At 35.2% G+C, this 72,089-nt stretch overlaps 2 protein-coding genes across 2 annotated transcripts; both read right to left on the reverse strand.

The window, feature by feature from the left end:
- Positions 1–14,281: 14,281 nt before the first annotated feature.
- On the reverse strand, positions 14,282–18,317 carry LOC120081157 (tetraspanin-6). The gene is made up of 3 exons (XM_039035839.1): positions 17,557–18,317; positions 15,960–16,276; positions 14,282–14,525 (listed from the first exon to the last, which is right to left on the reverse strand). Exons 1-3 carry the CDS (start codon positions 18,049–18,051, stop codon positions 14,486–14,488), a joined length of 852 nt encoding a protein of 283 aa, XP_038891767.1. The 5' UTR covers positions 18,052–18,317; the 3' UTR covers positions 14,282–14,485.
- A 2,914-nt stretch (positions 18,318–21,231) lies between these two features.
- Positions 21,232–26,764, reverse strand: LOC120082144 (serine carboxypeptidase-like 27). Its single transcript, XM_039037387.1, has 9 exons — positions 25,399–26,764; positions 25,224–25,319; positions 24,982–25,074; positions 24,808–24,893; positions 24,422–24,682; positions 23,938–24,065; positions 23,765–23,860; positions 22,296–22,401; positions 21,232–21,659 (listed from the first exon to the last, which is right to left on the reverse strand). Exons 1-9 carry the CDS (start codon positions 25,757–25,759, stop codon positions 21,519–21,521), a joined length of 1,368 nt encoding a protein of 455 aa, XP_038893315.1. The 5' UTR covers positions 25,760–26,764; the 3' UTR covers positions 21,232–21,518.
- Between the last annotated feature and the right edge of the window lie 45,325 nt (positions 26,765–72,089).

The following is a 72,089-nucleotide window of genomic DNA, read 5'->3' on the forward strand; positions in this document are numbered from 1 at the left end:
TAGGTTATGATATTATGTGGTCGCCTTATTTGTGTATGTGTCATTTTGTCATCGCATAAATAAGAATAGAGGCTTATGTATAAGTTCTATAGACTCATCGCATATATCACATACGTTCTAGTATTAGAAGTCATAGCATTTACGTCGAGAGATGACTTGCTATTGTATGTGTGTTGTATGATCGCATAACATGAACGCATCCTAGGAAGTGTTAGCCGAACCCCTTCTCAACCCATTCACCACATACTCATCACATCTTCCGTATTATCAACTCTTTTTGTAACTCTGCCTCATTTGTTTATTTTATTTCCGCAACAACAACCCAAAACAATTATTTGATTGCTTGGTTACCGCAAAGTTTTCTTGAAAATTACCACCGTATATTGTTTTTCCAAGTCCCTGAGTTCGACCCTGGACTTACCAGGAAACTCAGTAGAGTTTATACTTGGATTCTGCTGAGAAAGCTTGTTGCTCAATGCATTTCAATCACCGCATTTCATCCATAATTTCACCTCATAAAATAACGCATCATGTAGATCGAGCGTTCGAGGTTGCCGATTGTTCGAGCGGTCGCGCAACAGAGTGTGGAGACGCTTCTGCCATTGTACGTAGAGTTTTCCCTTTATACATTTGAGTTTATTCATGCTATAATTTCTCTGTATGAATTGTATAATCGTTTGTCTGAAGTCGACTATAAATATATGTTCATTCATGATTGTAATTTGGAATAATCTTGTTCCGCTGCTCATGGAAATCTTAGAATCTGATTTCCTTCAACTTGGTCATAGTGGAACTATGACTTATTGTTCATTAGAGGAATCAGTGGTACTTAAGGAGTTAGATGTAACTACAGGGGCAAAACAGTATCTTGGCCGAGCTGTACTTACGAACAATTTGTGAAGGGTCAACGCATTGTTGATTGGTTATATTCAATGGACATAGAAATATATCTGTAGTGCGAAGAGTGCAGTTGTCAGTCTTTAGGGGAGTGACCAGCAGTTAATAGATGTTGGGTAATTTACTTAAAGAGTTTAATTAATTATCCGAGTACTGTTAGAGCTTCAATCTACATGTCCATAAGATTCCCATTGTAGATCAACAGGGATTTAATCTTTGGATTAATTTGAAGTGTTCAAATTAATTGAGAGAATTAATTATATATGATATAATTAATTCTAATGTATTTGATACATTATGAGAGGAATTTGAATATGATTCAAATACCAATTATATGAATGAGATTCGTGTAATTAAATATAAATATGATTTATATTAAGAGGGATAAAATATTGGATTTGATCCAAATATCATTTATATGAATGAGATTCATATAAGTGGATTTAATATAAATGTGATTTATATTAAATGTCATGTATGGTTTAGAGAGAATAAAATCTATAGTTTATGTTGTATTTGATGCAATATAAAATTATAGGCTATATGTTATATTTGATATAACATATAATATATATTTAATAAAATAGTTATTATATATTCTATTTTATTAATTTATTTGAAATTAATAAAAGGGAAGGAGTTATAACTCCTTTCCACATTCTCTATTTTCAAATTGGTTGTAGAGAGATCATCTCCTTCCAATGATCGATTCACACTGACATAGAAGTGTTCTCCATCTAAGAGAAAAGTTCTCTAAGAAAAATCTAATCCTCTCCTTCTCCTTCCCTCTACCAAGGATTCAAGCAAAGCCCACAACTCCTGCTTGAATCCTTTAATCCCAAAAGAGAATATAGAGGGTTCTCGACTGGTAGTGTCCGTGCGTGAAAGAGAAGGAAATCCACGAAAAAGGAGTTCTATTTGTGATTGTTCAAGGGATTCGTGAAGAAATGTTCTTCAAAGTTGATATCTCTTGAACTTGTGTCTTGTTTAAAAGCATGCTGTAATTTAATGTTAAATGCATATCTTTATATGTTTACTGTAAATTATGTTTTCAATAATTAATGAAATTTGGACGATCCGCTTCCGCTCAAGGATCTCCTCATGTCGAGTTTCTTTAAATCTTCCCTCGAACAAGACAGTACAATGATTGAGCTTCCTTTAACACAACCACTCGGAGATTTTGCTATTCTCCGGACAGGAGACAAGATGGATGTATGGGTTCCAAAACATTTGTGGCAAAGGGAATATAGAGAAAATTGAGAGAGATTGAGAGAGAATTTTTCTTTGAATTTTCACATTGAGTCCATCTCTTCTTCTCTATATTCAATACAGAAAAACCAAAAATTCCCCCAAAGGAGAGAGAGGAAGGAATTAATTAACTCCCACATGAAAAACCACTCAGATAACTCCCAAGGGAGTTGTTAATATTATATAAAAACAATATTTGATATTATATAATTCTTTAACTAACCCTTAGCTAATTAACTATATAATATACATTTTAATCACATTAAAATGTAATTCTCTCTTATAACCTACAGTTTTAGTATGAATCTCATTCATATTAATTTTAACCTATACTATTTATATGAATCATATTCATATATTATATAGTATTATAAATCATATTTTAACTATAGTGTATCAATATATATTACATAAATTTGAATCTTATTCAAATATTTATCTCTCTTATTAATTATGAATCATATTCATAATTAACTATAATGTATCAATACACATTACATTAATTCCCTTATTCATTAATTATAAATCACATTCATAATTAATTATAATATATCAATATACACTATATTTTATTTATCATATTAATATAAAATTTTCCTTAAATAATTTAAACAATTCAAATTATTCCAAAAACAATTATGTAAATCCTAGAACTTAACTTCCTAAAAAACATGCTTTAAATTCATGATTGTTGTTATAAGTGTTTTAAAGTATGCTTATGAAGTCAGTCTTTATTCGGATAAGTAGCAAGTAACAAAAGGAAGAATTTCCCTAAGGGTTTAAGCTCCCAAAAAGAAAGAATCAAGTAGTAGTTAAAAAATATTTGAAGTATCAAGTAGTAGTTAAAAATATTCCAAGTATTAGAAAAGGAAGCTCTCAGGTCTAAAGAGTATTCCTAACACTTAGCCAAAATTTTGAGAATCTTTGAGATTGAAAAAGCTAAGGCGTGGACACTTGGTGTTGGTAAAGGTAGGCAATGAACTTGGTGGATGAGGTTGATGTGAGGCTTGTCAAAGAATAACATGCGAGAGGAGGCCTAGGCATGAAGAAAAACCTAGGCGAGGGAGTTGGCATGAAGTAGGCGATGGCTTGAAGGTTGGCTTGGCGATGGAATGGATTTTGGTTGTGAGACTTAAAATGTAAAGTTAAGCCTTTCTAGGTGTTGGTATGCCAAGGAAACCACTTTGTTAAGCCTAATTAGTGAGCCAAGCGACACAATTATGAGCATAAAACAAAGTATAGTGGCATGAGATGGCAATTAATTATGCAAAGTAGCCATGTAAGAGCAAGTATAAATAGAGGTTGGAAAGAATGAAATAGTTTTGCCATTTTGCTCATGCTAAAGGAGAGATTTTGCAACCAAAGGAAAGCTTAACCAGTAAGGAAGAAGACCTAGGGCTGCTGAGAGGAAATTTCCATGGATTGATGGAAAAATCTTGAAGAAATTCAAGAGTGTCCTAATCTCAAGACCCGAAATCAACCCTTAAGAGAGCAATTCATCTACTTCCTCTATGACTGAGAAGGAATGGATTCCATCTTATGTAGCTGTGTTCCTAGCTCCCCACTCAAACAAACCCCTAAAATGGTAGACATATTGAGTCGACGAAAGTTAGTCCCTAAAATGGTAACCTAGTTCGATGATAAATCACCTATGTCTGGGTGGCAGTGTGTCAAGGAAAGATAATCCACTAATATTGATGAGTTAAGCAATTTATAATGTAGTACTTACCTGTAATACACCAACTAATACAATGGCTCATGTAGAGCTCAACTCCCATGGTACCTAGGCTCCCCCTAGATGTGAGACGCCCTCTCAAATGTACTTAGCTCCCTCTAAGCTTGATTATATTGGTGATGAGACTCCTCTCACGATGATATCTTCCCTTTGAGTTAGTGAATATCATTCACTAATGAATCTTAGAATCTCCTTAAGATGGAGAACTCCCTCTTCGAAGTTGAATCTTAGGCTCCCCCCTAAGATTGAGAATCCTTTCTCTAGCAACCAAGGTTTAGGCTCCCCCTAAGTCGTGATAATCTTCAACGTGTTGCAATCAACAGATGAAGAATTTGCACAACGAAACAATGAACAACGAGCAAGTACACAAATATAACAGCTCGACCGAGATACAGAGATCTTCTTGCTCTCAAAAATACAATTCGGCTTCCTAAAAAAATGGCTCTCAATAAACAACACCTTTTATAAACAAATTCAGAAAAGGAGATAACTCCCAAATAGGAGAAGTTAATCAATGCCGCATTAAAGGAAAAATATCAGACAAAACCAATATGCCAGATTTTTACAGATAAGGGAATAAATATTCTGCAGAAAAATATTCTGATGTTAAAATCTGATATTAGGGCATTTTGTGAGATATTTGCAGTAACCAAAGCCTTAGAGAAAAGTATTGGATTAAATTTTTGAAAACAAGCAACCAGAGAAAATCGAGGATACATAATTCTTTTCTATCACACTAATGCGGCGTTGATTAACTTCTCCTATTATCAGATTTTGACATCAGAATATTTTTCGTACACAGATGCATCCAACTCTTATCAAAACCATTTGCGTACACAGATGCATGAATCAAATTTTTTTGTTGTAGCTGATACCTATATTGATTTTGGTTTCGAATTTGGAACAAAACTGATATTTTAGATTTATTTGATTTTTCTTCCTTTACACGAGTGGAACATTTTATCAAATTCAAATGGATAGTGAGAAATCATTTGAGGAGTAGTGTTGGCCAGGTATTGATTAAATGTTGTATAATTTTTGTGGATTTGAAGATTGTGTTTCAAATTTAGTTCTCTTTTTTAAAGAAATTTTGAAATAAATTAGGAAAATAATTGCCCAAATAAATTATCATAGGTGCTTGAGATAGGATTTTATCGATTTCATTCAAATCTAAATTCAACTTTCACATACGTTGAAGATACTTTGACTAGGTGATTTGTTTCACAATTTGTTTTCATATAGTATGAAAATTTAGCAATATATTTTATTTCATTATTACATTTGAGCATGGTATTCAATATATATTTGATAAGTACATGTATTATAATATTTCATGAGTAGCAAATGACATGTGCAATAAGAGAAAAAATTTTCATACATTAAATGAAATGCTATTATGATCAATTTTGAGCAAATCTGATTATCATTAATGGAAATAATGTTACATACGTTGTAGTTGACAATGTTTATGTATGACTCATGTCATAAATTTTCATACCATGTTTCTTTCATGAAGTTGGGAAGTATTATTATTATTACTTTTATTCAATTTAATCCTATAATATAATTTTGATTTTTAGCATGGGTAGTACGAAAATGTGAAAAATCCATCATTAAGGAAACTTATAGAATTTGATGGTATTTTTTAATATTTCCTAGTTATAAAATGTGTGATATTTTATAAGGACTTTTCATGGGTATATAAGCGAGAACAACTATCTTGATTTGTATGAGATACTTTTAGGTGAAACCCAAAAGCAAAGCCATGAGGGTTTTACCCATAGTAGTCAATATTATATTATTATGGGCATACTTGGAGGGTTATTGTCCCTAACGAATGGAATCAAAAGTAGTCAAGTGATCCGTAATTGAACTCTATTGGATAGGTGGTATGCTCTGATGAAGAGGAGTTAGCTTAAATAATAGTTGGATGGATGGATGATTATTGGGAGCGAGGGAGAGGGGGGAGGGGGAGGGGGCTCAGTTGGTCCTTCATTCGAGGGAAGGATTTTTTGAAATGCGACCAAAGTCCCATATTAGTCAGATAAAGGGATGATCATGGGTACATATATATAATTTCAATTGATTGAAAGTATAAAGTTATTCATCTTTATTTTATTGAGCATGTCTAAGATCATGAAAAGAGAAAATGATGATTAGCTACTTAGCAGCTTATGAAGAGACATTATGAATCAAACGTAGATTTAGTAGAATTTCTTAAAGAAAATAAACCAATATGGATCTTCAAGAAGAAAATTAGACCAAATGGTTCAATTGACATACTTAAGGTTAGATTAATGGTTGTGGGATATATGCAAAACAAGATATTGAATATTTTGATGCTTATTCTCTTATGACTAAAATAGCCATTATAGAGCCTTGATAGTATTTGTAACAATATGTGGTCTTCTAATACATCAGATGGATGTAAAGATGATATTCCTTACTGGTAACTTGGAAGAGGAAATATATATGACACATTGCTGGTCAAGAAAACAAGGTATGTAAGTTCACAAATTCTCTTTATGGTCTTAAACTAGTTCTTAAACATTGATATGAACATTTTAACAACATTTTAGTAAACAATGTTTTAAAATGAATTGTTCTGATACATGTGTTTACTAAAAGTTGTTTGGAGTTGATTGTGTGATTGTCCGTTTGTATGTTGATGATATATTGATCTTTGGTACAAGCACATATGTAAATATCGATATGAAGTTATTTATGTCCTCACAATTTGAAATGAAAGGTTTAAGCTGAGGCTGAAGTGATACAATTGGTGTTAAGATAAGGAAAACTGAAAATGAATTTCTTTATGTCAATCACACTACATCGAAAAATGTTAAAGATATTTGATTGTCTTGACGATACTTCTGTAAGAACACAATATGATGTTAGTATGAGTCTTAAGAAGAACAATGATGAAAGTGTCTCTCAAATAATCCTAATAAGGACCATTAGATAGCTGTTTGCCATTTAATTAGGTTCCTTAGAGGTACAATGGATTTTTATTTGCATTTCAACATATTTTAGAGGGATATTGTAATGCAAACTAGATAATAGATAGTGATGAAGTAGGCTCTACTAATGGATATTTATTTATACTAGGAAGAGAATCTATTTCATGGAAATAAGCAAACTAAACATGTATAGCACGATCCAAGAGTCTGAATTTATTGCTCTAGAATTAAAAGGACAAGGGGTTGAGTGGCTTAGAAGCCTATTGGGAGATGTACCATTATAGAAGGCATCTGTATCAGTTTCTTTGCACTGTAATTCATAAGCTGCCATAGGTATTACCAAAAACATATGGCAAAAAGAGGCATATATGCTTGAGACATGGAGTTGTGAAATAGCTATTCAACGAAGGGATTAGCTCCTTGAAGTATGTAAAGTCTGACAGGAATTTAGCAAATCCTCTCACTAAAGATCTAACAAGTTAACGAGAGTAATTCTAGAATTTTCAACAAATATAGGACTCAAACCCTTATAGTGGTCTATAACCCTTTATTTGGATGGTCTATTGCAATAGACGTGATGGTTCATAGCCCTTTATTTGGGAGGTCCTAGTACGAACTTGATGGATAGAACTAAAATCTTTAAAAATTCCATAGCTCTTTCTTTGGGTGGTCCTGGTATGAACTCGATGAATAATTGTAAGATCTTCATAGCTTAGTCTTGAGCAGTTTGTCTCTAACAAACTTGATGAAGTTGGTCCTTGTATGGACTGGATTTGAAGTCTTCATAGCTCAATTTTTTAATGGTCTATTGCAATAGACTTGATGAAGCAATAAATGTGAATGTGAAGATATGGTCGTTTTCTATGAAAGAGTTTAAGGATCTCTTTCTAAAGCAATCATGATGACCCAAGGTTTTATGTGCATGGCCTTAAATAACGTGCTTTTATCATGGAATCAAGAAAAATATAAGGATTGAAATGTGTTGTGGAGGTCTCAATCATAATTATTGAAAGTTCTTTTTCAAGTGTCAGTAGCGGGACGTTCTGTCAATCGGGGAAGGTTTTTGGTGACAACACCTGGAGATATCAGAAGTGAGAATGCTGACATGAGTAACGGGGTCCTTCACATAATCTCTTACCGTGCCCCTTCCTCAATGAGTCAGGAGCGAGCCATGCCACATTGCATGGGAGGAACTGATCCTTCACTTCCTTTTTGAGCTTTCGATTGACGGCCATCCGTCAAGGAATGGACAAGCTCCAAGGAGGGAGGCAAGAACCGTGCTTTCAGAGAGTCCGAATCTTATCTGAATTGCGAGAATAACTGACTCAGCCATGCCTATATATAGGCTCATTCTCCAAAGCGGGGCCAAGCCTTTAGGTTGTTTACCCATTCCGGGTATCTCATACTGATTGGGGGTTTTAAATAAGTCAAGTTGGCTGGGGCTTGATTTTGATAATATTAGAAAGTCTTCGAGAATCTTTCTAGGCAGATAGGACGACTCCTGCTTGTTCTTGTCGCGGCCTTCAATTGGTCCTGAAAGCTAGCCAGGATTGATTATTCTATTCCAACTTGATTGCCAGGTAACTTACTGTAACGACCAGATCCTTACATAATAAGGTCTGACTGCTACGACATGTATACTTAGATTTTCTATCATGGGATGCGTTTTGGTACAAATTTCAAAAGAACATATTTAAAATTTTATTAATTACATAGTAAAAATATACAGAAGTTTATTTTACAAAACACCAGGATCCTTAAACATTAGCGTAGTGGAACAAAATACCTATATGACAAAAATAGTGAGTTTGGTGGTTGGCCCCTTGAGCGATGTCCAATCATGCCACCTAGGCTGTGTCCTTACCTACAAAATCTGTAAAATAGGATGAGTATATAATATACCCAGTAAGTAGTTCTCACTTAAGGTAGTGACAAAATGCATAGTCACATGCAACATGACATGAAAACAAATGATTGGGACCCAAAACATAAACTTATAATAACATGACGTGGTCGGTTATACTTCCAACGTAAGTTCCTCCGCCCTGGTAGGAAGATGAGGACTTAAGCGAAAACTAATCCATCTGATGATTGGCGGGTCTGCAGTCAGCAGGGCCAGAGTCTCATCCAACATCAACCATTAGCATAAACGTAAGGTTGGACTAGAGGGGTGCAACCATACATACCCTGCTAGTCTCTAGCATAAACATACTGTAAGATTGGGCCTAGAGGGGTGCAACCATACATGCCCTGTCAGCCTTGGAAGCATAACCTATGCCTAATTAAAACGTGATCTTAACATAATCATGAACAAACTTAATGCATGGGGTTCCTTGTAGAGAAACGTGTTTTAAACATGTAATGCAACATCACAATAAGAACATAATAAAGCAACATAACAAAGGTACACTACCAAAAAACACTTAAAGAGGAGATAAACTACTTAAATTGTTTCTTATGGTTTGGTCTTGAAATACTCTTGCTTTTTTTTTCTTTTATTTATTTATTATTATTATTTTTTTTTTTTTGTAACAAAGTGCGTCACTTTCCTATTTATAAGAAAGCTTTTCCGATCTCCGTATATATATATATCTTGTTTTATATTTATCTTTTTTTTTTTATGTTTACATTTTTTTTAATGTTTATCTTATTTTATATTTATCTCCTTTTATATTTATTTATTTATTTATTTATGTTTATCTTCTTTTATATTTAACTTTTTTTTTATGTTTATCTTCTTTTATTTTAAATGTTTATCTTTTTCTTTCTTTCTTCCTTTCTTTTTTTTTTCTTTTCTTTTTTTTTTATTATGTTTGTCTTCTTTTATATTTATCTTTTTTTTATCTTTTTTTTATGTTTATCTTCTTTTATATTTATCTTTTTTTATCTTTTTTCTTAATGTTTATCTACTTTTATATTTATCTCTTTCTTTTCTTTTCTTTTCTTTTCTTTTTTTTTTTTAATGTTTATCTTGTTTTATAATTATCTTTTTTTTTTTTAAATGTATCATAATCTTAAACCTTCTACATATTATTTATTTATTATTATTATTGTTGTTGTTATTATTATTTACTTACTATTATTTACTTTAACCGACATACATGTATACATTGGTATATATATTTTTATTTCCTTTAATTTATTTCTTTACTTAACCGACATAGTCATATAATAATTTATTTTGCTTTAAAAACTTACTAGATTTTTCTTCTGAAAAATCTTTCTATGTCGTCTTTATTTATTTCTTCGATATTTACTTGTTTAGATATTTGTTTAATTAAGATTTTATTTGTCAATTATTCAAGGATATCTATGGACCAACTTTTAACCTTATGTATTAAATCTAAAATTGGTCTTCTCTAACAAGTCTTACAAAATAAAAAATAAAAAAATTAGCTTGTAATTTATGCACATACTTGGGTTGTTACATTCTTCCCCCTTAAGAACTTTTGTCGTCGAAAGTTTCTTAATTCCTAAATATAAGGGTATTTAGCTTTCACTTCTTCTCGTTCCCATATAACTTCTTCTACTTGCTGATTTCTCCAGAGAACCTTCACTAAACTTATTGTCCAATTACGAAGTGACTTCTTCTCTCTTACTAAGATGCAGATTGGAGTCTCTTCATATTCCAAGTTTTCATTTATTTGTAGGGGTTCATAATTTACTACATGTGATGGGTCAAACACGTATTTTCAAAGCATCGATACATGAAAGACATTATGTATTGTAGAAAGGGTTGATGGTAACGTCAATCGATAAGCTACTTGGCCAACATGTTCTAATATTTCGAAAGGTCCAATAAAGCGGGGCTAAGTTTTCCTTTTCGTCTGAAATGCATAATGTTTTTCATTGGTGCTACCTTTAGAAATACGTGATCTCCTACTTTGAATTTCAGCTCTTTTTCCTGCTTTAAGTTGTTCGCATTATTTCCCTAATTAACTTAATTGTCTCTGTTGTTTGTTGCACCAACTCAGGCCCTAGTAGTTTTCGCTCCCCGACTTCATCCCAGTGTACAGGAGATCTGCATTTCTTTCTGTATAAGGCTTCAAGGGAGCCATACCAATTGTCACCTAATAACTATTATTATAAGCAAATTCTATAAGGTGTATTTATGAATCCCATGCTCCAGTAAAATCCAAAGCACATACCCTCAACATGTCTTCTAGGATCTGATTAACTCGTTTAGTTTGGCCATCAGTTTGTGGATGGAAGACTATGCTGAAATTTAGTTGTATGCCCATTGCTTTCTGCAAACTTTTCCAGAACTTGGAGACGAAACGAGGGTCTCGATCTTAAACAATTGATATTGGGACTCCATGTAACCGGATGATCTCTTTTAAGTACATTTGTGCTCTTTTAAAAGACTTTAGTTGAGGTGAAAACATAAATTGTAGTAGAAGGATACTTGTTTGCTCTTGTTCTCCTATTTTTATATGTTTGTTGTTGGTCTCTGAAAATTATGAGAGCAATGTTATATGGAATGAAGAGGTTCAAGTAAGAAGTTTTGATTCTTTCAGATTGAGGGTATTTTTTAGTGTCAAATAGGTATATCGTATAACTCAGAATTGCATGTTTATTTGAATTGATTTATTTTGGTAGACTATTCTTTTGCTAATGATGAACAACTCTTTCAAATATTAGTTGTCATTAATTTATTTTGGTAGGCTTAAATTCTTTTGATAATGATGAGAATCTCTTTCAAATCGTTGTTAGCATTGATTTACTGTGTTAGACTGAAGTCCTGAATACTAAGATTATTGTGAGTATTTATATTTTGTAGTAAGAAGCTATATGAGATTAATGTAAACTTGTCATAGAAAGATTTATTTTCTTGATATGGTGGATTCAAGACTAAAAAAAAGAATCAAGAAATGTGTTTATGACAATTTTTTAGAGTCATAAAAATCTATTTATGTTGTAGTGAAAGCTACTATAAAATATCACGGAATAATAATTCTCCTATTACTCCTAATAGATCACTTGGAAGTAGGGTTGGCAATGAGAAAAGGTGGATTGAGAGGAGGTCCTCATCCCCATCCCTATCTTTGTGAGGGAAAAAAATCCCTTTTCCTACCCTCATGCCCATTATTTGGGTCAGAGAATCGGGTTCCGTCATGAGGATATATTTATGTCTTTTTTGTTGTACATTTATAAAAGGTAATATCGTTTAAATTGAGTTCAAATCAAGCTTTTTTTTCTATATAAATTGCACTTTCTTAGTGGAAAAAAAATCATAAACACAAATTCATACAGATTGAAACAAAATATGAATAATAAAAATTCATAAAGTTAAAACAATTCATTTTACATAAAGAGTAATAAAAAGGGAAAGTTGATTTTTTTAAAAAAAAACGACCATTTTTCTAATTAGCATATATATCACATAAAATCATCAAATATACATTATATACTTTTTTAAAAGTATTTAAAATTTAAATGGGGCAGAGTCGAAATTGGGATAGGGCGTGGATACCCCTCCCCGTCTGCAAACAAGGACTAGTTTTGTGTGTACGATTTAAGCTCATCTTCGATCAAATTGGGGATTTTCTGTCTCAATCGGAGTGGCTACTCATATGAATTTTTGTCCAACTACCTCAAAGATTGCTCTAATATATATAAGTGTATTTTAGCTCCAACCTACTTGGGTTTTGATATACATTTATTGTTCAAATAATTCTTCGTTATAGATTAATGAAAAATGTTTCTCCTTTTATATAATAAATTCTTTTGTATAATTTCATGGCTAAATTATTGAAATTAAAATTAAATAATAATACTCAATAAAATATAAATTATACTTGTTACTATTTTCTTTTAACAATTTATTCGATATTAACAAATAATAACTTTCTAACTTAAAATTAAAATTATTTTTTTAGAAGTAATCAACATCTGGACCATTTGCTGCAAAAATCAAATAGAACACAAAAAAATATTCTCTCATCTTTAAAATTGAAAGAATGGAATATGTTATGAGTGATTTTGGACCAAGACTAAGATAAAAGTAGAGTTACCTTAGGAAACTTATAGAAATGGCCTAGGATGAATTCTATTGGAGTGGGAAGAGCAATTGAGCCAAGAAGTCTAATTGGCCCGCCCATGCCGATGTCGAGGCCAGCCCGCATGTGATGTCCAATTGGCCTAGCCCACCTCAACCCAAGGTCGAGGTCGACCTAATCTCACATGTGAGGCCTATCTGTAGTAGACCTTTATTTGGAACCTCCCTAGTGGCTCAATTCAACACACGAGCATCATATTTTCAAAATGGTAAAGGAAATAGAATTCTAGCCCTAAGAGGATGAGGAAGACCGTCACAAGTCTCCATTATAAATAGAGGATGACAGCCCAACATAAGGTAATTAAGTTCATCTGCTTGCTCTTACCTTCGTGGTGAGATTTGGCTCAAGCATCAAAATGTTTGTGGCAAGCACCACATCGGTATGTTATTTTTTATTGTTTTACAGGTAACTTTTCCTCAAATAAAAGTATATGTCAATAATTGTTGAGTAATGCTCATATTTGCAAAAATCGAACTAACCCAATTGAGGTTCCATTTGGAATTGTTGTAGCTTTTAAAATAATTGTTAGTAATTACACTTTTAAAAAAACCAACTATCATATAAATTATATTAGTGTTTGGTAAATTTCAAATTTAAAAATAAAAAGTAAGTAACGACGCTTCGTAAGTTTAACTAGATTTAATATGCCTTAATTATCAACATTAGATTAAATATATTATATTATACATATAAGTTGATATTTAATATATAAATTTTATTAAGGGTTGTTTCAAATATAGGAAAATGATGCAACTAATTTACAAATATAGTCAAATATCATTGTCATTAGTGATAGACACTTATAGATATATTTAAAAATATTTTTAGCAATTTTACCATTTAAAACAATTACCCTATTCATTAAGTTAATTATCTTAAATTTTCATAGTTTGAATTAACAAATTATATATTTATATTTCTTTAGATTATAGGATAAAAGTCAGAAAAAATCATTGTTATATAAAATTGAATTGATGATATATTATTTCAATTTAAATATTTTTATAAGTTTATTTTTAAAAAAAGTTACATGAGGTAAATGGTAAGACATTTTATTTAATATAAATTATTTGTACAAGTTTAGAAAAACAGTTGTTTCAAAAATGTTGAATCATTCGAAATTTAATTAATATAGAATGAAATAGATGTGAGAGAAAGAAAAAAGATATATATAAAAAAAATTAATTTAAAGTAAGTTAGAGATCGAACAGATTTCTCTGGTAATTTAATTTGAAAAGTGACGTTGAAAAAATTAGAAAATAATCTATTTAATCAAATGTGATTGAGATTCTTTTATAATTGCTTAATCTCAAACCGAATGAATGAACTTTATTCGAATTTTTTAAATTATTTTTATTTAATGCACACTACTCTATGATAAGTAAAAGAAAAAAAAATGTTTGAGATAAAAAGTGAAAATCCATCTTTATATGGGAGAAAAAAAAAAGTCTATACAAAACAAGGAGTAAGAGGGAAAAAAAAAAAGACAAAGTAAAAAGGGAAGTTTGAGACCACTCTTTGATGTTCTCAACAAGGAGAAAAGTGAAGGAACAATTGGAAATGGAGGATGGAATATTTCTTCTCTCTTAATAAAGTTGTTCTTTCTTGTCATGCAACCATCTCCACCTGCCAAAGAAAAAAAAAGACTTTACATATGAAAATCTTATCTAAATTAACTTAGCTTTGAAAATAGAGAATCTAATTCCTCTTTTAACTTTCTAATTACTTTGAATAATATTGAAGGGATAGAATTATCAAATAATTTCTTTTCTTCATTTTTAATCATTTTTTTATAATTTTTTAATAGGATAATGGTAAAGAGTATATTTTAGAGTTAATAATTAAGTGTATAATAACAGTTTTTAAGAATTACAAATATAGTCAAATCTATTAGTGGTAGGACTCTATTTTGGATCCGATTGTTATATTTGTAAATGTCCCTTTTTAATACCTAAAAGTGTTTTTATTAGTTTTTTCAACAAAAAAAATGTCATATTTTACAATATGTGTTAAAAATTTAAAATAGAAAAATGTCGTGCAAATAGTTTAGTTCATTTTTTTTTTAGGAATGTCCACCCTCCACTCATTAATTTTTGGATTTAAAAAGATGGTTAATGAAAATTATTTAGTTCGTTGGGGCGTTTGAGGCCAGGATTTGGTTATTATAATCCTAGATTGTTATAGTTGGGTTATAATAGTTTGTTTTTAAGGTGTAGATTATTTTAATTTGGGTTATAATAATATATGTTTGAGGTGAAAACTATTTTAGTTTGGAAAGGAAATAGTAAATACCAAAACTAAGAATAAAAAAATGATGAATGTAAAATAATAAAAACTAGTAAATAGTAAATAATATAGCAAATGGGGTTTTGAAATAATGTAGAGATTACAAAATAATATTTACGGTAGTAAGAGGTGATTATTATAGTTTAAAAATAGTTCTTCCCTAAAGGTCTCGTTAGAGATTAAATTTGAAATAAAGTGAAACAACATTTAAAAGAATGCTTCTTTTGCCTAAAAGCATCCCTACAAAAAAAAAAAATCAGATAGCATTTTCTTTATTGTCTACCTAAAAGAAGTCCTTTCATGTTAATTTAGTAATTTCAAATATTAAAATTTAGTTAGTGTAGTTCTAATAAATCTTTAAATTAATCCTTTGAGGCTTACTTTTTATCAAAATTAGTTGAATAAATATTTTTCAGGTAAGATAATACAATATATTTCAAAATTTTCAAAGAGAAAATTAACGAAGTGGTTTTTTTTGTAAAGTATAAATGATTTCTAGAATTTTAAAAATTTAGGAAATAAAATCTAGATATTTAAAAGTATATCGATTAAAATAAAATAAGTCTCAAAATAAGTGTACCAAAACGATAAATTTGTGAGAAAACAAAAATAATAACAACTAAAAAAACTTCATATACTTGCAAGGTTTTCTTTAGTATGATATAATTCAAATATATGCAAATGACCTAAACACAATTCAACTTCTCAAAGTAAAGCATTCTAACAAATTCACTTAAAAGATGTAGGTACGAATGAGTTAAGAAAATAACATACCAATAGTAGTCCCATCTTGGTCGAACTTTGGTCATTCGATTGTGACCGTAAGGGTAGTCAGTCTCAGCCCTCTTGGTGTTGCGGAAGGCACAACAACCTACACAATAAACACCAATGAGGAGGACAACAACGACGACGTTGAGAACAGAAAGCTTATGCCAGTCCCTTCGAACGTCCTCAAGGACACCGGCTTTGCAAGAGTCACACTCGTAGCATAGCAAGTTAGGAGCATTGTTCCACCGATAGCAATCTGGATCCTGAGCCACCATCGCCATCATGTCATAATTGCATGCCGTTGGCGGCTTGCAACAACCTGACTGGAAACATAAATTTCAAAAATAAAATAATTAAATTAATATACATCTCAATTTCTTAATAAATATAATAAAAATAAGTTTAGACGTCAATCAAATTTAATTAAAACACTTTAAAAATGTAAAACTAAACATTAAAATAGTATATATTGTTCTTAACTATTTTTTATATTTAAAAAGGTCCCTATATTTTAAAAAAAAATTGTTATTTTTATTAGTCTTTCTACATATATTCACATACTATATTTTCTTACATAAACACATCTAAAGGTATATAAACTAAAATGATATATTAACCATTATTTTAAAATTTACTTGTAGCACTCCCCATAGAGAGGACATCCTTTAATAAAAAAAAATGTATTAATTAGTTAGCTAAACAAATCATAAAATAGAAAGGCACAACTTTTAAAATAGGTGATAATTGTTTCAAAAGGTGTGCATGTTACACATATCACTTTATTTTTTAGTTATTTAGGTAGGTATAATAAAGTAAAAACTGATCCAATCTTTGGCCCAAGCATGTTCGAACCTGAAACCAAACTTTCACACTTACTTAGATTCCATTTGATAATTATTTGATTTTTTATTTTTGTTTTTAAAAATTAAACCTATATCATTCACATTTCTTACAATAATTTACATCTTTCTTAAGTACAATGATTGAATTTTTAGCCAAATTCAAAAAACAAAAACAACTTTGAAAGTTTCTCAAAATTTGGCTTGATTTTTTAAATCATTGATGAAATGTAGATAACAAAAGGAGAAATTTGAAAGTGAAAGTAGGGTTCATGAGTTTAATTTTCAAAAACAAAAATAAAATAGTTATTAAATAAGGCCTCAGTTATTTTAAAATATTTTTTAAAATATTAGTAGTATTTGATTTTTTTAAAAAAATAAACTAATTAAGAACACCTCTTAAATTTTCACTAATTAAAATTAGTTTGAGTATTATAAAATAAAAATTATAATAAATACTTTTTATATTTCAATAATAAGATTTAAAGTCCTTTAATAAGAAGAAATTATATCAATATAATTAGTTTTTTTAAAAAAAATAATTGTTGTAAAATAAAGAGAAACTTTCACCGATAGAAAAATGTCAAACTATTTTTAAAAATAACAAAAAAAATATTGATAGACATCGATAAACTTCTATCAACCTCTATCAAAGAAGATTAAAATTTTACTATCAACCTCTATTAAAGAAAATTAAAATTTTACTATAAAATTTATTTTTTTAAAAAAAAAAAAAGCTCAACAGAAAAATCATGAAGCATCACCTGAATTGGGGTCATATCTCTCTCAAGATAATCAAGAGGAGTCCAAGAAGCAAGTTTAGCACAAGTCTTAGATCCCAAAAGGCAACTCCTAATAGTTAGCCAATACCTTGGATCCTTTATTCTCTTCCTCAACCAAGGTGAATATTGTTCCAAATGGTACTCTCTATACACCCTCCCACCCGGTGCTTCGATGCCTCCGCCCGGGCCGGTCACGACAAACCCAAAAATTGTCAACCCCATAAGCGTAGCGATTAGAAACAACATGACCACTAAGTAAACCCATAGTGCCCAAGCAACGTTAAAACAAGCGCCAATGAAGCCAGCCAACGACACTACAAGCACCACAAACCCCACGACCAAGAGCGGCGTCTGTAGGAAGCTCTCGCACGTGGTGCTACTTCTCGCCATCCATAGCCCCCCACCAATGATGGGGATTGAGGCTATGAGTGTGAAGAGGTTTAAGAATCCGATCACCGTGTTGCTAAATCTATACATATCTTTGTTCGTAACTTTTCTCTTCCTCTTTTCTTCTCTTTAAAGGGATGAAAGAAGGGATCGGAGTGTTAGTTAGAGAGATAGAAATATTTGGTATAACAAAAAAATTTAACGATCCTAAATCGTTGGATGTACGAAAGAGAATAATTTTAAGAAGGTATTTTGAATGAGGGAGATGGATGAATGGCCCATGTTGGATACACTTTAGGGAGAGGTTTGATTTTGAAGGTTTTTTGGGTTTTGCTTTTGTGCAATTTGGTTGGTATATATTGTTTATATTTAAAGTGCTTTTGTTCTGAATCTGTGAGAAGTACTTTATATCTTTGCATGTGATAAAAGAATGAACTCTACTTCTTACACATTAAGGAAGCCCTTTCTTTGGATGTTTCAAAGTGAACAATATTTGATGTTTCAAAAATAATAATAATAATATTCAAACGAAATTTTCTTCAGAATTTTCTTATATTTTTGTACGACTATGATAAATGTAGATAGAACGAATAAGGTATTACATAGCATTATATATAAAAATTTTCTAATATTTGTCTTCACATCGATCAATTAAGAGGTTTCTTATAACTAGATAAAGGAAATGAAATATGGTTGACTCATGTAGTCACAACAATATACACTCGATTTATTTTGGTCTAGTTTTTATATTTTTTTTAATTATTTTTTAGAATTGTAATAAATGTTAATATTGGAGATTGGAATAGATGAAAATAATTTCTTTTGGTCTAAAAGAATAGGTTCTGGGAATAATCATCCAAAGAATATAGCTCTCCTAGCTTTTATGAGAAGTTTTATTCAAGAAATAGCCATAAAGAATGTGAAAAGGATTCTCCTTTGAACAAAAATACAAAAAGTGGGCATAAGATGTGATTTTTAGGCATGGGCTAAAATTAATTTTTGAAAATCAATGGGTCAAATTTAGACTTTTGAGAAGGGAAAGAAATATTTCTAATTTCCACACAAGAATGAATCATCAAATTTCTTACATTTTAGATCATGTATTCAACAACCGATTTTATTCAACAGAAAAAATAGTTTAAAATACTATTTTGGTTCAATTTTGTTTCATTTAATCTTTCTACTTTTAACAAAACTTAAATTTAGTCCTTTAAAATTAATTTTTATTAAAATTGATTAAATAATAATAATAATAATTTTCGTGTATGAAATGACACAATGTAAATATATTTTTCCAAATTATAAAAGAGATATTCGTAAAGTCTATTTTTGTTGAGAAACATCTCCAAGAAACTAGACTAATTTCAAAAAAAAAAATAAAGTCTATAAACTAAAATGAACAGTTGAAAGTATATGGATCAAAATGGAATAGAACTTAAGGTACATGAACTAAAATGGTATTTCAACCCACTTTTAGTTGACTTGTCATCTTATCTACAATGGTTATGCTTTTAAATTTTTTAAAAGTATTTTATGTTAATATATTTTTGTTTAAATATATTGTATGAAGTTTATTTGTTTACTATATTTGACTAAAAAAATATAGGAAAAAAGTTGTATGCTCTCTTGGATGCATCTATCTTGGTACATTCCAAATATGGTCCAATAAAATATTGTCACGTGGTATTTTTATTTTTTTTAAAATAATATTTTTTTTAATTTCTTTTTTATGTAATAAAGATATGAGGAACGAGTTAGGTATTGCCTAGGTTGTATTTAATAATTGTTATATATATATATTAGGTTGTGTTAAAAAATACAAAATGCTTTTTGAAAATTTTTGTCCAATTTTCTTTGCTTTTTTGAGCCATTGGGCGCCGTTTGGTTTCTTCAAGAAGCGTAATCCCAAATCAGAATTAGTTTATTCGTGAGTGGAATAGAATATTAATTATATATATGATATTTGCCTTTTTTATCTTTTCTCTACCACTGGTTTAGTGGCTTTGTGTGATTTCACTTTGCCACTCCACTATCCATTGGTTTAAATTCTTTGATAATACCAATAATTTGGTATTGTAATGATGGCTTATTTTGGATTCTTCCATCCATTCAAATTCCATTCTTTATTATCTTATGATTTGTGGACACATTTTGCTAAGATTGATTGTCTACCATAATTTCATAAGAGATTTCACTAGCATTATTTAAGATTATCACTTTCTAATCCAACATAAAAAAATATGTGGAAATAAATTACACTTTTGATTCTTAAGATTTAGATAATATGTCAATTTTATCTTTAGATTTCAAAACCATCCACGTAATTTCGCTTTCGCTTCTTTTCTTCTTCTTTGATGTAGGATTGCGTGGGATCATCTTGGAACGCCAATTTTGGAAGGCTGTAAACATGTCAGTAGTAATTGAAGGTTCAAGGTGTTAGAAGCAAAGACTGGTGAATTGCTTGAGCGAAATTGCAAGGCAGTGGCATGGGCAAAATCCTCCGATGGTTATTGAATATGATCCTTTAGAGGTCCATATTGTTGAAAACTTGGTAGAAGCTGATCTTCTAAATGTCGATAATTTTTGTAAGGTTTCGAGAGAGTTGAACAAAAATACTCATAGCATTGTCTTTTCGTCGTTGCTCATAGCATCTTTGGTTTCATCTCCGGGGTCTTCTTTGTTTTGGAAAAAGGTCAAGATGGATTGTGGCTTGTTTGTGGTGCTTGTTTCGGTTGATGAGTTTCTGTTTCAAAAAATAGTAATAATAATTTTAAAAATCCTTTGAGGTCTGTTTATTATGTCATAATGTCACTTGGCCAACCCAAGGTAGCTTTAGCTTAGTTATAGAGTTTAAATCATATTTTAATACCTCAATTTTCATGTTTATTTATAAATATTTCGTCTCTGAGAATGGGTCCAAGACTTTTCTTCCAGCTTTTGCTCTGCAGCTGTTATATATTAATGGGATAATTATTTTGGGTAGTGGAATTGTAAAATGGGAGGTTCTTTTCCCTTAAACCCAACAACAGCCTGTTTAGAAATTTCCCACAACTTTGCAAAGTGCAGGCAGTAATTTTGAGTTGGCCAAACCCCTTCAACAACAACCCAAAAGATTAGAGCCTGTAAAATGAATCAAAAGAAATCATTTCCTTTCATCTTTTTCTCTCCTATGGAAGCAGCTCAACAAAATATATCCATCATTTTCAAAGTGTTTAATATGACAGATCAACATTTTGTAGACATTTAATCAATCCTATGAAGGAATCAAGATTATGGCAAAAGCTCTGAAAGGGAGACTTTGTTATTCCACAAACAAATTAAATGATGTTACCTTATTTGATACAATTGTCTGCCGAACAGCAATACATTTGTTGAAACTTCTACTTAAGACATCGAAATATAAAGAATGGAGAGCTAATAAGATAAGAATGGTGATGTTCAAAGCAAGAATAACGGCACTCGAGATGAATGCTTCTCACAATCCGGTCTTGTCCCGAGATTTTCTGTACATAAACTGTTCTATTCTTCTTTTGCTGTAAATATGATTGTGATAGTCTTCAACGTGGGAGGGGCTTATTCTCCAAGAATGATCGGAAAAGAATGAATGCTTCACGAGGACGGTGGAGCGGAACCTCATGACCAGCTCCGGCCACGGTAACGAATGTCAACCCTTTGTAGATTTGGCTCCACCCACCTACCTATATCCCCATAAAATTAGCTTGTAAGACTTAAGCAGAACTATTCATTATAGCAACAATTCAGAGCAAAGAGTCTTCCCACCAAGAGACAGGAACTAAGTAAAATACACAAAGAATAAAGTAAGATGATAATAATTGTTGTTGGTGTCATGATTGGGTTAGGTTGCAAATCCTAGAATAATATCTTCTTTTGACTAAAGGTAGAGGAAAAGAAAGATTAAAAAATGGAAGAGGAGAGGTGGCATTAATTATTAAGACCTTATTTGATAAATATTTGGTTTTTGAAAATTGTACTTGTTTTCTCACAAATTCTTTACCGTGATTTTTATCTTTCCTAACTAAACATTTGAATTATTAGTCAAATTCCAAAAACAAGAAGTTTTACAAATCACTTTTTTTAGTTTTCAAAACTTGACTTTGGATTTTGCGAACTTTTAAAAGGTAGATAATAAAACAAAAAATAATTATAAAAAATTCAAAAAGAAAATGGTTATCAAACAGGATCTAAGTAATTAATAAACGAAATAAGGCATACTGCAGTCTACAATAAAGCTAAGTTTTAGTTAAATATCTTCATAATGACAAGCAATGAAGTTTAGTCTATAAATCAAGTTGCTTCATGTTCTAAGAACTTACCTTTCCATGGTCATACCAAGGGTACCAGTTGCTTATAGTAGGGAGTTTTAAAGCATCGATAGAATATCGCGTTGCTGTCACGGGAACCACTGAATCGGTGTCTCCGCTGAAGAGGGAAAATCCATGAGAATCAGCAGGATGGAAGAATAAGAACAGAAGTCCTGACAATTATGTTTTGAATAGAATAATGAAAATAAAGGTTTTAACAAATTGCAGTTAATGATACTGCTCTTTTATAAAGTTTCAACTCAATGAAAATGAACCATCAGAGAAGAACTTCTAGTTTTATTCTTCTATTTCAATATTTTAATTTCAATGCATCTTTTAAACAAATATGGATAAATGAACCAGGCAGGGCCTTAGCTGCTGCCTACTTCAGATGCTTCACATCAAACAGGAAGTTATAGAACTCTCTTGGGTATTTAAATAATGAAAAATTATTTTACTTTAAGAACCTGTCACTTGTACAAAATTGAAACCTATTTTGTTGCCCCATCAAAAAAGTATTTCAATAATGTATTTCTTTTGTAGAAGGTTCGCGTTTTTCCCTTAATGTAGAAAACAAACTTCAAGACGTTGGATTCTTTTGGTAATAGGGCACACTGCACCATATACTACTACTTGGTGGTGTACTAGCCACAAGAATTCTTCTATACCTACAACCTTTCTATATGATTATTAACAATTGGAAGACTCTTTTTTCCTAATAGTTTTGAGTAAAAGTTTCGTCTACACGGCCCTACCAAAAAAAGAAGTTATGCTCATTTTCATAGCCTCCAAGCGAATAATATAAAGAGTGGATGAATAATGAGCAAAACAAGACTTGAAGAATCAACAGTAAGCTTCAAAATGTATAGAATTAGAATCCTTTCCGAATTTTAGCAAAGCCCAGCACTAGCGAGTATGTATAAAGGAATTCACAAACGTATGGCAATATAGATGATAAAGCTAGTGAGGTATGCAAAAACTAGATCGCAAATGATATGATAACATCCACAAATATCGTATTTACATGTCATTACTTTGATATCATAGCCTAAAATGTTGAAAAGAAAGCTTGCAAATATTAACATGATGCGCAACAATTTACAGCTTAAATGTAGTATGGCCACAGGCCCATAACCCGCCAAATGAAAAGGCAAGCATATCATTTGAATTCTAACATATAAAAATTGTCAAATTGAGGGATAATAATGGTATGTTGAGGCATGCAGTATGAAGCAGCCAACTTCCCATCATTCCAACTGCTCAAACCAAAAATTCTCTCTGATTCACTACTTATAATGAAGCAGAGCTTCATGCTGCCTAAGGAAAAAAGGGGTTGCCTTTTCAACATGGGGAAAGTAAATAAAAATACACAGCACTGAGTCAATAGGATTTTCAGAGACCTCTTATTTAGTACATCAAATCGGGCTCCATTGGAGCGATATCCAACTATATAAGGTAGAAGGAATAAAGAAATGTACTACCTGAATACCCAAATTCTGATACCAGCACCAATCAGTTCTTGATATATTGGAAGCATAGAGAGCGGAGAATCAGCCCAGTAGCTTCCCACAAGATCACTATAAACACAAGATTCGGAATGTTGAGCAAGCGCCCAAATAAAAAAGTGACCTTAAATATGCCATAAAAAACTAACCTGCATGTACTCCACGGGTAGGATACCCCAGTAACATTAGCATGGAATGCCTTCTGAACATCTGGGTGATTGAAGTACGCTACAGAATACCTCTCAGTGCAGGGATCATAGGCTCTGGACATCCATGGCTGAATTAAATGCAAAAGATCAATATCACAAAACTCTCTCGACGGTTTAAAAGGCCAAATCAGATCTAGATTTTTGCAAAATTTGACAGAATGCACATGCTTGAAATTCTCATAAGCAGTGTACTTTAGTTAGTAATGAGATGGTGATCAATAAAATATGAGAGGACCCCTTCCTTTACATAATACGGTTATGGGGTATGCTATCTTAACTCAACCCCTTACTTCTTTTACTAGTTTTTGATACAGATTGATCACCATCTTCAAGCCATAGATGAAAATCATCTGGTAGTGTTAACAATTTCTTTGACAGAAATGAGAAATACATGATGTTTATATAGAAGATCGAATGTACTTACATAATGGCCCCTTAGGTTATGCCTCAAAGATGCAGTACCATTGCATGGACGAGTGTAAATGCTATATGGATCAATATTTCCTTGTTCAAACTCTGCAACTATAAGAGCTTTCTTGCATTCTGTTGACGGGTGCTGAGAGGATCCAAAATCACAAGCACGTCGCAGCAGTCGATAGGTAGAATCAGATATCAGACCGTGAGTCCACCAGTACTCAAATGTGCCAACATAATCATGGTAGTCATCAGTAACAGCATTACCCACCTAAAAAGGAGAATCGAGACAGGAAGATTTATAAAGCCATTGAGCAATAGTTTATTTAAAGTAAACATCTCTCAGTTCAATACTATCAGGGATCAACCACAATGTTGTAAACTCTGATTCATTACCATAAATCCCTTGAAATTTATGACTGGATTCTGAATTCCTTTATTTCTTTCATAAATTAACTGTGATAGCTGAGGAACATAGTGACCTGAAACAGAATATAGAGTTACACCATTATATCAAGTTTTAAATAGACATTAGTTCTTGCAAGTAGACAACACAGAGAAACTCCAAACCTGCATAACTCTCTCCAGCAATGTAGAAATCTCTGTGCTTGTACTGAGGAAACCTTTCAAACCAATTCACTAAAAATCTATATGCATCTTCAGCTGAAAGTGTATAACAACACATCCGAATCGTCACAACATTTCATTGTTTATAGTTTAATATTATTTGTTTCTTAATCTGTAATTCAACCAGACCATGTTAATCCATAATATCAGTAGAACCGTCATATTATGACCTTGACAATGAATACCTGTTTTCTGGTCTCCTGCAGTGTACAAATCCGAGGTAGTATTGGAGTAAGAAAAGCCAACACCAGCTGGGGATTCGAGGAACAGCAAATTTGCCACTGCAATGGATAAGGAGAGATAACATTAGTTGTCTGCATACAAATAGATTACGAAAGCTAAACAACCAAACAGACATACACTTGTTCCAAGAATATGGATTCAAGTAAAGGTTCCTCCCATCAGGCTTAATGTGGAAAGGTCCAATTTCTTCGGCTGCTCCATAGGCAACAGAGGAGCAACCAGGGCCACCATTCAACCACAATACAAGAGGTCTTGACTTAGGTACACGGCTAGTCGGTGTCTCGGTCAGCCAATAAAACAATGCCCTCCCAGCTTGCTTATCTACAGTAACATAGCCAGAATATTGGGCAAAATCCACATTCTTGGGCTGTCCTGGCAATTGGGTGATCCTATCTCTCTCTTGCTCGGCATTATAAGATCCATGGGAGATTCCCACGAAAGAGATAAGGAAAAATAGATAGAATAACGAATAACTCATTGTCACAAGTGAAAGAAATGCAAGTTTTTTGGCTTGAGGAATTGGGATCTTGAGATTGATAATGAAAAAAACAACTCAAAAACTCAGATCCCAGAATAGCTTATGCCTCTGGGTTGTCAAAGAATTGATCCTAGAGAATAGGGAAGACACAAATAGAGACAGTCCAGTGACAATTGTTGAAATTCGTGCAGATATTTCATTAAATCATTGTCAGCATTGGTCTGAAAGTCATTTGGTGTACGTAAGGTTATGAGCAGTGTAAAACGAGCAAGGCAACTTGATAGAGCAGAGATAAGCACATGGGGTTGGCTTAAACTAAAAACTTTGAAGTTTCTACACCGATGAAATTTACTACCATATTCAATTCCAACAAATACCCAGAAAAGAAAAAGAACTCTTCAACCTTTTTTTCAAATGAGTGATGAATCTGTTAAATCATTACTTTCGAAAGATGCAACCGGTGAGATCTCCAAGTACATGGGACAATAGTAAATGTTCTATTACTATTGAGAAGTATATATGAAAAGGAATGGGAAAAATGTAAAAATTAAAGGGGAAAAAAACAAGAGTACTCTTAACAGATGCTTCCTGCCAGTGAATCCTGTAATGTACTGGCTCTGCTGCAGCAATGGTGGGTAGGTGGTCCATTTAAAGTGGCTCCAAAGAAGAAGGACTCGAGGAGACGGGGGAATTTTTACTGAGAAATCAACTATCTCCCATTTACTTCTTCCCTTTCTTTGCCTTTTCAACCCATTAAGTTAAAAAAATAACTTCATTCAATAACTATTCAGGGCCATAATCCTCGCCCAAAAGAGCAGTGGATAACCAATCTGGAATAATAAGAGAATTCCAACCAAGCCATAAGAAGAAACTTACAAAACCACCCCCAATTACCACAAAACACAGCACGAGCCAATTGGTGGGCTAACCCATTCGCAGTTCGCGAACACCAAACGAAAGACAGTTGAGCTGGCACGACCAAGGCCTCAACCTCCTCAATAAACCCTACAACTCCAACAAATACTAATTCTTGTGGATAATGACACTAATAACATCTAAACAATCAAATTCCACTGTAATTGAAGGATGAGTCCCGAGGTCAAAACTCTCCATGTAAGTCTTTCAAATGTCAAATAAATCATAATATCAAAATCAAAACGATATTTTAATCCAAAGAAATCAATTTTAGTTTAATTTAAATTTTATTATATGAGTTTCGATGAATTTTAATTTATGTTGTATGGTTACAAATACTTGAATTTTGTTTTAATATGATCTATGTAATTATTTATTTTTTCAAAAAAAAACTTTTTTTTTTTGGTTCCTAACAAAATTAGTTAGTTTTTTATGGTTTTAACCTCACGCCATCTCCTTCTTCTCCTTGTTGCCCTTTTTTATAACTCAAAACATATAAAAATAATAATGATAAATAAAGGGGGAAACTTTTTTAAAAAAATTAAAAAAAAGGTCAAATTTTGCCTCTAAATTTTTCGAAGTTCTATTTAAATCATAAACTAATATCAATTTTAGACCTTTCATTTTTTGTAAGTACGTCAATGAATACTTAATTCAAATTATTCATACATCAAAGTCTAATTGTCTATTTTATGAATTTGACGTTTGAAAAATCTACGCATGTGTGAAAATTTAATGCATTGACGATTTTCAAATGTAATCATAATAAACTGTTTGAATTGATTTACTTATAACAAATTAAAATTTTAATTTGAAACTAATATATACAAAATAATTATTGAACTAAATCTACAAGAGAATGTTAATTTATACGCATTACAATTCCAAAAGTTTAAAGTTTAAAAACATAGAATTATTTGTTCAATAAAATCCATACCGTCTTTAAAGTTCATTGGTGTGGTTTGAAATTTCCCAACAAATAAATATAATATAATTTTCAATATATATATATATTTGTTTATTATGTAATATAATAAGTGAGAGAAAAATAGAGAGGATATATATTATGGAGGTTGTGCATTCAAGTTGTTTGTTGTATAACTATCGTATAGATCTTGACCGACAGTTGTCTCCCATATTTATATACCACGCGCGCACATCCACGCGCTTCTTGACAGCGCCTCTTTTAATTTAATTTCTAAAAATTCTGTCATAATTCCTCTTATTAATTTTTTAATATCTCCAATCTATCCTTCCATATAATCCAAGGTCTTAGATGAAACAAAATAACTCTAATCTAAGTCATATATATTATTAAACACTTAATTCATAATGAAATATTAAATATCGATATAAATCTTTTTGGTGCTGTCTTGTGTCAACTCCCAAAATGGGACAATATTGGCACATGTTCACTTTAGTCTATGACGAATAAGTTCCAATTAATTAACTAGAAACAATTACAAAGTTAAATTTTATAATTAGTTTTGATATTAAGGAAAGATTGGTGAAGATTGAATAATCACAATTCTTTTAGAATATTTTAAAATAATTACTAGACATCAACGATATGAATCAGAAGTATGGATCTAGTGAAAAATCAAACTTAGAAGTGTATATATCGAAAATCATGGACCAAATGGAAACAAGACTTAAAACTCAAATATAAAATTGTTACATTTTCAAACCTAAGAATCAAATTGGAAATTAAGTTCGAAACTCATTGGTAAAAAAAATGTAACGTTTTAAAATTTATAGATCACGTGAAAACTAAACTTAAAACCTAAGAACCAAAGAGATATTTTCTTTAAAACAAATGTTTAAAATATAATACTGGTCTATCTAGTTTATTTCATAATACTTTAGTTGTTATACTTAATATATATATATATATCTTAAATTTAGCTATTTGGAGTTGATTTTAAACATTATTAATTAAATATTAACAATCATTTTTATGCAATTAACTAATAGGCATAAATATTAGAAAATGGTAAAATATTAAAACTAACAACCAAACCGAAATAAATCTCAAATTTCATTGATAAAATTGTAACATTTTAAAATTTAAAATCTAAATTGCAATCAGACTTAAAACATGAGAATAGGAGTATAACTACTCCACCTTCCTTATTTGGTAAATCAAATTATTAATTAATCTAAATAATTTTAAATTTTTATTTAATGTGTGAAAGATGGTAACAGACCAACATGAGCGTAGCTCAACTGGCATAGTGCTCGTACTATCGACCTTTAAATTGTACTATATCTTGTAAATATTTTCAACAATTTTACCATTTAAAATAAAATTTCAAAATATATTATAACAATATTCTTTCATATTAATATATTTTTCACAAATATTTTCAAATTTTAATCGATTCAACTTTTATTTGCATATATTTTTCTTAAACTTTTATGAAATAATTTAGATTAAATAAAATTAATTGAAATTCATATCATATAATTTTTGTTCACATGATCCTATATACTGAGAGGTAATATAATTTAATCATTGTCTTTATCGGGCTTGTCTTGTCTTCTAGGCCGAAAAGGCTTAGGCCCATACAATTTTTTCGGATTTATCAAAATTATTAAATCCGTATCTTTAGCCAACAATTAATTTTAGATCATCACCCTCAATGCTCAATAGTCAATAGTCAACGGTTAGAATCTCGTAACTCCAAAAATGGTTGAATACAAAGGAAAATTGAAGTTTTATCTAGTTCAATCAATAAAAAGTGTTGTTTTCTTTTTTTCCATCCACTCACATATTTTGGTATATATCATTTTAAATGTATATAGAATGAGTATGTATATCAGATTTATTCTATTCATTTTTAAAATGTAACTATTTTGGTCTAATTATTTCACTTTCTCGTTTTTTTTATATGACAAGCAATAAATTTATTAAAAGATTTATCACATTTGCAAAATATGCTTTTTGACTCTTTTATATATATATATATTTTACACAAATGGTGGGATTGCATGATCAAATCTCGATGCGGAAACGTTGTGAACGTCTTGCATCCCGTAATTCGATTTTTACATAAACAAATCCATTATACTAAAACAAAATAGATACATGTAAATTAGCATGCTTTCGGAAAATATTAGAATTATTCTTACATTTGTAGATTCCCAAGTTTCACAAACATTCCTCTTGAAATTCCAACAAACGACTCCTCCAACAATCTTGATCACGAACAATTTCTTGAACAATCTCGAACACTACCACGAGAGTAACCTCGTTATTTCCTATGATTCAATAGAGGGATAGGTGGTATCCAACTACTGGATGTATAAGAGGAGAAAAATGTTTTGAAATTTTGCACAATAACACTTGTTTTGTGTATTGCCAGTCTTAGTGTCAGTGTCTCTCAAAGGGACATAGGAATGTCTTTGAATAGATAAGGGTCAAGCCATTTTCCTATTTCCCTTTTTTCATAATTAATTAATTAAATAACACTTATTTAATTAATTAGCACAATTAAATATCACTTATTTAATTTAATTTGCGCATCAATTAGATAACTATTAAATCTAGTTTAATGTATATATATTTAGTTATCTTAAACGTCGTATGTATATGTGCGATACCTCTCTATTAATTAATTTTTTGTGAAGCTAATTCACTTGAACTAATTAATTGAATATTATTCAAATATTACTTTTCAAATTAATTTGGATTATAGATCATATCCATAATTAATTATATATTGATCGCATTAATATATGGTTTCCTCAAATTAATTTGAACAATTCAAATCATCCCTCTTAATTATCCTCCAATGAGCTAACAAGGGTCCTAATGGACCTGTAGATCAAAAGCTCCAACGATATGAGATTAATTGGTTAAACTCATTAACCAACTAATCAATATTCGTTAACTGTGGGTACACTCCACTAAAGACCCATACTTGTACTCTTCTCACTACAGATATATTTCTATATCAACGGATATAGACCAATAACAGCAAGTTAGTCATTCACGAGTGTTCATAACTCCAACTGAGTCAAATTATCATTTTACCCTTGGGTTAACTTTGATTTCTTAAATACCAGTGCTCCTCTAATGAACAACTTGTTTATGGTCCAACCAATAAACAAAAACCCCTATCGGGCCAATGAAAGAGTAGGGCCCTTCGTTCAAGTCCCAGAGACACTACTTAAGGAAACACTCATTTACTTACCCTCAAGGCGGGAACATATGAATTTCATCTTGTATTATTATGTACTTAGGATTAAGACTAGGTTGTCTAATTCATCCTATTGAAATATGAATCTAACTAGTTAATGGTGTTACATCTAATAGTTATTATTTTGCGGCCCAGTCTTATGCAAACTCATTGCATAGGATACCCTCACTCGCATGTCAACTACACGAACACGTTGGATCATTGTCTTTGTAGCAAATATAAAATAGGCCGTATCCATAGTGTTACCGGGATAAGGTGCCAACCCCAACCTTATCCTTATACTATAGACCCTTCAGGTTGTATCTTGAACATTGATTCTTGTATGTCTCCACATACATTTCAAGACTCATAAGTTTCCTATGAGGATCAAATCAGAGTCAGTAAACAACGATCTTATGGTCCCTCGGTAAACATTGATCTTATGTTACCGGGATAGGGTAAATACTGATCCTAACGTGGATTTCCTAGAATCCTTGCCAGTTTGGAAATCAGAGTCGGTGTATCCTATAAGAATAAATCTTTTGCTTCATACATTAGCTTATGGTCCCTCGTTTTCCTAAGATACTTGAGGATATTCTTAACCACTATCTAATGGTCCAACCCTGGATTGGACTAGTACCTATTGACTATTCCCATTGCATAACAAATGTCTGGCAACATAACATACATTAAGCTGCCCACAACTGAGGCATAGGGAATACATCCCATATACTCAACTTCTCAAGGTGCCTTAGGTCACTATTCCTTAATGTCAGTAAGTAGGGTATCGTCCACATAAAGTACTAGAAAAGCTACTTTATCGTTGATGATTTTCTTGTAGATACAAGATTCATCAACGTTTTAATCAAAACCAAAAGATTTGATCATTGTATCAAATATAATGTTCCAAGATCTGGATACCTATTTCAACCCTTAAATGGATTGATCTAGCTTGCAAACTTTTTGCTCCTGATCTCGGGCTATGAACCCCTCGAGTTGAGATATAAGGATATTCTCTTAAAGATTGTCATTTAGAAAAGTATTCTTGACATCCATTTGACATATCTCATAGTCATAATATGTGATTATGGACAAGAGAATTCTTATAGACTTGAGCATAGCAACATGGCAAAAAATTTTCTCATAGTCAACCTCTTCCCTCTGGGTATAACCCTTTGCTACAAGTCTAACTTTGAAGGTTTGTACCTTTCCAGTTACATCTCTCTTTCTTTTATACATCCATTTGCACCCTATGGGTTTTACCCCTTCAGGTAGATTTACAAGATCCCACACTGAATTGGAGTACATAAACTCCATTTCAATGTTTATGACTTTGGCCTATTGGTCATTTTCTAGGTCAGTCATTGCCTGTTTATATGACAATGGATTCTCAACACCATCATCTGGCATGACAACTCGAGTTTCAGTTAAACTTAAGTAGTGGTCAGGTTGCAACACAAGCCTTGCACTGCATCGAGACACTCTCAACAATTGAGAAGAACAAGACTGACCTGAAATGTTGGCTTTTTCATTAACTCTTGATAAAAGACCAGCTGCATTAACAATCCTTGTTGATTCTTCAGTAGCTTCACTTAATACCATTTTGATTATTGGTTCATGATCTCTCTGTGGTATTCTTCTAAAAATGTAGTGTTTTTCGATACAAATACTTTATTTTCTTGAGGGTCGTAGAACAGACCACCTCTCGTCTCCTTAGGGCAAGCTACAAATTGGCATAATCTTGAACGAGACTCCAACTTCTTAGGATAGTTATGTATTAACAACAAATTACAGGCATGCTTTGAAACTTTAATCAACAAAAGAGAACAAGATACATACCAGTTGAAGAACTCTTTTTCACAGAAATCTCGCTCTCGTCTAGGAATCCAATCTCGCTCTCGCTGAGATCGTCAAGACAATCATCTACCAAATCTGTAAGTCCTCTCTTCTTCTACTCTTTTTTAAAATATTAGGAAGCACATAGTTGAGATTGAACTCGGGGACTTAGATAAAGTTTGATGTGGATCTCTTGTTGAGATTTATAATTAAAAATAAAAATATTTAGATTGACGTTTGTTTCATTTAGGAAGAGGAAATAATGATTGGAGGAATAATTTGAGGTAACAAACCTAGTTAAGCATGTAAAGTAAATTCGATAATGAATTTGACATGCTCGGGATAGGTCAAAGTCAATTGTAAAAGTCAACGGTGAAATGGTCAAAGTCAAAGTAAAAAAAGTTAACATCTTGAAATGTGGTGAAATNCTTGAACGAGACTCCAACTTCTTAGGATCTGTCACTGACACGTGTGCAGGATAACCCCATATTCTAAAGTAACGTAAACTCGGTTTATACCCCCTTCATAACTCGAAAGGTCTTTCATAAACACTATTCGAGGGAACATTGTAAATCAACTCTTGTCAAAGAGTACCTCTGAGCGGAAGCAAGATCGTTCCAAACTCATCGTGACAGAATTACCACATTTACAACCAAACTTTATAGTTATGTATTAACAACAAATTACAGGCATGCTTTGAAACTTTAATCAACAAAAGAGAACAAGATACATACCAGTTGAAGAACTCTTTTTCACAGAAATCTCGCTCTCGTCTAGGAATCCAATCTCGCTCTCGCTGAGATCGTCAAGACAATCATCTACCAAATCTGTAAGTCCTCTCTTCTTCTACTCTTTTTTAAAATATTAGGAAGCACATAGTTGAGATTGAACTCGGGGACTTAGATAAAGTTTGATGTGGATCTCTTGTTGAGATTTATAATTAAAAATAAAAATATTTAGATTGACGTTTGTTTCATTTAGGAAGAGGAAATAATGATTGGAGGAATAATTTGAGGTAACAAACCTAGTTAAGCATGTAAAGTAAATTCGATAATGAATTTGACATGCTCGGGATAGGTCAAAGTCAATTGTAAAAGTCAACGGTGAAATGGTCAAAGTCAAAGTAAAAAAAGTTAACATCTTGAAATGTGGTGAAATTTTGGTAATTTATGAGTTTTAAAAATAAATTTGGCTTGTTTAAGACTTATTGGGAAAAGGTAGCTGAAAATCAAAGGAAATTTAAGGGAAAAAAACATGATGAGAACCGAGAGGAAGATGAAAAAAGAGAATTTGAGAGATTTTGAAAAAATTAAGGTGCTTTTAATTGAAATTTCTTATTGGATGGCTTTGAGGCTAAGGGTTAATCATATGGGCATGTGTTAAACCGAAAATTGAAGCTGGAAAACGAAGAGAGAAAGGGAGTTGCAATTTTTCTGAGTTTGGTTGTTCGAAGAAGAACAAAAAGTTGTTTTCGAATTAGCGTCGTTCTTGTGAAGGAAATTTGGGGAAAATGAAAGAAAATTAAATAGGAAGTAAAGAAGAAGCTCATAGGAGGCTTTATTTGAAGAAATTTGGCTGCAAAAGTAAGGAGAACAAAGAAAAACAGTGGCGATAGAGTTATCGCGAAAACAGAGGATGCTCGGGTTTTTAGAAAATTCGTGGAGTTAGAGGCTAATTCAAAGCTCCAAATTTAAAAGTAAGTTACTTATGAGGTCCTTCTAGAGTTCCATGGTCTTTTATTTGATCGTTATTTGCTGGAATTTCTAATTTTAAGCTCTAAAAATTCTGCAACTTCTCGGGGGGAAAACAGGGGCACCGTGGAAAGATTGGTAAATCTCAGGAGTTCTAAGGCAATTAGAACGTCTAAACTTTGAGGTAAGTTAATAAAGAGGATGGGTAAAAGGTTTCTATAGGCTAATTAAACTTTAAATTGCTGGAATATGATGAATTTAAGTCTGAAACGCTCACCGGAAAAACAGAGGTCAAATCTAGAAATTTCTGGGCTGGAGGTTGAAGAAAGAGTTGACCTTCCTGTTTGACTTCTGTCTGTCATCTATTGTCCGTCATTAAAAGCTGGAAATTTGATTCTAGGTTAATTAAGGTGTTCTCAAGCATAATTAGGGATCCAATTGGTATTGTTATGATACCTTAAACCTTGAATTTGAAGAAATTGGGATCTTAAGTCAACTTTGAAGTTGATTAAGGGGTTAATTTAAAGTAAACCCTAATTAGGTTAATGAGAAAAATTAAGGAAATTGGAATAGAATTAGTTTTTATTGAAGATTAATTTTAAGGTCTTGAGTTAATTTTAGAGCAATTGAAGGACCAAATTACAAATCAAACTTTACCTTGAATCAAATTAAGGATTTGGAAAAAGTTTAAGTGAAATTTTTTATACTTGAAGATTAATTTTCAAATAATTGGATTATGGTTACGTTGAGGATAACTAGAGGATTATCGATATAATTTTAGGATAAACGGGAGATGGAGAAATCAAAATTATGAGCAGGAGCCGATTAACAGTCAATGGTTCATTTTCGAATGTTTTGATATAGAAATTAATTATATATTATAGTATGTTATGATGTATGAAATGCGATGGCATGATCTGTTTTACTTTACTGATATTTCAAAAATGTTTAAATCATGATTTCTAATCTCTCAATGATTTTATACGATCTTGATTTATCAAAACGTAGTTTGAAATTAGAGTTTACATACTTGTGTTTTGTATGGTTTTTATGAAAAACCTTTCGATGGTGGAATCAAGGTTGTTAAATGGTTATGAAAATGGTTTCAAACTACTAATTTTTGTACCTGAGAGATGGTTATTTTCACGTGCTACTTGAATGTGTTTCAGTAGCATTGCTCAGGAGATCAGGGGGCTACCGAGGTCAGATGAGGCCAGAGTATATCGGGAAGTCCAGAGGAATCCATGCCGTAGCGCCACCTAGGCTATTAGGGGGCTACCACTGAGGTTAGATGTGGCCAGAATATACCAGGGCTGTCTCTTATACACATCTAGATGTGTATAAGAGACAGGGTTAGATGTGGCCAGAATATACCAGGGAATCTAGACTAACCTGGGCCTGTGGTGTGTATCTATGCTTAGCCTTGAGGCAACTCTGCATGCACGTATGACCTTGTGATTTGGTTTACACCACGGGGGGCATTCTTTGTCCAGAGTAACCTGTCGTTGTAAACGAGTATTTGGGTACAGAGTTAGTGTGGTTTTCTGATAACGACTGAATGTTTTATAATATGTTTATGAGAGTTTATCATACCACTTTTTTACTAGCACATATTCGAAATGTTGTTGAATCTTTTATACTTTGCCAATGTTTTATTGAATGATTTGATAAACTTTATCGATGATTTAGAAAGCGATAGCTTATGTTTATATTAAACTACAACTCACTGGGCTTTAACTCATGCTTGCCATGTTTTATGTTTTTCCCCACCCCCAGGTAGAGACAAGTTCTTAGTGCCTGCTGAGCCGTCAAATGGCACTAGTGTTGTTAGACATCTGTTGTATTGTTTGTGCATGTATTTGAGAGTATTCTAGAATAGCTAAAACTTGTGAGTTACATGTCATGGGAGCTTTGTTCAAAATAATCATTACTGTTGGTCTGTAAATCTCTTTAACCAGTATTGTGATTTAAACTGAATCAAATTCCTAAACTCATTCAACGAGCATAGATTATTTTTGAAAATGGGTTTAGAAGTCTGAGTTTAATCTTAAGTACAGGATATGTTAAGAGTTGGGATGTTAGATGTCATAGAGAGAAGTGATGTTTAACGTCTTCACGCTTCGTTCTAGGTTAGAAGGGAAATCTGGAACGGGGTGTGACAAAATCGCTGCGTCGTCTACCCACGAACAGACTCCTTATGAACAAGGCAATAGGGAAGACACCACCACTCGGAATCCTCGGTATTCTCGGAGTGAGAATCCAGGAGGTATAAACTCTGTTGGATTTGGTAGAAGGAATGAGGAAGGAACAATTGTTTACCATGAACAAGCAAGTGGGAGATATTAAATGTCTATCGTATAGACGAATGCTTGATCATTTAGGTAAAGGTACATGATCGGTAAGTAAAAGGGGCTTGATCATATAAACGATCGTTTAGTAAAATGCTCGGGCGCGCGATCGCGTAGAAAAAAGCAAGACGATCGTTTAGTAAATTCTATGCGATCGTTTAGGAAAGGGGCGCATGTACACAATCGTTCAGTAAACGTTGAGTTGTCGTGTATACTCTCGGTTTGCTATGTGATAGGTAGTGTACTACTCGATGAGCGAATATCTGATCCTTTGCAAAATGAAAACCATTTTCATTTTATCCTTCAGTTACGAAAATTGAATGCAACCTCCCATTAACTCATTCAGTTATGGAGAAAAAGTCGGACAACAATTATCCCATAATCATTTAAATTAAAAAAATAAATATTATCATATTATATTTATAACCTATGGTTTAATATCACATCATATGCAACATATGAACCAAAGTCCTTTTCTCCTCCACTAGATATATATTTATATCATTTTTCTCCAATTAATGTATCTCATACATTATGTCAACTATATCATATAAAATTGACCAGTTCAATCATAACATATATAATCGAACTCCCTCTTGTCAATTTGAACATTTCAAACTAACCAAAAAATTGATTCTCAACTTGAATCCATTGAGCTACCAAGGGGACCTTATGGACCTATGGCTCAAAGCTCCAATGGTACGTGAATAGCTGACTAAACACTTTAGCCACTAGATCCACCATCCGTTAACTGCCAAGCATTCCACTAAAGACCGAAAACTGCACTCTTCTCACCACATTTATATTTCTGTGTCCATCGCATATAGCCAATCAATAGTACGATAACCTTTCACAGATACTCGTAAGTACAATTAGGACAAGTTACCATTTTGCCCCTGTAGTTACATCTAACACCTTAAGTACCACTGATCTCTTTAATGAACAATACAACATAGTCCTACTATGTGTGGACACCTTTCGGGCCATGAGAAGGTGTGTGGTGCCACATTGTTCAAGCCCCAAAATCAGTCCTTAAGGGAGCAATCTATCTACTTACCCCTACTTCAGGGAAAGAGTGAATTTCATCTTGTGTAGCTGAGTTCCCAGCTTCCAAATCAGACGAATCCCCAAAGTGACAGTTTAAGTCGGCGAACTGGCCACTCATATCCATGCAAATCAAAGAACCACCCTCAGAGGCAAAAGTTCCCAACTCATTCAGGATTAAGGTCATGTTACCTATGGTCATCCTAGTAAAGTGAAGTATATGTCATGAACGACGTTATATAATGAGACTATAACATTTCGTGGTCTGGTCTTATACAAACCCCTTTATATAGGACACCTCCGCTCGCATGTCTCCACATGAATGATCAGGATCAAACCATCTGTAGCAAGTCACAACACTTGTAACTATTCTACAAAACGAGCTGCATCCGTAGCGTTACCAGGATAAAGTTTCCCTCCTGTATCCATATACTACAGACCATTTTGATTATCACTTAAGGCGTGATCCACCTGTATGTCTCCATATACATGCTTAAGTTACAAACGACAACCAGGGATCTTAGCTTATTGGCTTGTGGTAAAGCAATTAAAACATCCAATGTTCCATAGACAATAGTGAAGAAAATATCATATATTATTACATCACAAGCATTTGTTCAATACTGTGTTTACAAACTATAGGACCCAACGGGAGTTTAGGGCATCATCCCTAACACATTGTTCAAGATGTGAACTGCAGTCTCTACTGTGTACCCCCAAAACGAGTTAGGCAATTGAGCATAGCTCATCATAAAACGAACTATATCTAATAAAGTTCTATTTCTCCTCTTTGATACACGTTCTACTGAGGTGTACCTAGAGATTTTTTAGGTAAAAAATCAATTAATTTAAATCGCTAATGTGAACAAATTTTAATTAAATAATTAACTTTATCACTAAATTGTTTATTATGGTTAGTTTTATATGACAATTTAAATTTACAGATAAATTACACAAAATTTGGCCTAAGAAAGCTAATTAATTTTTTTAGTAGAAAGAAATAAATATAAATCAAATTATTCACATATATAATCTAAATTTAAATAATATTCATTATCTTTTCCAATAATTAATCAAAATTTAAATTTAAAAGTAATATTTATATAATATTAATAATAACATAACATTAGATAACTATACTAAATAAATATGTAGAAGCTAATCGGGGTGAGGACGGGGAACGGGGCAGGGATGGGGAATGAGAATGCATTTCCCGTCCCTGTTTAGCTCACGGAAAATTTTTCCCCCACTCCACCGCTCAATTCCCTGCCTAATCGGGGAATCCCCGTGAGGGCCCGTCCCTGTGGGAAAATTAGACATCTCTAGGTGTACCAGATGCTGAGAGTTGGGATTGAATTCCATGTTCTATCATATAGTTCTGGAATTCTAAATCCATGTACTCTCCATCCCGATCAGATCAAAGTATTTTAATTGTTTTATCTAATAGGTTTTCAACTTCAGCCTTATACTCTTTGAACTTTTCAAAGGCTCCAGACTTATGTTCCATTAGGTATAAGTAACCATACCTTGAATAATCATCTATGAAAGAGATGAAGTATTCATACCCTCCTCTAGCCTTTACATTCATTGAACCACAAAGATATGAATGTATAAGCTCTAAGGGTTCTTTGACTCTATAACCTTTTCCAAGGATCCCTTAGTCATTTTTCCTTTAAGACAGGATTCACATGGAGGTAATGAATCATCTTCTAACTGATGGAACTGGAAGTTCCGCAACGGAAGCGGGGATCGACCCAATTTATGGATTTTACAGAATAATGAAATTACAAATTTCAAACATTATACATAAATTCGAAAAATTAATAGCATGCGTTAAAAAGGGAAAAAGGGAGAAGAAATTCATATCCTCGAACATCACTACAGTCTTCACGAATCCTCTTCCTCTCTGGTCACGAACAACTCCAATCCAAGAAGCCAAGACACCACCACAAAATCATCCTTTATATTCTCCTTAAGGTAGGATAAGAATAGTAAGAGGTGTGGCCTTTGCAGAATTTTGGACAAGGGATAGAGTTTAAGAAATGAGAAAAATTTTTAGAGAAAATTACAGAAGCCTTTTTTACGATTGTTTAATTTTCGTGAAGAAGAAGATGAAAACTTGAGGGAAAAAAAACTTCTACATAAGTCACTCTCTCCCACTTCTCACTCTCTATGTCAGATTCAAGGGGAGGAAAGTTATTTTCCTTCCTTTAAAATTAATTAATTTTAATTTAAATAAATATTATATATAACTATTTGTTATATCATATATATAGCACATAACCTATAGTTTTATAATGTATCAAATACAATATAACCTATAGTTTTAATTCTCTCATTAATTTGTGGTATTTAATATAAATCACATTTATACTAAAGGTAATTATATGAATCTAATCCATATAATTAATATTTGAGTCATATTCGAATATTTATATCCTCTCGAATAATTTATATTATATTGTATCAAATACATTATATTAATTATATCACATGCAATCAATTCCCTCAATTAATTTGAACAATTCAAATTTATCCAAAATTAATTATCAATAATCCCTATTGAGCTACATGAGGGACCTTATGGACCTGTAGATTGAAACTTTAATGGTACTTAGATAATTAATTAAACTCTTTAATCAAATTACCTAACATCCATTAACCGTAGGTTGGTCCACTCAAGACAAACAACTACACTATTCGCACTACAGATATATTTCTGTGTCTATTGGATACAACCAATCAATGATGTGATAACTCTTCACAACTTGCTCATAAGTATAGCTGGGCAAAAATTACTGGTTTACCCCTATAGTTACATCCAACTTTTTAAGTACCACTGATCAATCTAATGAACAACAAGTCACATTCCAACTTGAAGAATCTCATACCGAGAGTTCCATGAGCGCGCTCGGATCGCTCCGATCTCACCATGACCGAAATATAACAATATACTTTCATCATATATAGTTCTGCAAATAAATCTAATTATCGGCATGCTAAGAACAAACAAAATCATAAGGGATAGAGTTCCATACCAGTTGAAGACTATCTTCACACTTTGGAACTTCAACGCAGCGAAAACCCTCCAAGAGATCTACCAACCCTGGCGGGAACGTCGATTGCAACAACACGAACACCGCAACAAGGACGACACCACCACTAATGAACCCCAAGTATTCTCGGAGTGAAAACCCAAAGGGTGGGTTTGGTGAATTTGGCAAAGGAGGGAGGAAAAACGAGTCGTATAGGCGATAAGCAAGTAGGAGAGAAAACAATGATATCGCATGGCAGAAATGCTTATCACATAGAGGAGCTACACGATCGTGTAGGATTTACTGAATGATCGTTTAGGAAAAGGTATACGATCGTTTAGTTAAATCGGCACACTACACGATCGTTTAAAGAAGCTATCCGATCATGTAAGCGAAAGTGTGCGATCGTTTAGCGCGAGATGGAAGATCGTTTAGGCAGAGAAGCGACTATCGTATAGGCTCTAGAGCGATCGTTTTTTTCACCAACGCACGCTTCACGAATCTTTTTGGAGAAATCACGGACGATCGATTGCACGATTCAAAAAAGAAAACCTTTTTCATTTTATCCCATCGGTTACCATAACCACTATTTCCCACTTACCCACGTACGAACGTGGAAAAATGATTAATTATCATATAATTAATCAATTAATAAATATAATCATATTATATTTATATCCTATAGTTTGATATCACATATCTACTATAGTATTATCTCCTCTACTTGATATAAATCATATTTATATCTAATTTCCTCCATAATAATGTATCTCATACATTTAGCCAATTATATCATATATAATTAACCAGTCCAATTATATCATATATAATTGAACTTCCTCTTGTCAATTTGAACATTTCAAATAACCCAAATACTGGTTCTCAACTTTATCCAAGCTACCTTGGGGACCTAATGAACCTGCGGCTCGAAGCTCCAACGGTACATGAATAGCTAACTGAACTCGTTAGCCACGAGATCCACCATCCGTTAACTGTAAGGCATTCCACTTAAGACCAACAGTTGAACTCTTCTTACCACAGATATATTTCTGTGTCCATCGGATATAACCAATCATGAGTACGATGACCATTCATAGATGCTCGTAAGTACAGTTGGGTCAATTCACTGTTTTGCCCCTATAGTTACATCTCACTCCTTAAGTACCACTGATTCTTCTAATGAACAATACAACATAGTCCAACTATGTGTGAACACCTCTCGGGCCAGGAGAAGATGTATGGCGCCACATCGTTCAATCCCCGGAATCAGCCTTAAGGGAGCCATTTATCTACTTAACCCTATCTTGGGGGAGTGAATTCCATCTTGTGCAGCTGAGTTCCCAGCTTCCCCAAAATGGTAGGTTTGAATCGGCGACCTGGCCACTCCACCCATACAAATCAAAGAACCGCCCTCAATGGCAGGAGTTTCCAACTCACTTAGGATTGAGGTCATGTTACTTATGGTCATCCTAGTGAAGTGAAGTCTCTGTCATGAACGGTGTTATATAACGAGACGTTAACACTTTGTAGTCAGGTCTTATATAAACTCTTTGTATAGGACGCCCCCGCTCACATGTCCTCAACCGAATGAGTAGGATCAGACCATTTGTGACAAGTCACAACACTTGTGACCATTCCACAAAGTGGGCTGCGTCCGTAGCCTTACCAGGACAAGGTTTTCATCCTTTATCCATATACTACAGACCATTTCGGTTATCACTCAAGACATGATCCACTTGTATGTCACCACATACATGCTTGAGTCACATACAGCTAACTAGGGATTTTATGTTTATTGGTTTGTGGTAAAGCAAATAAAACAAGTAAATGAGTAAAAAAATCAAGATGTGAAGTAAATATCATATATAACAACATAAGCATTCGTACAAACTGTTTACAAACTACAAGACACGAGACTTTAGGGCATCAACCCCCACAATCTCCCACTTGTCCTAAAGCGAAGTGGGGTCTACAAAACACTTAGTACAAAATAATAAACTAGGGCATAAAAGCCCAGTACAAGAAAATCTCTCACTTGCCCTAGTCCGATCGCGGACTATCCTGTAGACCCAGGCTCCGTAGGTGACCTTCAAACACTGTAGTCGTGAGAGCCTTCATAAACGGGTCAGCAACATTAAAATGGTCTAGGTTAGACAGATCCGTCTCATCTCCTCAACACCTTGAGGCGTCTTAGGACACATGTCCTTAGACAAAGTGACTCCATACCTGAACGACAGTATGCCCCTCTTGGAGTCCTGCATCGAGTACTTGAGCAACATCTTGTCAATGTACGATGTCTGAGACAGTGCTAGCACTTTTTTCTTACGATCCCGAAAGATCTGTATACCTAGAACAAATTGAGCCTCTCCCAAATCTTTCATTTGGAATGGGGTCGCTAGCCAGTTCTTAATTGTAGTCAGTAGACCTACATCATTCCTAATGAGTAGGATATCGTCTACATACAATACTAAGAAGACTACGAAAGCGTTGATGATCTTCTTGTAGACACAAGGATCATCAACGTCCTCATCCTGGTCAACATCTTCCATTGCCTTCTTATAATACAACAGATCCTCAACGTCGCCATATGTTACCATAGCATGGATTTATGTGAAACCTAGATAGTGAACGGGTGGAAGTTTTACTAAGAATCCCTGTTGTTGGATCAGATCATAACTAACTTTTGGAGTCATTTTTAGTCTCCTAGCGGAACAGCCAAATGAATCGAAAGATTCATGTTTGGTTCGGGAAGGGATCGTCGAAGTTTTGAAATGAATGGAAAGACGGTTTGAATGTGGGGGCTGTTCTTATTTTACCCAGGCTAAAGAGAGAGCCAAAAGAGGATCTTTTGTGTTCCGAACTGGGTATTGGTGCTACTAGTAACTTGGGTAAATACCTGGGTGTCCCTCTTGTCCATGGTCGTATTACGAAAGCTTATTGCCACACACAAAGGAACGCCCTAAGGGCGGACCTTGTATCATTCCTAGTCAGGAATGTAGGGCAGAGGAAGCAGAAATCTGTTCTTTCTGAATACCTGGATTCAGTGCCAAAGAATTTTCGCAACCCTCCCACTACGTCGAGGTTTCCTCAACTCTTGAGGTGGAACCGACCTACTGGATGAACTTCCATCAACAACTCTTGTTGATGTAGCAGGCTCTTCAACAACTTTTGTTGAAGTTTCAGTAGTTTCATTGGAAATCTCACGTAACACGACTTTGCTTCGTGGACTGTGCTCCCTTATATGATCTTCTTCCAGGAAAGTAGCGTTTGTTGAAACAAACACCCTATTTTCCTTCGAATCATAAAAAAAACCCTTCGTGTACCTTTGGGGTAGCCTACAAAGAGGCACAACCTTGACCGTGGTTCCAACTTCTTGGGATTAGCCTCAAGCACATGTGCAGGGCAACCCCAAATGCAGAAGTCACGCAAACTAGCTTTACGCCCGTTCCACAACTCCAGAGGTATTCTTGCAACACTCTTGGAGGGAACATAGTTAAGTATGTACACCGCAGTCTCCACTGCGAAACCTCAAAATAAGTCTGGTAAGGAAGCATAACTCATCATCGAGCGAACCATGTCTAACAAGGTTCTATTTCTCCTCTCCGCTACACCATTCTGCTGAGGTGTACCCGGCGTTGGGAGTTAAGATTCCATGTTCTATCAAATAGTCCTGGAATGCAGAGTCCAAAAACTCTCCACCCCGATCCGATCGAATTGTTTTAATCCGTCTATCCAATGCATTTTCAACTTCAGCCTTGAACTCTTTGAACTTTTCAAATGATTCAGACTTCCATTGCATAAGATAAACATACCCGTATCTGGAGTAATCATTAGTAAAACTGATAAAATACTCATAGCCACCATGGCTCGTACATTCATAGGACCACAAAGGTCCGAATGTATTAACTCAAAAGGCTCCTTGGCTCTAGAACTTTTTCCCGTAAAAGGTCATTTAGTCATCTTACCTTCAAGGCAAGATTCACACACTGGCAAAGAATTTTCTTCTAACTCACTTAGAAGTTCATTCTTCACCAATCTCTCAATCCTATTGAGATTGATGTGCCCTAAATGTAGATGCCAAAGTTGGGCATTTTCTTTTGGAGAAATTTGTCGACGTTTTGATCGAGTTACGATAGTTTTGAACGTTTCTGTATTATGGAGGGAATTAATGGCTAACGGCCTTAGCACATATAAGTTCGATTCTAGATTTGCTATGCAAATAAAAACACCATCTTTATGAATAAACGCTTTGTTCAAATCAAAAGAGACAGTATATTTACATAGCAATAAACACTTTATAGAAATAAGGTTACTTTTTAGTTTAGGAACAATATATACATCATTTAAAATAAGAAACCTATTATGTAAAGCTAACTGGAGTCCTCCCACTGCCACAGTTGAGACGACGTGCCCAGTGCTTACTCGCATCATCATCTCACCAGCCTTCAGCTATTGCCAAGATCTAATCCCCTAAAAAGAAGAACAAACATGGTTAGTGGCATCTGAATCAATTGTCCAGGCAGAATCATCATTCTCCACTAAACAAGTTTCAAGCACAAGTAAATCATATTTACCTTTATCCGCCTTGGTCTTAGCCTTAGTTGCTTTCTTCTCTTTCAGATACCGAGGACAGTTTCTCTTCCAGTGTCCATCTTGGTTACAGTGGAAACACTTTCCTTTAGCAACCTGTGGACGCCTCTTTGGGGCGATAGGCGGTGGGTTAGCAGGTGCTTTCCATTTTTCCTTACCACCTTTATTCTTCTTCCCCTTTGCAGAGTTAGAAGTAGAAGGTGCAGACTTTGTTCCTGAGGTCGAACCTTTATGGAACGTTCCGAAGAATGAAGCAACATTTGCCTCACCTTTTTGCTTCTCCTTACTTTTCAGTAAAGATTAGTACGTCTACAACTTGTTGAGGAGAGTTGTAAGGTTATACTTCACTTTGTTAAGAATCACAATACTAACAAAGTGTAGGAAGCTCTCCAGCAAAGAATGCAGGATTATACTAACCTGACTGCCCTCATCGATGGTAAACCCATTCAACTCCGCCACATTAAAATGGACCATCATGTTTAGCACATGTTCACGAAAAAAGGTGCCTTCTTGCATTTTGGAGTTGAATATGTATTTAAGAGCCTCATGCATAAGCTGTTCAGACGGTTGTCCAAACATCCCTCGCAGGTACTCCACGATCTTACGTGCTGAGACCATAGGCTCATGTTTCTTGGCCAAGACTTCAGAAATACTTGCCAAGATGTAGGCTCGGGCCTTCTCATTCGCCCTTGTCCATTGCTCGTATGCCTCCCGAACATTTCGAGCGGTATTTAAAGCTGGAATAGGAGGACAAGCCTCCGTGAGAGCGAACATGAGATCCTCGATGATTAGGATCGTCGTGATCATGTGTTTCCATATTTTAAAATTATCGCCAATAAGTTTTTTTACGCTTAAAAACGATAACGTGGCTGTTGCCATTTGAAAATGTTGCTGAAAATACCAACAAAACTTTATTAGATTTTGCTAAACCACTTTCAACCAATTAGTTTTGCAAAACAGTTTCAAGTACCCTAAGTTATAGACTTCTATTTTGCAATGATGTCCCAGTGAGGCAGGAAAAACGCCACCGGTGGGGTGATCAGTTGTCCCTTCGCTGGGATGAGACATTCTCAACCATTAAGCAGAACCAACTCTTGGAACTGAACCTAACAACCACCATTTTTCGGTCCAGAATCGTTAACCTTTAACTATTTCGCGTAAGTGTATCCCCTCGCTTTCAGTGCCAGAGCCCCACCCTAATGTGCTTACCATAGGGAAAAGACAGATTAGGACAAGAGATTAAGTTACCTTATCCTCTTATAGGAGATGGAATAAAGACACACGCAAAACTGCCATCCTTTAAGGGGACACTCCTAGGGTGCCTCGAGGCGATGCGTAGTAACTTTATTCAACCTAACGAGAGAGACCGAGGGATATGTTGTCGCACTGCCCGCTCCCATTTATTATGAACATTCTCTCCATCCACCTTGATATTGACCTACCCAAACACTATCCGTTGGGGGGACATGCCAAAGGTGCCGCGAGGCCGAGGATAGATCTCACGGTGTAGACTATTTAGGAGAAAAATGAAAGGTTTACGTGAAGCATCTCATGCCCCAAGTACCTCCCACTGAATGTTCTACCTAGAGATTCATTAACCTAGACAATCCAGCTACTGATTTTAGTCTAAGTCATTTTTTTAAACTCTGCTCATAAACAACGTTTGTCTATGAAATATGAACAAGTTCAGGTAGTCACATTTAAATATTTTAATGGATTGTCCTTAACTTGCATGCATGCATTAAATCTATCTAATTCACCTTTCCAGGTAAGTTCCCAGGTAGGGATGTTACGTTTCCGTCAACTCAAATACCCCAGCCTAGACAGAACCCGCCTTAGACAAAAGGTCCCTTATAGATAGACTTGCTACACTTTAACTTTTTATTAGCCAATTTAATCCTATTAAACTGATTAAAATATTAAAGCCTTAAGGTTGCTAATCATATTAGAATCGTGATCTTAGGTCTATGTGATCCAAATTTTAAACATTTTAAAACGATGAATTAAATCTAAGTGAGCATGCATGTCTTTCTTATTTCTTTTATTTCTAATTTCTTTTTAACTTTTAAAAAGAAACAACTAAAAAATATTACGCACAACGAGGTATTTATAATATTTATAAAATAACCTATGTTTCATGCTTCATGCAATGTCCGGTCATTACTATATATAACTTTTATATATAACGCGTAACAACCAAGCAAACATGCTATCATTCACCCTTATACTATAACAATTATAATATAAAGATGATGTATGTCAATGCTTTTTATATAATTGAAATTCACGTACCATTGGAGCTTCGAGCCATAGGTCCCACTTGTCAAGAGTTGTTAATGATAATCTTACATGTTAGTTTATTGGTTTGTGGGTTAATTCTACTAAATATTGAATAAAAAATCTCATATTTTATTAAATAAATAAAATGTTTGTATATTACAATTACAAACTACAGAACCCACGAGATTTAGGGCATCAATCCCAACAATCTCCCACTTGTCCTAAAGCTAGTGGAGTGTACATCATACAAGTCATTCTGATATAAAAGTACACATAAAACAATAAACTAGAGCATAATACACGCCTAGTACAAAATCTCTCACTTACCCTAAACTAAATGTGGTCTGTCCTGTGGACCCATAGTCTGCAGGTGACCTTCAAACACCTTAGTCGTGAGGGCTTTTATTAATGGATTAGCAACATTATGCTTTGAAGCTATCTGCGTGACAATCACGTAATCTCTCGGATGAGATGATACTTTCGCTCTATGTGCTTCCCGCACTTGTGACTCCTAGGCTCTCAGGAATTAGCCACAACACCATTATTATCATAACAAAGAGTGATGGATTTTAACATGTCTAGAATAATTTTCAGATCAGTAAGAAATTTTCTAAGCTACACAGCTTCCTTAGCAGCTTCACAACCCACTACGTACTCAACCTCTATAGTAGAGTTAGCAATGCACCCTTGCTTGGTGTTCCTCTAGACTATTGCTCCTCCGTTAAGAGTGAACACTGATCCTTATGTGGATTTCCTAAAATCCTTATAAGTTTAGAAATCAAAGTCTATGTATCTTGTAAGGATCAGATTTTTAAAACCATAGACGAGCATGTAGTCCCTCGTTCTCCGTAGATACTTGAGGATGTTTTTAACGATGGTCTAGTGATCAAATCCTATATTAAATTGATATCTACTGACTATCCTTACTGTATAGCAGAAGTCGAGTCTAGTACATAACATCACATACATTAGGCTACCAATAGCCAATTAATGACATGCAGAAATGCATGTCATCTTAGGCCTTTTATTTAGAATTATGAAGGCTATTAAGCAGAATATGCGGCAATTATGTTAGGAATTCATGAGAAAATGAGTTTGCGTCGGTCAACATCAAGAATCTCGGCTAACCCATTATTATGCATTATCATGCGTTCAGTTGTCTATTTTTGTAGGTAACAGGAAGTGGATGCAAACGCGGAAGCCAAGATATTGCATAGACGACCGCATGCGAATAAACTCTCCATCGTAGAGGCGAACACATACGATCAATGCATGGGTGTTGTGGTAATCAACCGCATGCGTTTATCGCATAGGGGTTGCGATTGTCAAGTGATAACGGGCAAAAATGCACGTTATCATAGTGCTAAGTTATTAAACAATGTTGGATTACGTTAATGAAATATGATAAATTGCGTCCATTGGGCATAAATTTTATAATATTGCGGTTGCATGCGTTCAACGCATTGGAACTATTGATTTTTGTACTTTTTGTGCAGAATATGCGTTAACGCAATGCAAAGATTGTGATCATAGGAATTCATCGGTCAAGTGTAACTTCACCGCAAGACTTTGCGTTGATTGTGCTTGCAAATATTCGCCCAAGAAGAATCACCGTAACTTGGTTAGCGCAACATGGTGAGCGCATCTAGGTCAAAGGCCAATTAAGAGCGATGAGACAGAAAGCTGATGACAGTTAAATCCAAATTAAGTTGACAGCCGATAACAATCTCAAAGTACATTCAGCTTTATCAGTGACAATCATCCGACGTATCGGTCAGGAATTAAAGTTATCTCATCTGTACAACCAGGAGAGAGAAGCTGCCTTTCACTATCGATGCCCTATAATACCAAACGTATTCTTCAGAAAAGGGGTTGATCGGTTGGAAGAAGTTAACCAGTGATTGCTTACACTCAGTTCATAGATTTCTTTTCCTTTTTAAGGCGAAGTAAGGGAAGAACGATGACGTTGGAGATCGCCCAGGGAAACTCAAGAGAGAACCTTGGGGCGTAAGGGCAGAGAGCGGACCGACTCTCACGTGAATGAGAAATATCTTTAGAGCACGAGTAGAAACAGTGTAAAAGTCTGGCAGCAAGAAATTGCTACCAGGTTCTTTACTTTACTTGCATTTCTATTTGTACTTCATCTTCATATTTATTCAGTGGAAGTTCTATTTCTACATATGCTCACTTTCATAATACACATGAGTAGCTAAGCTAGTTGAATGGGTTGAGAAGAACTAGGCTAACATGACCTAGGAGGTTCACTGCTTGTGATTGCCTTGTTTTATGCTATGCAAAATACCCTTTAAAGTTACTCGAGAGAGAGTCTAAAGAAAGAACCTAATATCTCGAGAGAGCTAGGTTAGAATCTGGACTCGAAATAGAAGGATTAGGCTTGCATAAACAAGAGATAGGGACTTAGAGATAAGCTTTGTTTGTCAACTTGTATCGCATGCATCCTAAGAATAGGAACGATATTATGTGGTCGAATATTTGTGTGGGTGTCATCTTGTCATCGCATAAATAGGAATAAAGATTTATGTGTATACCCTGTAGACTTATCGCATGTGTTCTAGCCTTAGAAGCCAGGGTATTCGTGTCAAGAGGTGGTTTACTGTTGTATGCATGTTGCATGATCACAAGTCTGAATGCATTCTAGGGAGTGTTAGCCGAAACCTTTCTCAACTCGTTCACCGCATATTCATCGTATTTCCCATTTACCAACTCTTTTCAAACTCCGCCGCATCTTATTTATTTTCAATCAATGTAATCACAACCAACACCTTATTTATTTTATCGATTATCGGAAAGTGTTCATAAAAAAATTATTAACGCAACCTGTTTTCACAAGTCCCTGTGATTGACCCTGGACAAGAAACTCAAGGGAATTTACACTTGAATTACGTTGGGGAAACTTGAGTGCACAACATAATTCCATCAACGTATATCATCCATATTTCCACTTAATAAAATAACGCATCAAGTTTTTTGCGCCGTTGCCGGGGTCTTCGGAAAAATAGTTGTTAACGGTAATTTTTGTGATTTCTTTGCAGAACTCTCAATCTCTAGTGAACTACGACCCGGAGATTGAGAGAACATTTCGAAGGAGACTAAGAGACCGCCAACAACAACCACAATCTAGGAAAGAAGAGATAGCAGAGCAGCCTAGGGATGAAGCACCAAACAACAACAATGTCATGACAAATCCGATTCTGTTGGCAAACGATCGAAATAGGCCCATTAGGGACTATGCATCGCCAAACCTCTATGATTTCTCTCCAGGAATCATGAGGCCTGCCTTAGACGGAAGTAGATTTGAAATGAAACCGGTGATGCTGCAGATGATCCAGGCTGCAGGTCAATTCGGAGGAAGGCGTGGCGAGGATCAACACGCCCATCTCTGAAGTTTTATCGAAATCTACAATACTTTTGTGTTCCCAAACATCTTTGCTGAAGAAGTTCAACTAATGTTGTTCCCATCTTCTCTCTATAATTAGGCTAAGAAATGGGCTTATTCGCTCGAACCAGAAGAGATCACTTCTTAGGAGCAGGTGGTGGAGAAGTTTATGAAGAAGTATTTCCCACCTACCGAGAACATGAGATGGAGAAAGCTTATTACTAGTTTTGAACAAGACATGGACGAATTGCTCGGCGACGCTTGGGCGAGGTTTAAAAGGTTGGTCCAAGACTGTCCACATAATGGGCTACCAGATTGCCTGCAAATGGAAATTTTCTACCACGGTTTGAATCCTGCTTCGCAGACCGCTGCCAATACGGCAGCAGCTGGTGGTCTGTTTGACAAGACTTATGATGAGTCGAAGAAGATTCTGGACCGCATCTCCAAGAATCATGAAGACTGGAGGGAGAATGACTAGCGATTAAGACTCAAGGATTCTGACGCAAATAATGGTGTTATTGTCTCATTGCAAAACCAAATGATCTCAATGATGAATTTGATTCAAGGAATGATGATCAGTAGCCCAACATCGCAAGGTGAGCAAATCAACGCAATATGTCAAAACACCGCAAGGTGTGCGACTTATAGTGATGGGCATGCGATAGAAGATTGCCCGCAAAATCCCCAATCTGTATATTTTGTAAAGAAAAACCCCTTTGCAAACACCTACAACACCGAGTGGAAAAACCACCCCAATTTTGCTTGGAAGAATCAACAACAAAATTTTCAATATGTGGCACAAAAATGAGGGCCACCAGGATTCTTTCAACGTAGTAACGATCAACAGAACAACCAAGCAAGTAGCTCACAACAACCACCACAATCTTCTTCTCTAGAAAGCCTATTGAAGCAATACATAGAGAAAAATCGGACAGTGCTTAAAAGTCAGGCTACATCCATCCGCAACCTTGAATTGCAAATGGGCCAGATTGTGAATGAGCTCAAAAGTAGACTGCAAGGGGCGTTGCTAAGTTCAATCGAGCTTCCACGCAACCCAGAGGGATCATGTAAGGAGCAATGTCAGGTTGTGACATTGCGCAGTGGAAAGACTGTGGAGGGAGAAAAGAAGGATCAGAGTAGAACAACTTCTATCACAACTGAACCTGAGATTGCGGTAACACAAGAAGAAGAAAGAAAGAATGAAGTTGTGGAACCTGAGGCTGCATCGACCTCAAAGTCAAATGAAACAGGAACCGTGAAAGTCTAGTTGCCACATTTCCCTCAGAGGTTAAGAAAGAAGAAAAACGAAGAGGTACAGTACCAACACTTTTTATCTATGTTAAAGTAGTTACATGTTAACATTCCTTTCAATGAGGCGATTGAGGAAATGTCTGCCTATGTCAAGTTTCTGAAGGACATGGTAAATAAGAAAAGAGGTGTTGAAAAATTTTCCACGGTGGCATTAACGCAAAGTTCCAAATCTATTATCCCACCGAAGATGAGTGATCCTAGGAGCTTCACTATTCCTCGATCCATAGAAGGACCCTATATTGGGTAAGCCCTGTGTGACTTAGGGGCCAGCATAAATTTGATGTCGTTGTCAATCTTTCGACAATTAAATATGGGGCAACTTTGTGCCAGTATACCATCCCGAGACTCTCCAATTGGCAGATAGATCTCTGATTCATACCAGAAGGTAAGGTGAGGATGTTGCTATACGATTGATAAATTTTATTTTGCCAACTATACTTCACATCATCTTTAGACTATGAGAGCCGACAAAGATGTGCCCACATTTTGAGGGTTGACCTTCCTATCAAACAGAGTAGATGTAATTAATGTGCACAAGGGAGAAAATCACTTTGACATAAACGGACAGAAGCTCTAGATTTATATATTGTGCCATGAAATTCCGGATGGGAAGACCTACAAGATTCTGATGATGAACCCTGAATTTGATTAAAGAAGAAAAGTTTGGAATGAAAGAGCTGTGAGAGAGGATGCCAACACAGTACTGTAATTGCCTACAATGCATAATAGCAAAATAAACAAAGTTGGAACGCATGAAAAAGACCAAAAGAAGAAAGAAAGACTAGACGCATTCTTCCTCCATGGAATCCACCAATCCTTGAACTAAAAACCCTACAACACATTTGAAAGTACGCATTTCTGAGGCAGGATGAGAAACTGCGGTGATTATTTCTTCTGCGCTCACCAGATCAAGAGAAATGTATGATGAGCATTACTCAAGAAACATGTGCGAGCAATTGGCTGGACGCTCGTTGACATCAGAGGAATTAGCCCCGCGTACTGTATGCACCACATTCGTCTTAAGGATGACCATAAAGCAACTATTAAAAATCAATGCAGACTTAGCCCTGCGATGAAGGAGGTCGTCAAAAAAAAGATTATCAAGTGGCTAGATGTGGGCATTATCTATCCCATTGCAGATAGCACATGGGTCAGCTCCGTGCAATGTGTGCCGAAGAAGGGAGGAATGACGGTAGTCTCAAATGAGAATAATGAATTAATACCGCAAAGGACCATCTCTAGATGGCGCATCTGCATGGACTACCGAAAATTGAATGCGGCTACAAAGAAAGATCACTTCCCTTTGCCATTCCTCGATTAAATGCTGGACAGATTAGTAGGGAACGATTTTTATTGCTTCTTGGATGGATATGCCGGGTATAATCAGATCATGATAGCTCCTGAAGACCAAGACAAGACCACATTCACCTGCCCATATAGGATATTTGCTTTTCGCCGCATGTCATTTGGCCTCTGCAATGTGCCAAGCACGTTTCAGAGGTGCATGATGACGATCTTTTTAGATGATCTCGAGGACTCAGTAGAAATATTTATGGATGACTTCTCCGTTTATGGGGACACTTATGAAGTCTGCCTGGCCAATTTGGAGAAAATTCTGAAAAGATGTGAAGAGACAAACCTGGTGCTCAATTGAGAAAAATGTCACTTTATGGTGAAGGAGGGAATAGTGTTGGGACACAAGGTCTCCCGAGAAGGGTTGGAGGTGGACAAAGCAAAGATCGACGCAATTGAAAAGCTTCCACCTCCCACCAACGTGAAGGCTGTGCAAATCTTCTTAGGGCCTGCCGGATTCTATAGACGATTCATTAAGGACTTTTATAAAATAGCAAGACCACTGAGTGCATTGTTAGAGGCAGACAGGAAGTTTTAATTTCACAACAATTGCCTCAACGCATTCAAAATTTTAAAAGATGCGCTGATTACCGCACCCATCTTGATTGCATCGAATTGGACACTCCCATTCGAACTCATGTGCGACACAAGTGGGAATGCGATGGGAGCTGCATTAGCACAAAAGAAGAAAACTATTTTGCACCCCATCACATATGCGAGTAAAACTCTGAACCCTGCTCAACTTAATTATACCACCACTGAAAAAGAGCTCCTGGCTATGATTTTTGCGTTGGAAAAATTCCGGGCATATCTATTGGGAACCAAAGAACTCATTCACACTGATCAATCGACAATCAAATATCTTATGACAAAGAAGGATACAAAGCCGAGGTTGATCAGATAGGTTCTCCTCATTCAAGAATTTGATATAGAGATAATTGATCGGAAGGGGACAGAGAATCAAGTTACGGATTACTTGTCCAGATTAGAAAATCCTGAGGTTGATCGCAATGAATCTGAAGTGAGTGTCATGTTCCCGGACGAGCAGCTGTTTCGCATAAAAAAACTGTCATGGTATACGGACATCGTTAATTATTTCGTTTGTGAACAATTTCCTGAAGATTACACCTACTATCAATAGAAGAAGCTTAAGAATGAATGTAGACACTATTATTGGGATGAGCCGAATCTGTATAAAAGAGGTGCAGACCAAATCATTCGATTATGCGTCCCAGATGCTACTCAACAACGCATACTTTCGCAGTGCCACGATTCGCCATATGGAGGGCACTTTGGAGGACAACGTATTGTAGCCAAAGTTTTACAAAGTGGATTCTTCTGGCCTTCACTGTTTAAGGATGTTGCTGACTACACAATGACATGTGATCGGTGTCAGCGCACCGGCAACATTTCATGGAATAATGCAATGCCAATGAATACTATCTTGGAATTGGAACTATTTGACGTATGAGAGATTGATTTTATGGGACCATTCCCTCCTTCAAATGGTAAGCACTATGTTCTATTAGTTGTTGACTATGTCTCCCAGTGGGTAGAGGTAACTACTGCATGTGCCACACGTGATACGGCAGTAGTCTCCCAATTCCTGAAGAAAAATATTTTCACGCGTTTTGGCACTCCCCGTGCCATCATAAGTAATGAAGGATCACACTTTGTCAACTACAATATAAATGAGTTGCTGCGTCAGTACAATATTCTCCACAAGGTGGCCACCGCATACCACCTGCAAACAAATGGCCAGGCTAAAGTATCCAATCGTGAAATTAAATTGATACTTGAGAAGGTAGTAAAACCTTCGCGGAAGGATTGGGCAATGAAACTTGATGATGCATTGTGGGTATACCGAACCGCATTTAAAACGCCAACAGGTATGTCCCCCTATGCATTGGTATTCGGAAAAGCATGTCATTTGCCTTTGGAGCTAGAGTATAAAGCATTGTGGGCAGTCAAGATACTAAATTTTGATTTGAAGACAGCAGGGGAAGCATGGAAAATACAACTGGTCGAGCTAGAAGAATGAAGGAACAATGCATATGAAAATGCGAAGATTTATAAAGAACACATAAAGCGCTGGCATGATCAACGCATATATAGTAAGAACCTCCAAGTCGGACAGAAAGTCTTGCTCTTCAATTCACGCCTACGACTCTTCTCGGGAAAGCTAAAGTAACGTTGGTCCGCACCATTCATAATTCGAGAAGTACTTCCGCATGGCGCGGTGGAATTATCAAATGATGACAGAATCAACATATTCAAAGTCAATGGGCAGCGAATAAAGGCATACCATGGAGAAGACTGGCATCGCCAAGTCGACTCCATGGAACTAAGAGACTTTGAATGAAGAAGGACGTAGGTGGTCCCTGCGTCATCAAATGATCGCAACTTATCAATGATGCAAGTTTTGGAAAACCTCAATTCTTTAACTCTTTTCTCCACTACTCGGAATTTTCACTATCTTTTCAATTTTGATTTATCCTTACTTTACTATCACTATCTAAAAAAAAAAAAAAAAATTGCGTTAACGATTTTTCTTTTGTTTAAAATAATTTGACCCTCTCTTTGTTTTTCTTACAACGATCGAGGCGCTGGATTATGGAGATGTTACGCGAAGAAGCAGTCATCTTATTCCATCATTGCAACTCAAAGAAGAAAGATCGTCGCATAAATGGATGCGTCAATACAACGTAGGCGACAACGCATAAATTTGGGGGTGTACTCTTCCTTATCTTTATTTCAAATTTTACACTATCACAGTGCATTTAGCTTTTCAAAATTTTATCACCGCATCCTCTTTGATTATCGCAATCATTTAACATTTAGTAGTTTACCGCATTCTGTTTCTTTGCCAAGTATGATTTCAATGATGAAAAATATGTCTATTTCTTTCGTATATATTAGGGTCAACTTAATCTTAAGATAGTCACCTCATAAAATATTTCTAGAAGCTAGGGGTTTGCTAGCTTTCTTTCAAACTCTCTTTACAATGCATTCTAGAATATCACATAACTTATTTTAATCTTTTGGCAATGGGAACATTGCCACATTTTAAAATTTGGGGGTGAGGTATTCATTTTCGACCTTGCTATTTCTATAAAAATAAATAAATAAATTAGAAATTCCACTATCAACGCAATGGAAATCCATGTTGATAAGAGTTAAGTTGTGAAAAGCACTTACCCGTAGTTGAATGTCCGCATGACACACGTGGGGGCAAGCAAAAACGAAAGTAAGTTACTAGGATTAACGCATAAATCGATGACCCAACTCCAATGCCAAATCGACACGAGTTTAGTCTGAGAAAGAGTGCATTGCTCGTAGTTGGATGTCCGCATCAAAACGAAAGCAAGGCACTCGGATCAGCGCAAAGTCAGGAAAAAAATAATAATAAAACAAAATTGTGTGCAAGGATAAATCTTTTGTCACCTCGATAGAAAAATTTTCTTTTTGAAATAAATCATGCGATGTTTCGAAATTTAATAAAGTCCTGTTGAAAGTTAAACTTGCAGTTCCTAGGTCTTAGAAATACATTAAGAAGAGACTTGAATAAGACTTAAGGAAATTCTAGTATATAGGATTTGAATGAAGTATCTTTGAGAAATCTAGGAAATGAACTTTGCAGTGGACTTACTAAAGGAATTTTTAGCTTATGCTTGATGACAAACATTGTTTAAATTTGAGGGTGTGATAACGGGCATAAATGCACGTTATCATAGTGCTAAGTTATTAAACAATGTTGGATTACGTTGATGAAATATGATAAATTGCATCCATTAAGCATAAATTTTATAATATTGCGGTCGCATGCATTCAGCACATTAGAACTATTGATTTTTGTATTTTTTGTGTAGATTATGCGTTAATGCAATGCAAAGATTGCGATCATAGGAATTCATCAGTCAAGCGCAACTTCACTGCAAGACTTTGCGTTGATCGTGCTCGCAAATATTCGTCTGAGAAGAATCACCGCAACTTTGTCAGCACAACATGGTGAGCCCATCTGGGTGAAAGCCAATTAAGAGCGTTGGAACAGAAAGCTGATGACAGTCAGATCCAAATTAAGTTGACAGTCGATAACGGACACAAAATACATTCAGCTTTATCAGTGACAATCATCCGGCGCATCAGTCAGGAATTAAAGCTATCTCATCTGTACAACCAAGAGAGAGAAGTCGCCTTTCACCATTGATACCCTATAAATACCAAGTGTATTCTTCAGAAAAGGGGTTGATCAGTTGGAAGAAGTTAACCAGTGATCGCCTTACATTCAGTTCATAGTTTTCTTTTTATTTTTAAGGCGGAGTAAGGGAAGAGCGGTGACGCCGGAGATCGCCCAGGGAAACTTGAGAGAGAACCTTGGGGCGTAAAGGCAGAGAACGAGCCGACTCTCCCGTCAGCGAGAAATATCTTTAGAGCACGAGTAGAAACAGTGTAAACGCCTGGCAGCAAGAAATTGCTACCAGGCTCTTTACTTTACTTGCATTGCTATTTGTACTTCATCTTCATATTTATTCAATGGAAGTTCTATTTATATATCTGCTCACTTTCATAATATGCATGAGTAGCTAAGCTAGTTGAATGGGTTGAGAAGAACTAGGCTAACATGACCTAGGAGGTTCACTACTTGCTATTGTCTTGTGTTTATGCTGTGCAAAATACCCTTTAGAGTTACTCGAGAGAGAGAGTCTAAAGAAAAAACCTAATGTCTCGAGAGAGCTAGGTTAGAATCTGGACTTGAAAGCGCAAGATTAGGTTTGCATAAACAAGAGATAGGGACTTAAAGATAAGCTCTGTGTGTCAACTTGCATCGCCTGCATCCTAGGAATAGGAACGATATTATGTGGTCGCATATTTGTGTGGGTGTCATCTTGTCATTGCATAAATTGGAATAGAGGTTTAGGTGTAAACCCTTTAGACTTTTCGCATATTTATCGCATGCGTTCTTGTCATTTTGTCATTGCATAAGTCGGGGTATTCGCGCCGAGAGGTGATTTATTGTTGTATGCATGTTGCATGATCGCAAGTTGAATGCATTCTAGAGAGTGTTAGCCGAAACCTTTCTCAACCCGTTCACTGCATATTCATCTCATTTCCCGTTTACCAACTCTATTCAAACTCCGTCGCATCTTATTTATTTTCAATCAACGCAATCACAACCAACACCTTATTTATTTTACCGGTTACCGCAAAGTGTTCATAAGAAAATTATCAACGCAAGCTGTTTTCATAAGTCCCTGTGATCGACCCTGGACTTACCAGGAAACTCAAGGGAATTTATACTTGAATTCCGCTGGGGAAACTTGAGTGCACAACGCAATTCCATCAACGCATATCATCCATATTTTCACTTAATAAAATAATGCATCATCAAGCGATTGCGGTCATCGTGTAGAGTTGCGGTAAGCAAGCGAATGCAGTCACTACACGATTGCGGTAATCAAGCGAATGCGGTCACTTCATCGCATCACTTAGTGAGACTGTTAGAGTATCGCATACTTAATCATGCGAATTAGAGATATGAAGCATGTAGCAAACCACCAAGAGGTGTGCGTTGTGTGAATGTGTGAGAAAACCTTATTTGCTTAGTGGGAAGCTGTAGCAACGCCTGTCTATAAGCGGATACAACGCTTGTCTATGAGTAAAGTCAGCAACAACTAACTGCTCGGAAGGGTAAGTGGTTGGTCGTATTAAGTAATGTAAGCAAGTATTCACTAGAGATAGGAATAGTCTTATGTTAACCAAGTTCATGTGGTTACCTTGTCTTATGAGCGCATCATTCATCATTTAGGCATACTTGGAAGAGTAGTCTAAAATCCAAATCTAAGACTCGAGAGAGCGGATTGGAATGCATAAGCAAGAATGGGGAACTTCAGAATGAGCTCTGTTTGATATCAAATAGCGTATGCACCCTACGGAGAGGATATTGCATGTGTCCAAGAAGTAGGATATGGTGGCGGTATGCGGTCATCTTGACCCTTTTGCATACACATCGCATACGTCATAGATTTAGGCTTTTAGTGTGTAGCATGATCGCATGACTTGCGTTGCCTGAGGTTGCCCTTGCGATCACTCTTAAGGGTTGCGATGAAGACATCCTCATGTTTATCTATTATCCATCAATTTACTACGCATCAACAGTTGTCGTGTCTCTACCTCTCATTCATACTTCTCATTATGTTGTCTGTTAGTTAGAAGTAGGAGTAATGTAGCTTAGAACACTCCCATCATTCTTTTATTCAACCGTCGCATACACATTACCGCATACATTTAGGAACAAGTCCTTGAGTTTGACCTCAGATCACTCGAGAAACTTGCGTTCACGTTATACTTGGTGTGAGCGCAAGAAAACTTATGACAGGAATGCATGGTCATTGCATACATTCGTTAATGCATGGTTTCAATCTAACGCATGATAATCAACGCATACTTTAAGACATGCATCGCATATTGCGTTCACCTAATTTTAGTCGTCAAGTCCTTAACGACTTAGTAATTATTTTTTCGTCATCAAGTTTTTAGTGTCGTTGCCAGGGACTTGGCAGCTAATTGTTTGTTGAGTTTTGTGTGTCTGCAGGCAACCTTTTTATCTTGGGAGTATTGTAGCTTGTTCTACCAAGTTGCAAACAATATTGAAGTGTAGGAGATGTGTCGAAAGCCATTATTGACCCCATGATAGAAAGGCAATCAGTCGCATGAGTTGAAGGCGGTTCTAAGCACATGGTGGTCAACATGCGCCCAATAATTACCAGAAGTTCCAATGGTCAAGGTATCTTGAACTAAGCAGTTGAGAGTAATCTCCTACATGGGAGACTTCTTACGGTGACAACACTCCAATTTCTCCAGGGACGTCTTCTACTCTATCTTTACCTTACTTTCGTAGTTTAGTTTATCTTTATTTTTATTGTTATTTTGGATATGCGGCTGCTTCCTTGGTTGTGGTGCGTTTTCTCTTTGTAGGTGCGACAATAAGTCTCCTCAGTGCGCAGTTCAATGGAATAATTCCCTCCATCCTTCAACGCATGGCTTCGATCGCGTGGATTCCAACACATGATCGTATGTGTTATTCCGCCTAAGGTCCTTTTCTTGTTATCCTTTTGAAATTCTCCTTGTCTGATTGCGTTCCTTTATGATGCATCTATGATGCCAAGCATCGCAAGGCTCACTTGACTTTTATTAGATTCTTCAAAATTTGAAAGTCCTAAGTTTTATTTTGTGCAATCTTAAGTTTTATTTTGTGCAAACCTTCACTCAAACATTTGTTACCGCATTCTTGTAATTTTGTTTTTAGCTTTTATGTGAGAACGCTGCCAACCTCTAAGTTTGGGGGTGGCAGCGATCTCGGAGAATTGCATTCATTACATTGCGATCATAATGCAAAATATATATATGTCTTGAGAATAACAACTCTAATGTCAACGCAATGGGGAAACCCATGTTGATAAGAGTTAAGTTGTGAAAGGCACTTACCCGTAGTTGGATGTCTGTATGACACACGTGGGGGCAAGCCAAAACGAAGGTAAGTTGCCAGGATCAACGCATAAGCGCAACTCCTCTATCCGATGCAAGCCAAATCAAGCAAGACGAGTTGAGTTGAATATGGAATGCAACGAAGTTGGATGCGCGCATGACACACGTGGCGATAAGCCAAAACGAAGAATGTGACCAGGTTCAACGCTGCATTCGAATAAGTCATCGCAAAGTTTTGAATTGTTTTGAACGAACGCATTCTCAAAAGCTAAACACAAAATTGTAGTGAATGAATACAAAGTTTTTTAGCAAAGGCTTGCTAGATCTAAACTTAGAAAATATCTTTTTGAAGAAGCAACCGAAGTTAAGGAGAGCGTTGCGGCGATGGTTAGAGGTATGAATAAATTATACTTTGAGAGGCTAGTCATCGCAAAGGAAAGCCAGAAGGTGAGTTAGAATTTCTTGAGCATAATGCATGCTTGAGGACAAGCATGATTCTAAGTTTTGGGGTGTGATGACGTGCAGAAATGTATGCATCTTAGGCCTTTTATTTAGAATTACGAGGGCTGTTAAGTAGAATATGCACAATTATGTTAGGAATTCATGAGAAAATGAGTTTGCGTCAGTCAACATTAAGAATCTCGGCTAACTCATTATTATGCGTTCAATTGTCTATTTTTTGTAGCTAACGCAGTAAGTGGATGCAAACGCGAAAGTCGGGCTATCGCATAGACGATTGCGGAGAAACTCTCCATCGCAAAGGCGAACGCATACGATCAATGCATGGGTGTTGCTGTAATCAACCGCATGCGTCCATCGCATAAGGGTTGCGATTGTCAAGCGATTACGGTCATCGTGTAGAGTTGCAGTAATCAAGCGAATGCGGTCACTACACAATAACACATAATAGAGGGATCACCGCAAGGTTGGTGGAATTAACGCATCGACGCATATCTTAGAAAGATCAAAAGATGATGTTAATATTTCACCTACAACGCCGTTAGCAGAAGAAACTCAGAAAATGACCAACACGCCGCTAATGTCAAATTAGAGCAGGTCCATTAATGTTGTCTGTGATCAAGCTCTATAAATAGAAGCCACCGAGCATAATTTCAAATCATCCAAGGTTTTGCCTGAGGTTTGCCTTAGGGCGGATCCTTATGATCCAGACAGCATCACTTAGTGAAACTTTTAGAGTATTGCATACTTAATCATGCGGATTAGAGATATGAAACATGTAGCAAACCACCGAGAGGTGTGCGTTGTATGAGTGTGTGAGAAAACCTTATTTGCTTAGTGTGAAGCTGTAGCAACGCCTGTTTATAGGTGGACGCAATGCTTGTCTATGAGTAAAGTCAGCAACAACTAACTGCCCGGAAGGGTAAGTGGTTGGTCGCATTAAGCAATGTAAGCAAGTATTCACCAGAGATAGGAATAATCTTATGTTAGCCAAGTCCATGTGGTTACCTTGTCTTATGAGCGCATCATTCATCATTTAGGCATACTTGGAAAAGTAGTCTAAAATCCAAATCTAAGACTCGAGAGAGCGGATTGGAATGCATAAGCAAGAATGGGGAACTTAGAAATGAGCTCTGTTTGTTATCACACAGCGTATGCACCCTATGAAGAGGGTATTGCATGCGTCCAAAAAGTAAGATACGGTGGCAGTATGCGGTCATCTTGACCCTTTTGCATACACATCGCATACGTCATAGATTTAGGCTTTTAGTATGTAGCAGGATCGCATGACTTGCGTTGGCTGAGGTTCCCCTTGCGGTCACTCTTAAGTATTGCGATGAAAACATCCTCATGTTTATCTATTTTCCATCCATTTACTACGCGTCAACAGTTGTCGTGTCTCTACCTCTCATTCATACTTCTCATTGTGTTGTCTGTTAGTTAGGAGTAGGAGTAGTGTAGCTTAGAACCCTCCCATCATTCTTTAACCACCGCATACACATTACCGCATACATTTAGGTACAAGCCCCAAAGTTCGACCTCGGATCACCTAAGAAACTTGCGTTCGCGTTATACTTGGTGTGAGCACAAGAAAACTTGTGACAGGAACGCATGGTCATCGCATACATTCGTTAACGCATGGTTTCATTCCAACACATGACCACCGACGCATGATAATCAACGCATACTTTAAGTCATGCATCGCATATTGCGTTCACCTAATTTTAGTCGTCAAGTCCTTGACGACTTGGTAATTAATTTTTCGTCATCACCGATGCATAGGAGATCCGTCTCATTTCCTCAACTTCTTAAGGTGTCTTAGGACACTGTTTATTAGACAATATAACTCCATGCCTGAAAGGGAGTAAACATCTCTTCGAGTTCTGCATTGAAAACTTGACAAGCATCTTGTCAATGTACGATGCTTGAGACAAGGCTAGTGTTCTATTCTTTCGATCTCTAAAGATCTGAATGCCCATAACAAACTGCACCACTCCCAAATTTTTCATTTGGAATTGGGTCGCTAACCAATTCTTAATTTTAGTCAATAGACCTACATCGTTCCAAATGATTAGGATATCGTCTACATATAGCACTAGAAAATCTAATGAACTGTTGATAATTCTTTCATATACACAAGGCTCATCAATGTTTTGATCAAAGCCAAAAGATTTGATTGCAGTATTAAATCTTATATTCCAAGGTCAATCCATAAATGGATCGATTAAGCCTGCAAACCTTTTGCCCTTGACCTTGGGATATGAATCCCTTATACTGTTCCATATAAATGGTCTTCTCAAGATTGCCATTCAGAAAAAGCAATCTTGATGTCCATTTTCCAAATCCCACGGTCATAATATGAGGTAATGGACAGGAGGATCCGGATAGATTTCAATATGGCAACAGGGGAGAAAATCTCCTTATAGTCAACTTCCTAAACTTGGGTATAACCTTTTACCACAAGTCTAGCATTAAAGGTTTGCACATTCCCATAAACACCCCGTTTTCTCTTGTAGATTCACTTGAAACCTATAGGTTTAACACAATCAGGTTGATCTACAAGATCTCAAACATAATTGAAGTACATAGATTTCGTTTCGAGATTCATAGCTTCGATCCACTCATCTTTCTCAACATTTTCCATTGCCTTCTTGTAAGACAATGAATCCTCAACATCTCTATCAGTTACGATAACTAGGGTTTCTATTAAACCCATATAACGAACAGGTGGGTTTGCAACCCTCCCACTACATCGAAGCTCCCTCATCACTTGAGGTGGATTTAACCTGCTAGATGATCCAACTTAACCAACTCTTGTTGAAGTATTGGGTTCTTCAATGACTATTGTTGAAGGTTCGGTAGTTTCGTTGGAAAGTTCACTCAACACAATTTTACTGCAGGGTTTATGCTCCCTTATGTGGTCCTCTTCTAAAAAGATAGTGTTTGTCGATACAAACACCTTATTATCCATAGGATCGTAGAAGTAACCACTTATGTTCCTCTATGGTAACCTACAAATAGGCACAATTTTGAACGAGGTTCCAATTTCTTGGGATTTGCCTCCATGTGTTGGGCAACCACATATCCTGAAATGGTGTAAACTACCTTTACGACCATTCTATAATTCCAAAGGCGTCCCAATAACACTTTTGGATGGATCACAGTTCAAAATGCAGTCTATACTGCATAACTCCAAAACGAGTCTGGTAGGGAAGCATAATCATCGTAGACGGAACCATGTCCAACAGGGTTCAATCTCTACTTTCTAATACACCATTCTGTTGAGGTGTACTAGTTGTCAAGAATTGGGATACAATTCCATATTCTATCAAATAGTCTTGGAATTTTAGATCCAAATACTCTCCACATCGATTAGATCGAAATGTTTTAATAGTCTTATTTAATGAGTTTTCAACTTCAGCATTGTACTCCTTGAACTTTTCAACAGCCTCAAACTTATGTTGCATTAAATAAACATACTCATATTTATAATAATCATTAGTAAAAGTGATGAAATATTCAAACTCTCCTCTTGATTTAACATTCATTAGACCACAGAGGTCTAAATGTACAAGTTTTAAGGGTTTTTTTGGCTCTGTGACCTTTTCTAGTAAAAGAATTTTTAGGCATTTTGCCTTCAAAGCATGACTCGCACACAGGTAAAGAATTTTCTTCTAACTCACTTAGAAGTCCATTCTTGACCAGTCTCTCAATCCTATTGAGATTTATGTGGCATAATCTCAGGTGCCAAAGATAGGGAATTTCATTATGAGAAATTTTTAGTCTTTTATTTTGAGTTACCGCAGTTTTAAACAGTTCAGTATTTAGAAGGGTTTTAGTTGCTAATGGTCTTAACACATAAAGATTATATTCCAGTTTTGCAGAACAAATGTTTATACCATTCTTATAAATAAACATTTTATTCACAAAAAATTGTACAAAATATTATTGTTCAATCAAACACTTGATAGAAATTAAGTTCCTTTTTGAACCAGGAAAATAAATACATTTTCTATTGAAATATATTTATTATGTAAAGTAAGTCGGAGTCCTCCCACTTCCGCAACTAAGACAACGTACTCAGTTCCAACACGCATCGTCATCTCCCCAGCCTCCAATTGTCGCCAGTAACTAATTCCTTGAAATGAATAACAAACATGGTTAGTGGCGTTCGAATCTATTATCTAAGTTGAATCATCATTCTCTATTAAACAAGTCTCCCAAACAAGTAACTCATATTTGCCTTGTTTAGCCTTCTTATTTCCGCCAAGTATTTGGGAAAATTCGTCTTCCAATGTCCCTTATGGTTGCATTGGAAGTAAATCCTTTTGCGGCCTTCTTGCTCTTTTGGGCAGCAGCTGGTGGATTAGCTTTCCTCTGTCCATCTTTCTTCTTCTTCCACTTTTTTATGCCAGAAGAGGAAGGCACATACTTAGTTCTAGAGGTCGAACCTCTATAGAACTTCTTAAAGGATGAAGCAACATTTGCCTCACCCTTCTGTTCCTTGGTTTTCATCAAGGACTGAAAACTTTGTAGCTCATTGAGCAAAGTGGTCAGGTGGTAGTCAATCATGTTCATAACAACATTGCTACGGAATTGTAGGAAACTTTCAAATAAAGATTCCAGCATGAAGCTAACTTGACTAGCTTCATCGATGACAGACCCATTCATCTCCGCCACGTTGAAGCGGACCATCATGTTGAGAACAAGTTTTCTAACAGATGCCTCTTCTTGCATACGGACATTGAAGATGTTTTCTAGAGCGTTATACCTGAGTTATGTGGATGGTTGTCCGAATATCCCTACAGGGACTCCATGATTTCACGAGCAATGATCATGGGCTCATGCTTCTTGGCCAAGACTTCAGAAAGGCTTGCCAAGATATATGCCCAGGCTTTTTCATTTGCCCTTATCCAATGCTCATATGTCTTCTAAACATTTCGATGAGCATCTTTAGCAAGAACATGAGGACAATCCTCTATTAGGACAAATCTCAGGTCATCAATGATTAAAATTGTGTTGGTTGTGTTTTTCCAAGTTGTGTAATTTTTATCAGTAAGTTTGTCGATAGTGAGTAAATTTAATGTTACGTAAGTCATAATAAATTTGCTTAAAATACAAATTATTTGCATTAGAATTATAGCATTACCTATTTGAAAAAACCAATCAAATTTAGCAAAATGATATAATGCACTCTATATGACATCTATTTTGCAATGATGTTTCAGTGAGGCAAGGTAATACCCATCGTAGGGTGATCAGGTACCCATTCATTAAAATGAGCCGTCTCAACCAATATACAAAATGACTCTTTGTTACTGTAAATATCAATCACCATTGTTCGGTTCAGGAACTGTTAACTTGTTAAACATTTTCTTGTAAGTATAACCCCTCTTTTATATTCTAAAGTTCTGTCCCAATGAGCCAACCATAGAGAAAAACCGATTGGGGTAAAAACTAAAGCAATCCTATCCATTTTTAGAGTTTGAGTAAAAAGGTCATACAAATGTCATCGATAAGGGGACACAAGCTAAGGTGCCTCGAGGCCGAACATGAAAATTTACTACAAACTAATGAGAAAGACCGGGGGATACATTTCTCGTTCCCACTTACTATAAATACTCTCTTCATTCACCTTGATATTGACCTATACAAACATCACCCGTAGGGGGACACAAGCAAAGGTGCCTCGAGGCCGAGTATAGATCTCACAATGTGAACTTTTAGGGAGATACGTGAAAAGAAAAAAATGAAGTATCATATACCACATTTTTCTCCCATTGAGTATTTTACCTGGGGTTAATTTAAGTTGGAAAAATACGACTAATTATTTTACTAATTGATTGTTTAAATTTGCCCAAAAGTAACACTTACTTTGGATAGTTAAACAACTTTGATTAATGATCATTAACACTTTAATAAACCTTAATCAATGATTGCATGCTCGTAACAAATATTTCTAATTCACCTTTCCAAGTGAGTTCCCAGGTAAGGGTGTTCCGTTTCCGTCGGCTTAAACATCCAAGCCTAGACAGAACTGATCTTAGACAAAAGGTCCCTTATAGATATATTTAAAGGAACTTTAATGAGAGAACCTTGAGTGGAAGCGAATCGACCAAATTCCATAAATTATCGAATACAAAGTTTACAGTAAACAAACAACTAGATATGCATTTAAAACTAAATTATAGCATGCTTTGCAAGAACATTTTTCAAGAAATATCACCTCTATAGAACCTTTTCTTCACGAATCTCCCTCGAACACAACCACAATGAAAACCTCAGTATTCTCAAGGTGAGAACCCAAGAATGGTGGGCTCTGACTATTTTGGTTAAGAGGGGAAGGTTAATGTGGAGGAAGAAGAAGATTAAGAACTTTTCACACGAACACTCAAAGATACAGGACACTTCTATCTTTTCTCAATCGTTCAACAACAACAGTCACCAAGAAGAAGAAAATGATTTTCTTTTATTCTCCTTGCCATAAAGAATAACCACCCCACTAATATGGGTGGAGAAAAAAGATTGGGAAAGAGAGTTTTAATGGACTCTTTCCACTGTATGTAATCGGTCAAACTAGAGGCATTTAACGGAAAAACATCATGTTGCTGAAAAAGAAACACATTGACTTGCATTAGATTTTAGCAAATACTCATTGAAAAACAAACAACGTCCAATATGGTTTAGCAAAACTGAAATGAACCCCGTGTGACATTTAGTTTCACAATGACGCTATAAAGATTTACGACAAAAGCCACCGAAGGGTGGTCAATTTATCCCTCCTCTGAATTGAGACATTCACAACCAACCATTGATACCAGAACAACTCTTGTTCCTATAACGACTAGCTATCATTGATTTGGTCAAGAAATCATTAACTTGCTTAAAAAAATTTCGTAAGTGTGACCCATCATTTTAAGCCCTAGATTTTTGCCCTAAGCAGTCAATCCGAAGGGAAAAAATCCGATTAGGGTAAAAAATAAAGTGACCCTATCCATTTCTGGAGTTCACCTTGATATTGACCAACTACACAAAACCCATCCGAAGGGGGACACTCCCAGGGCGTCATGAGGGAGTGCAACAAGATCTCACGGTGCAAACCAATGAAGGAGACCACAGGACATGTTGACACACACCCTTCACCCACTTACTATAAATACTCTCTCCGTCCACCTTGATATTGACTCATGTAAACACCATTCGAAGGGGGATGCTCCCAGGGCACCACGAGGCCAAGCATGAATATCACGACGTGAACATTTAGGGAGAAACATGAGTGGAATCACTGACATATCATATATATCTCTTCCTTCCACTGAGTATTTTATAACCTAGGGTTTGGTTTACTTAGAAGAAACACGGCTAATCATTTTAACTAAGTGACTTTTTAGAGTTGCCCAATAGTAACTTTTACCTTGGAAAGTTGAAACAACTATTGATCGTCATCCATTAAACTCTTTAACGAAGTCTGTGATCAACTATCGCATGTTTGCAAAAAATCTATCTAATTCACATTTCCAGATAGGTTCCCAATAGGGATGTTTTGTTTCCGTCAGCTTACCTAGACAGAACCCACCTTAGACAAAAGGTTGCTTATAGATAGATTTAATACAATTTTAATCTTTTATGCCAATCAATTTAATCCTATTAAACCAATTTAAAAGGATTAAACTTAGGTTGCTAATCCCACTAGAACCCTGAACTTATATCTATCTCTATTCAATTTTAAAACCATTTTAAAACATGAGTTTGCCTAAGTTCGCATACAACTCTTTCTTATCGATTTTAGTTCTAATTTCTATTATAACGCTTATAACAGAAACAACCAAAACCATCCACAACGTGAAGCAAATACATATAAGGCATTCATAACTCTTATAAACAAGCCTAAGTGTCATGCTCCATGCTTCTATTCACCCTTATACTATAACACTTATAATATAAAGGATGCATGAATATGCTTACTGCATGTATAAATATAACTCTTATATTTCATGATGCATGCGCATGCTCTCTTGTAATTTCATCATGCCAAAAACTATATTACAACACTTGTGATATATGAGATACATCAAGTGGAGGACTAATGTAAATGAGATTTACATTAAGTACCATGAAATAGAAAAAGAGATATGGTTTATATGTGTCATGAGATGAAATATTAAAACTATAGGTTATAAATATAATATGGTTAAGTTGGTTATCATATATATTTATAATAATATTAATTATTGGACAATTATCTTTTTTTTCCTCTAATAACCAATTGAGTGGAAGGTTATTGGTGATTTCATGATAACCGTGAGATAAAAGGAAAAATGTTTTCTTAAATTTAGTAGTTGATGATTAAGATTTTCCATTCTCGGAATTACTCACGGTTGACTGTCAAGTGAATGAGACTCACTAAATGATAGCTGAAGAGAGACTAGACGATCGTGGAATGACACTATACGATAGCTCACTCAGCTGGCCGATAGCTAAAGATCGCGGAGCTTTTGCTAAACGATCGCATAACATTTGTTAAACAATTGCCATCATCTATACGATAGACCTTGTCATCTTCCACTTGATCAATCGTTTACACGATTGTTCTTCCTTCGGTCTCTTCCTCAAACCAAGTCCACACAGAGCCCACACGTCTGGATTCTCACACCGAGAATACCAAGGTAGCCATTGTGGTGGTGTCGTACTAAACTCGACATAGTCGAGGTTTTTGGAGGCCGTTCGCTGTGTTCGTGGTCGCTGTGATCGTGTTGTGTTGCGATTGTGGTGTACGAGTGTTCGTGTGTTGCAGTCTTGATGTTTGATCGAGCGTTTGTGATCAAGGGTGTTTGAAGACGAGTCTTCAAAGACGAGTCTTCAAAGGTATATATAGTTTTATCCCTTGATCTTATGAAAAACATGTTGTAATTTCGTATGTTGCATGACCAGTTAGTTTCCATTTGTGTATTGTAATTGTTGTTGTTCAAATACAAATGGAATTTAGAACAATCATTCCACTGCTCATGGAAATCCTCATGTCTGATTTTCTTCACACATGAAACCCGTGGAGCAAGCCAAAACGAAGGGCATAACTAAGTGTAACGCCTTGCTATAATTTGAATAAGTGATCGCAAAGTGTTAAGACTACTTTTTTTTTTTTCCAAAACAAATGCATTACATAAGGAAAAAGGGATGCAAAAGTGTTTGAAATGAGAAAAGGGTTTTTGTTTTCCGAATTGAAATTAAAAAGTATATATTTCTTTAAAGAAGTAACCGGGATCAAGAGAATAGTGTGGCTTAAGAAAGGAGTGCAAGTGAGAAACATTATGATCAGCTAGTTAATGCAGCTTAGAGGTGTGGAATAAGTTTGAATTTCTTTAATATAATATATGCTTGAGGATAAACATTATTCAAAATTTGGGAATGTAATAACTTGTAGAAATACAAGTTATTATAGCCTTTTACTTAAAATAATGAGGTTAGATAAACAAAATATACGTTAATAATACTAAGAATTCATGCTTAAAAATATACTTGCACTGAAGTATGTTTAAAATCCCTGTTGACCACATATCATGAGTTAATATGCACCGAAGTGCTATATTTTGCAGTTGATCGCATAAACTGTTCATATGCACTGAACTCGCACTAGCCAAAGAAACGTTTGATCGCTTGCCTGGGGATCTCTGACATAACCCCAGAGGATATTTTGTTGCAACTCAGAATGATGACAATGATAGTAGCGTTGACATTCTCATCTACTTGGTCAGGAATAGCGACTAACCATTATGGGATCCCCGGAGTCAACAGCGGGTGACTCTATAAATAAAGCCTTGACGTAAATGTAAAGAGTCATACTTTTTACCTTAGCTAGAATTCGATGATCCCTAAGCAATAACACACTTGCTCAATTATCTGAGAATCCATCACTTCCAAAACCACTTCTGACTCACCACGGGAACTTCGTTGGAGCAAGTGCTTGAGAAGGCCTTCTCCACTCCATAAACCATTTTATCATCAGCAGCCTTAGCAATACATCTGTTCGACGCAAGAAATTGCTAAGAACCGACCTTTCATCATTTTCTTCTTCCCTTTACTATTGTATTACATCGTGACGTTAAGAAATTTATCATTTTGTAAACAACACTTCTATTTCTATCAATATATCATCATGTTCACCTTTATTATCTCCTCTACTTTACCGTTACTTTGTCATCCATAATGTGCAACTAATCTCAACAAGGTAAGGGGAAATTCTAATGTTATCAGCTAAGTTAAGTCTTTAAGGGTTAATCATGTTTGCTTAGTGCATGACTATTTAAATACTTGCTTATGATCACTCATCGAGTCAAGTAGCTATAACCAATTGTCCGAGATGGTAAGTAATTGTGGATCTCACTAAACAAAATAAAAAGTATTTCTA

This window comes from Benincasa hispida, chromosome 7 (genome assembly GCF_009727055.1).
Source record: "Benincasa hispida cultivar B227 chromosome 7, ASM972705v1, whole genome shotgun sequence".
Classification (NCBI taxonomy): Eukaryota; Viridiplantae; Streptophyta; class Magnoliopsida; order Cucurbitales; family Cucurbitaceae; genus Benincasa; species Benincasa hispida.

Coding starts and splice junctions, on each gene's coding strand:
- LOC120081157 (XM_039035839.1), bottom strand. CDS start 18,051: ATGTATAGATTTAGCAACACGGTGATCGGATTCTTAAACCTCTTCACA. Junction 16,277..17,556: donor GAGATATGACCCCAATTCAG/GTGATGCTTCAT, acceptor TTATGTTTCCAG/TCAGGTTGTTGCAAGCCGCC. Junction 14,526..15,959: donor CCAAGATGGGACTACTATTG/GTATGTTATTTT, acceptor TTTCTTTGGCAG/GTGGAGATGGTTGCATGACA.
- LOC120082144 (XM_039037387.1), bottom strand. CDS start 25,759: ATGAGTTATTCGTTATTCTATCTATTTTTCCTTATCTCTTTCGTGGGA. Junction 25,320..25,398: donor TCCATATTCTTGGAACAAGT/GTATGTCTGTTT, acceptor TATCCATTGCAG/TGGCAAATTTGCTGTTCCTC. Junction 24,683..24,807: donor TAAATTTCAAGGGATTTATG/GTAATGAATCAG, acceptor TCTCCTTTTTAG/GTGGGTAATGCTGTTACTGA.